The 60,948-nt window shown below is 47.5% G+C and overlaps 3 protein-coding genes and 1 long non-coding RNA gene across 4 annotated transcripts; all 4 read right to left on the bottom strand.

Annotated features, from left to right (window-relative positions):
• Positions 1–354: 354 nt before the first annotated feature.
• Positions 355–12,389, bottom strand: LOC135823253 (uncharacterized). The gene is made up of 3 exons (XR_010554638.1): positions 12,143–12,389; positions 8,759–8,812; positions 355–1,594 (listed from the first exon to the last, which is right to left on the bottom strand). It is a non-coding gene; the product is annotated as an uncharacterized LOC135823253 (long non-coding RNA).
• Positions 12,390–15,285: 2,896 nt separating this feature from the next.
• Positions 15,286–17,922, bottom strand: LOC135823252 (uncharacterized). The gene has a single exon (XM_065336101.1). The coding sequence runs from the start codon at positions 17,671–17,673 to the stop codon at positions 15,868–15,870; it is 1,806 nt and encodes a 601-aa protein (XP_065192173.1). The 5' UTR covers positions 17,674–17,922; the 3' UTR covers positions 15,286–15,867.
• A 3,544-nt stretch (positions 17,923–21,466) lies between these two features.
• Positions 21,467–24,306, bottom strand: LOC135822240 (uncharacterized). Its single transcript, XM_065334964.1, has one exon. It carries the CDS (start codon positions 24,088–24,090, stop codon positions 22,294–22,296), a length of 1,797 nt encoding a protein of 598 aa, XP_065191036.1. The 5' UTR covers positions 24,091–24,306; the 3' UTR covers positions 21,467–22,293.
• A 22,408-nt stretch (positions 24,307–46,714) lies between these two features.
• LOC135822239 (uncharacterized) lies at positions 46,715–59,699 on the bottom strand. The gene is made up of 6 exons (XM_065334963.1): positions 58,537–59,699; positions 57,297–57,463; positions 56,310–56,467; positions 51,529–51,611; positions 50,603–50,797; positions 46,715–48,067 (listed from the first exon to the last, which is right to left on the bottom strand). Exons 1-6 carry the CDS (start codon positions 59,002–59,004, stop codon positions 47,726–47,728), a joined length of 1,413 nt encoding a protein of 470 aa, XP_065191035.1. The 5' UTR covers positions 59,005–59,699; the 3' UTR covers positions 46,715–47,725.
• Positions 59,700–60,948: the final 1,249 nt, after the last annotated feature.

Genomic DNA, 60,948 nt, shown 5'->3' with positions numbered 1-60,948 from the left:
GTGTGTGTGTGTGTGTGTGTGTGTGTGTGTGTGTGTGTGTGTGTGTGTGTGTGTGTGTGTGGTGTGGTGAGCCCATAAGTGGGATCATTTTCAAGTCCACCCAGAGTTTTGGGGATTTCAGGGGGTGTCGTCCGTTGGGCGGTTCAATAGCCAATTGAGTCATCTTTCCAACATTCCTTTTGAATCTCTCTCCCCTCTCCCGGGGAGACCCACGTAACCAGTTTTGGCAGTGAGCAACAAGTACAACAAGTACAAGTGTGTGTGTGTGTGTGTGTGTGTGTGTGTGTGTGTGTGTGTGTATTTGTGTGTGTGGCATGCAACGGTGTACATACTCCGACTCACAAACAGACTGTGTTGTATTTGTTATATCAGTATGTATATGCAAGAATATCATATAATATGTTTTTTGGTAAAGAAAAATAAGGTGCACGATACACGTACTACCGCATAGCGATAATGATGTACACTATCAGTTCCAAACATGATGGCACAAAATACCGGTATATTGTAGTTGTATGATTGTTCGGAGAGAGATATGGGGAGATAGAGAGAGCTTCAAATGCGTGCAAAAAAAACTATGCATGCTTCCCTGCAGTGACAAAACTGTAACTATCATGCGGTGATACATGTTTGTTACTCACAAAAAGGCTTCATGGCAGAGAAAGGGACATGGGATATTTTTTTTATGTATTTTACAGACAAGTGTGTAAAACTGGAGGTAAGTAGAACGAGCAGCAAAAAAGGTATAGAATAGCAATGGAGACAGATTATGTTTGGGGGGGGGGGAGAGAGAGAGTACTTGCACACACACAAATATACACATGTGTGTGTGTGTGTGTGTGTGTGTGTGTGTGTGTATGTGTGTGTGTGTGTGTGTGAGAGAGGGTGTGTGTGTGTGTGTGTGTGCGTGTGCGTGTGTGTGTGTGTGTGTGTGCAGGGGGTCAAAACTATACTATTGAAAGAGTTGAAAAGTGGCCAAGACCCTTACCTGGGACGTGCCATTGGCAGGTCGGGTACACGGCCTTTCTAAAACATTAACTTAATTTCTGCATAATCTGAGTTGGCTGATTCACATACATAAAACGTCGGAGCCGTGGCAGAGCGACGATGGGCAATGGCAGGACCTGGGCGACTGAATTGTGCACTGGACTTTCGTGTTGCTCCCTCTGGCCTTCGCATGCTGGCGCGGCGTGGTGGAATTGCAGGAGCCGTGGGAGCCGTGGGAGCCGAGTGGCTAGGGAAAGACCGGAGAGAAGGAATGTTCTCTGGCGCTTCGCCAGCAATAGAGTGGCGAGCGGGACGCTTGACGGGAATTGGTTCTGTGGTTTTCAAGTCGGCACAAGAAAGCCGCCTTGGCTTCACCGGTACTGCCCTGGAGGAGGTTTTGGTGTCCTTTGTACTCGGGCCTCCGCCTAGGTTTGCCTTTCCCGTCAGGGACGGCTTTTTAGAGAAAAAGGACGCAACTGTTTGGCGCAAGGAACGGCCACTTGATGAGCTGGTCGGCGCTGATGATGACTTAGCGCTACTGCTAGTGTTACTGGCATTGCTGCTAGATGCATCCGCCATCACCAGTCAATATTGTTACCAGCACTCCCTGCATTTCACCAACAGCAACAACAACGACAGTAGCAGAAAACGTCAGCATCAACAGCATCAACATCATCATCATCATCATAGGAAAAAGCCACTTGTACGGGCAAGTCAACATGCATATCATCAAACTAAAAGTGATTGGGGTAATCAAATCAAAACCGTTTTGAAAATAATTGAACACAAAAGCAATAAAACATTGATGTTATTGTTTTGACCAGGTGGTGATCAGGGAAATCAACTCAAACTCAACTCATAATCAATTTGTGAATGATTGAATGTTGAAATGTACAACAAAATACATGTACTATGTACTATGTACATGGTAGAACTACTGGTATACGACCTAGGCCCACAGGCTTGTACGACGAAGCTTCGCTATGTTCGAACTTGGCCTGGGCTTACCGGTATGCGCGAGCATGGGCTTATACGCGGGTAGGCTTATCCGTGGGATTCTACGGTATTTTGAGTTCATCACATCTTTTAACCAATAAATACATCATGAATATGCCCCCCCCCCCCCCCCCTCCCAACCACATCCTTTCACTTCATACTCCCGCAACACCCAGTATTATCTACTTAGTATGCCGTTTTCGTACCTGGCATCTGGCAAGCATGAATACCGACTGCGGCTCAAGTCCGATTCATAATTCACTTTGGGTTTAGGAAAGGTTTTGCAGAGCACACACAAGTTGAAGCCAAGTCAATGTTTCACCTCAACCAGCATTGCACAGCATTCCCATATGCAGCATGAAGAATGAATCGGGCTTTAGGGCGTTCCCCTCTGGTTAAGAACAACAACAACAACAACAACAACAACAACAACAACAACAACAACAACAACAACAACAACAACAACACGCGTGCTCAAAGCAGGGAGTCGTAAGAGGCTTTTACGACTCCCTGGTTCAAAGGTCAACTCGAGTGACATAAACGGGCCCAAACAGGCTGTAAATGAGCACGTGACCGCTTATTCAACCGTGTTCGATTGGAAATAAGGGCCGAATGCTGCATCGCAGCCTTTTCGAACCAAAACCAGTCGACTCAGCGGCCAAAAGACTACAGCATATGGACCAATCGCGGTCATCCGCGCTTTTATAAGAACAAAACGGCGTTTTTAGTGACTTTTCCATACAAATCCCTATCTAGTAGGGCGCAGTCACCCAGTTTCGGTGGAAGTGCGCGAGTTCGATTGGGAATAAAGGAGGAAGGGAGCGTCTCAGCTTCCTCGGACCAAGACCATTCGACTCAGCACCCCGAAGACTACAACTGGTGAAAATTTGATTTTAGGGTATACTTCCCCTTTCTAAAGCCCGCTCAATCGTAATTTTACCACTCTTTGATGACGCGTCGAGGGCCTTGGATTAGTTTAAAGCCTGCTGAATATACAGGTAGACTCCCTCTAATTCGAATACGGTATAATTCGAACATTCCGTGTAATTCGAACTTTTTCGTCGTACCGATCTTCTGCAAGTCACTTCAAGTCAAATTCGAATGCATAATTCGAAGTACCAAAAGTGCGCCCGCTGGATAATTTGAACTCTGTCTTCATACAGAACTGTCTTTATACAGAACTGTCTTCGTACAGAACTGAGCAGTTTACAGTACAGTGACTACATGTATGTCCTTCGAGGGCGTATTTCGAAATGAGATGGAGTTGCTCTACTCCTAATTCGAAGTTCATTTTTTCTCCTTCTCTAGCCAAGAGTAACTCAAAAGTCGATCCCTGGTCCGCTCCAGGATCGACAATAGCGTTGAAGAAACCCACCTTCTCTCAACATTTGATTGAAGCCTGTGCAAGGCAAAGTTGCAAGATTTTATTGAAGACGACTTCTTCCAGGTGGCTGGCTCCCTTCGCGGATCTCAGTGGCTTGTCATGCCGCGCCAGCTCATGCGCAAAGAAGTTTGGGACTGAGCAACAACTGGAAATCGTACAAATTATTGTCTATGCCTATGCTCCACTTCCGTTATTCAGAACGACGTGCTGCTCTTCGACGGGCTTTCATGACGCAGTGAAGGCAGCGCTGTTCTTTTCCATCGAAAATGTTTCAGGATAGCTGCAGCGATTGAAAATTGCTTCACTAGAACTTCATAGAAGATGAAAATAATGTCCAATGACTTTGTGTCCATCCAGTGTTTTAATTTAACTTTGGTAGCGTACACATGGTATACTAATTAACGCATACATCTGTATTGATTCCTTTATAACTTCGAGATCCATCAAAGAATTCTAATGAAATTTTCTGTACTCTTTCTTTAGACAGCACAAATACAATGCCACGACAAAACTAGACCAGAAGTGTGACCCTGCCTGTGGCTAGACTTGACCAGTGTGGCCTTCCGATCTTTACAAAATCTGGCACGGCGTGCACCATACAGAACACATTGCATTGGAAATGATACCAATTCTCATGTATTGATGTTCTATAGTCCACTTCGGAGGGCACTAACCTAAGAACACCATGAGAAATTCCATGAATCTCACCAGAGGCCAAAAATTCATACGGGAGTAAAATGCGCAACACCAGCAATTCAAGAAGCAGGCAGAAAACAATCCAAGTATCAGCTAGTCAACAGGAGAGAGGTTAGTGCCCCGGACAATCCAGCAAGGAATCAAAAATACATACCGTATTTCCACAAATAGTAGGCCGGTCTACTATTTTTTCAACCTCGTCCTAACCTGGCCTTATAATCGAGGACGGTCTTGTATTCGAGGATGGTCTTTTATTCTTTCAACCTAGTTTGACCCCGGTCTTCTTTTTCTCGCCACACAGTTTTATCCCCGTTCTTCCATTTTCTTCTACACAGTTTGAGCACGGTCTTCTATTTTTTCCCACAGTTTGAGCACGGTCTTCTATTTTTAACACAAGAACAAAGACTCATTTAGTAGGCCCGGTCTTCTAATCGGAGACGGTCTTTTATTTTTTCAATCGCCCCCTGCCCCGGCCTTGTATACGAGGAAGGCGTTGTAAACGAGGACGGCCTTTTATTTGCGGAAATACGGTACTATGTACATACAGAATAACAATATCCATAGAGATACGCTGCACGGAAGAGTCCAAAAGCAGCTAAAAATGGAGAAAATTAGCTATCAAAATTGGCCAGTTTTCCTGCATATTGGTAGCTGCCAGTCACACTAAAACATACCAGACCCAAAAGTTGGCTCCTCAGTCTCCACAGTTTCATCTTCCAAGCCCTTCTTGATCCTCCTGAGCCTCTTTCTCCTTGACTTTGCTGCTGCACTGCACTTTGCAAGGCTCTTCTCCATGCGTGAAACATCGAGATCGGAGAAGGCTGGACGGGTGCAGTCTCCAACAGGGCAATTCATTTCGCAAAGGATGTGCTCGAAAGTACCAATGCCATGGTTGAAATGAATCACAGCCAGGTAAACAGCAATGTTGACAACACATGCACCAGCAAACTCCGTTTTAGGCAAATATGACCATACCAGCTTGTTAAAACACTCATTGCGATTCTGTGTCGCACCCTTCTCGCACTTCAGCAGCAGCTGGTTGTCGGCAAGGTCACAATACACTGGCACCATCAGTTTGTAGATAGGCTTTGGAATAGGGTTGTGGTGTTCGTAAGGCTTGTCAGCAGCAGCTTTGTGGTAGCCACAGCAGCTATCATTTGGGCAGAACTCATGACGGGGATTCTCATCAGTGGATGCACGATGACAAAGCGAGGCACACATAGCTTTCCACATAGCACAGTAGTCACCACTATTCTCTCTTATCACCTTCCCATACCGGTTCTGCAAGGAGTCAATGATGAGCTTGTTTGTCAGGCGTCCACTACCGCTGATACAGGTCGTCCCCCGTTAATACGAGTCCGGTTAGTACATAAACCCCGTTAATACATAAGAAATCTCAAGTCCCGGACGAAATGTGGTCACTTCCATACAAATTTTGTCGGTTAGTACATAATTCGTTAGTACATAAACCCCGTTAGTACATAACATTTCTCCGTACCCGCATGTCATCTACCTCAATAGTACATAATTTGTCGGTCTTTTGGCCTTCCAGTGGAGGCACATCGTGTTCTAGTTTCTACTTGTGGACGCAATGAACTCAGAAACCAGAGCGCACATCACAAACGGACAAAGCTCTGTTTTTTTCCGAGTGACTGTACAGGCACGGCTGGGCATGTATCATGTAAACTGTAGAATCTTCGCTAACTGTGACCGTTATAACATAATTTTATGTTATATCGAGGGAATCAAGAATATCTCGCTGCCTAGTCGAGGTAGCAAGAAACACTCAGAAAAGTTGAAAAAAGTGAAAAATTCCGGTACACAAGCAAGTTATGTACACTTTCGTTTAGTACATAAACCCCGATAATACATAACATTTGTCAAGTCCCAGAGATTATGTATTAACGAGGGACGACCTGTACTCGGATTTGCCGTCACCTAGCGACTTGGCCAGTCTCCCATGCAGTAACGGACATAGCACGATAGAGTGAGGAAAAGCCGCGGCGCATCCAGGTACCATCCGCTGAAACAGCCATATCACCGCCGACAGCATCTTGCACAGCACTGCTAGCACCATCCATGCTTTTCTCAGCAAACACCTCTACTTCAGAATATAGAGCATTCTGGTGGCCAGAGAAACTGCTTCGACTCATTGGCGTTGGCATATTGAGCACTGCACATAATTTTACCCGTGCTTGACGAACACGGCCAATCATGCGCATTGCGAACACTGCGATTTATCTCATAAAGAGATCCTGGGAGCTTGGGCGACATGGACAAAGAAACTTCAGCAGGGCACTCTGAACATGAGAAGGTGATTGTCGCAGCCAGGCCACTGCGTTTTCCCTCCTTCACAATCACATTGCCACTCTTGCATGACTTACACACACAAACAAGTGCAATGGCTGCGAGCAGGAGGCCCAAGCTCACAAAGCGATACCCAACGCCAGAGAAGCCATCACTTGGACCTGCTGGGCCAGTTTATCTGTGATCAGAGTCACCGGCATCGCTCTCTGACTCGGAGCTGCTGTCTATGTCCACATTCCAGGTCGAAAAACTCAAATCTTGCAATTAAAAAATATTTCTCAGAATTGCTGCTTCTAGTGGCGATCGCCTCTTCTTCATCATCCGCGACGGCCTGCTCTTCCGGCGCACTTGCACTACCTTCACGACCAAATTGATTGCCGTGAAATACTCTCTTGGGTGTTCTAGAACGTCGCTTTGCATTGCCTATCGTCTCCAGCAGCTCCTGACAGCAATTATGACAAGGTAATTGTCACAAATTTCACAAAAAAAACACATATTTTTTGCCCAAGCTCCGCTGGCCTGCTGGTCGCGTACGCGCACGCGTAGGCGGCTACACCTCGTGACCAAACCATCACCAGTGAGTGCTGGAAGCTTGGTGTTATCAGAATTTGCCAACAAACCGGGCTGAGAATCACAGGAAACAGCGAAATTGGTGGATTTCCGATTGCGAAAAATCACCGATGCGTACTCCAAATTTTCAAAAATCCAAATTTAATTGCAATCTTCTAGAGCGCGTATCTCCTGTTTCGTTGGTCGTAATCAAAAAAATTTTTACACGCGTAATCTACGGATCAACACCTTTCGTTTGAGCTATTTCTCGACCAGATCAAACAACTTTCAATTTTTTCGAGTTTTTCATGTGTACGCTACAGTCGTCCCTCTCTAATCCGGCACTTTATAATCCAGCACCCTCGATAAACCAGCACAATTTTCAGTAGCCAAAATATCCTCTTCATGCACATTGCAGCAGTAAATCAGATTTGTTAATCCAGCACCCTCCCTAATCCAGCAGATTTTCGTGGCACAAATGGTGCCGGATTATAGAGGGACCACTGTACCTTTTTTAATGAAATGAACTGATTTCGTTGTTGCAAATAAATGTGCAAAAATAACAGGCATGCAATTTCGAGCATTTTGACATACATATCCGTACATGGTACTGCATTTTGGATAATTAGAAGCTAGGGGTCGTTCGTAAATATCGATATTTTTTTCAAGACGATATTTGTTCATTTATTCCCAGATCCCCTCCCCCCCCCCCCCCCCCTCAAAACGAACATACACATGTTTAAGCAAAGGATCGATATTTTTTAATGAAGTGCATTTTCCTCATGAAACGTGACCAGCTGCAACTCTAATTTCACCATACACCTAGGTTGACATTGCCACGGTCGCACAACCTTGCCATGCTATGTTCACGAGGTTGACTTTCACTTTGTGTAGGTCATAAACTGTACATGTTCGAACAGTGCACGTCCATAGATAGAGTTCGATATTTTTTCTCAAAGACGAGACGAACAGGGCCCAAACCCCCTCCCCCCCCCCCCCCCCCCCCGCAAACGAACGAATATCTTCTCTAAAAAAATATCGATATTTGTGGACGGCCCCTTACGGATAATTCGAAGTTGGGGCCTGGCAATTTGAGATTCGAATTAAAGGGAGTAAGGGAGTCTACCTGTACTACAGTAGCGTACATACACATGGAGCTATCAGTGCATGCACTACACTGTACAATGGACCTGTGCTTTTGCCCATGGGCGTTTACACGGAGGTGGTCTAGAAAACGGGACACGAGTGTTGACACTGGGCACCTGGCCATGTAAACGGGCGGTGGGAGTTATACTGAGTGGGCATTTTAATACGAGCTTTTACAGTATTTCACGATGGTTAATATTCACGTTGTGGCCTTCTCGCGAAAATGGCGAACATTAATACAGTGCGGACATTAGGCAGTTAACAGTGTTCATGTTTTGCACGCAACAGGAAGGCATGAGAGATGATACCTGTACTGTATGTGATAGAATATCTATATGGTGCCACACTCCTCGGTGCGTGTGTATGCACTGCACTCTATGAATATTGATGTGTAGATAACACCATGTTAAAGTATATCAGGCACTTCCAGCTCCCAACCATAGAGAGGTTAAGCTGCACATTATTTTTGACGCGACACGAGTTCCGCTCACGTTATTTGGCCCGCGCGTTGGAAAACAACGCAAGAGAGCTGTATCTCACCACAAAATTTGGCATTTTGTATGCTAATTAATGACCTGAAATTGCATGTCACGTCCAAAATAACGTGCAGATTAACCTCTCTCCTGGATTGCCTCTTTTCTCTGACTGGGGTGGCCCTAGCTTAGCTTGAAATGATGTGCAGGTTTTGCTTACATTTGACATCCATTTGCTGGAAGGCAGTCAAGTGGGCTTTCGTCCAACACAACCCTACAAATGAAATGGAGCCGGAAATGAAGCAGAAGAGAGCAGAGAAAATTAATCATTGGGGCTACACAAGGTTGCTACTTAAAAGAAGTAGTACACTTATCTGGAGCAGTTTGCATGGGAGGCTTCTATCTTGTTGATCTTGTTTTAGGACTGCTACAATATTATTTAGCCAATGATCCATTTGTTGCGGCAGCTACCACCCAACTACAAGTGCACATTCTTTACCTCACTGGCTTTTGTTAACCGTTACGAATGCAAACATCATGGCTCGTGCATGAATAGTTGGATGCACTCATTCATTGTGTGTGTGTGTGTGTGTGTGTGTGTGTGTGTGTGTGTGTGTGTGTGTGTGTGTGTGTGTGTGTGTGTGTGTCCCATATGGTGCAGTGGTATGTGCAGTGATTTCCAATCGATAGGTTGCGGGTTCGATTCCCGACGATTATGGTCACACACGTCTTTCTTCTCTTTCTCAGACACTTCCTGACTTTTCTTTCATTCTCCTGGGTGGTTACCAACAGCTAGTGTATGCCGGAGTATGTGGTGTGGTGTGTGTGTATAAAAAGAAAAAAAAGAAAAAAATGGAAAAATGAAAAATAGGGATTCATTGGCCAGAAAAAGTCACTTCAAACAGCTGTGTGGTGGATACCAGGCTAAAAATAGTGGCGGTCAATTCATCAGCCTTGCAAGCTGTTGAATGGTGTAATCCCAGCACAAGTTGCTATGTCTAACATAGCTGTTCTCTATCATCGCTCCCGCGATGGGCATGTCTGAGGTCTGAGGTGTGTGTGTGTGTGTGTGTGTGTGTGTGTGTGTGTGTGTGTGTGTGTGTGTATGTCGGGTGGTGGCAGAGGAGGGGGGGGGGGGGGGGGGGGTGTGAATGGTGTGGCTGTGCATTTTACAGCACCCCAATGACCGTATATGCATGCATGTGTGTGCTTGTGCATGGATGTGTGTGTTTGGGCATGGATGTGTATGTTTGTGCATGTATGTGTGTGTTTGTGCATGTATGTGTTTGCATGCACGCCTGTGTGGGTCTGTTTACACGCACATGAACACGTGTCAATTCAAGTACGCAGTAAGATCACTGTTTCCCAACACGGTGGTCTCCACCTTGTAACATGCTGTCAACCAACACACCATGTTTCAACAAAACAAGGTTTATCTAATACCATGGGTGGATGGTAAGCGCTTCCATTATTGCTCCATGCATTTATGCACGAGCTCATGTTGTAGGTTGTGGTACGGCAGCTGTGCAGTATGTAGTAGCACCTTGTTCTTGCCTTCCGCTGCCAATGCCAATGACGCCAGTTTCTTTCAAATCGATCCGGTGTTGCCTCAGGCGTCGTATGCGTGGTGTTATCTTCTCTGTAGGAATTCTTTGATTTCTTCCCACCTACATTGTAGTACAGTCGCCCCTCTCTAATCTGGCACCTTTTGCTACGGCGTTTTCTGCTGGATTAACGAGGGTGCTGGATTAAGAAATCCTGCCCTCTGACCCGACCCTACCCAATTGCATGCATGTATCATACGTCAAAACGCAGGGTTTTTCGGTGTCGACCCAAGTATTTGGTGCACGGCTTTATATTCTCAACTTTTCTCCAGGAATATACACAGTGATAAAGTGATAAAGAAAACCGAGAACATGTTCACATGTACTCTTGCACACACACACGCACACACCTGAAAATTGGCAGGACACTACTCCTTGCTAAAATAAGAAAGTATGGTTGACTGCTTAGCCGTTGTCTCCTGGACAACATTGACCAGACTGGCCTAGCCTGGCCTGGCAAGGAGTGCACCTGTACGGTACGCGATTTACGACTGCCGGATTATGAAATCAAACTACGTGCAGTTTGAGCGATTCGTTTCAAAAAGTCACTGCCGGAGGCGGAATTCAAGTGCCGGATTAAGATGTAGGAATTGAACGAAAAAAATCGGTTTCGTCAGAAAGTGCGCCGGTTGGCAAGGGTTCCGGATAAACAAGTGCCGGATTAGAGAGGGACGACTGTACATGTATCAAGAGTACATAAACCCCAAGAGTGTGCAACTCGGTTCTCAGAGCTATGAGTGCCCTGCGCGGCGCGCTGCCTGTATCACATAATCAAATGACAATCCAGCTGCCTGGATTTGACTTTTCCTACGGTTTAGCCTCAACGATTTCACGTGCAATGCGGCAAGCTCAAAGACTATGCCCGTGCGTGCCGCATCACGTACAAAACATTCCAAAGTCTCCTAGGGAAGCGGATTTGGAAGCAGGAAACCGTAGCAGATCAATAATGACGCAATGGTCCACAGTTTGTGGCTACCTAATGCAGCCAGCGCGCCAGACCCCATATGCAAATTTGCATACTCTTGCGGCTATGTACTCTTGGTAGTATTTGGCTGGGGTGCGGTGCTCGGTCGGGCACCGAAGAACGGAGCGCCAAAGAACGATCAAGCTAGAATTTTACCAAGTACAGCATACCAATGTATACAGTACACGGTGACTCAACTGTGCATAGACTGTATGTACATGAGAATAAGAACTGTCACTAGGCTAGGAGGCTGACCTCTGAAAATTTGGTGCAATGTAAATCTTAATTTGAATTTGAATCGCAGTGAAGAGACCGTTTTTGGAGTTGAGAAGTGAAGTTTTCTAATTGTGCAAGTGGCTGCGTTGCAGAAGAAAAGGTAGCGAAACCGTTGATCATTTCAACGGCACGAAACTATACCATGTTCAACCAAAATATCAGCGAGACAAGGAAAACGTAAGCGACGGGCGAGAATTCGACTCCTCGTATCTCTTCTCACCAGGGACGAAACACACGGCAAACTGAACGACTATCAACTTGGATTTCGACAACGAAGGAGAATAACTCAAGGGAGATGTAAACCAGAGGACGACAAAGGTGTCGCCATTCGGTACTAGTGTTTATCTCTGAAAATCTGCCAAGTGGCCTAGTGGGCCAATCTGGAAAATACAAGTGCAAGTGGGCCAATCTGGAAAATACAAGTGCAACTTTTTGCAGAGCTCTACAATAGTACAAACTAAAGTCGAACTGTCCAAAATGCGCATGCGTGATATACGACGGAAAAACAAGTTTCTACATTCTACGACAGGGCCCCAAGCTCAAAGGTTATTCGTTTTTACAGAACACAGAAGCACGTTTACAAAAGTAGGCCCCTTGCGAAGAGGGCCGGCTGTTCTCATGGCGCAAGAGCAACCATCACATGAACTTTGAAAGGAATTGAATGACCAGACATTTTTTGGGCCACGCATTGAGGGCCAGAGAGTAGGAGACCAAACTACGGACAAGAAAAGACAAGAGAGGGAGGCAAGAGTGTACGTACCGGTATCCACACGGACTGCATGATATCCACGTCGATAGCAGCTCACCAAAACCAAGCTAAGGAGGTCAATCTATTTCGGAGACGAGCCGTCAATATCCTATCTGTCTTCTTCAACTGATTTCTCTACAGGGTTGAAAAGGCAAGCAACATACTCTATTCTATACAAGAACCTCAACTGCTCACAGCCACACGTGATGATCCAGGACGAAAGGCGCAGCCGCAGTGCGAAATCTACGTCCTTATGAGGGACCAAATCGGTCTTCACTATGGGGGTTGGGTACGACTCCCAGCTCTACACTTGCCTTAAACGATGCTTCTCATGGACCGGGGCGTGCGAAAATCAGCGCGCGCAAGTGCCAAGCGCCATTTTTCGGACCAAGGACCAGTGTCGGCTCGGTACGCAGGTGTCGCACGGCACCGCCTAGAGATCCAGCTACATTTTGTAAATACACATGTACTGTCTGTAGTCAGACATGACAGACGAAACAAGCGCCAGCGCAACTTTCATGTGAAACCTCTATCATCCTCAGCTGCCTGTATGTAGGTCTACCCAGCACCAAACATGGCTGACCTTCAGTTCTAGAAAACTCGCCACCTCTCTTTAAAGTGATGAACTGCGATTTAGTATCTTCGAGAACGCTGGTTCACACGGAACGAGAATCTTCCGCGATGATACATGTACCTCTGCAGTTGGATACTGTGTGTCGGTTCATTTCGAAGAGAGATGATCCAAGTGGAGAAATGTTAGTTTCTTGCCGAAGCAATCATCAGACAACTGTTCTGTTGATCTGGGATACCCATTATGTCACAATGCGGCTCGTGTGTGAGTCTTGTTGCATCATGAAGAATAACCTGTTTTATTGCTCATCGTATAATAGAACGTAGTTTACTCTGCAGGAAGTACCAAAGAGGATGTGAGATGTACATGATTGTATAATGTGCTTCGTGCTGACAGTGACACCTGCACTACCAGTCTCGTGACTATGCAGGAGCTGGTCGTGCTTGTTGGATATATCGGATCATGTAATACTGTGTATTATTGACATGTATTGTAGCGTCAACATGCACAATCAATGCAAAGGACAATTATTTGCGGATAAAGCGGTTCAGTATATGAGCGGTTATGCATTCCGAAATTCGGTTCGGCTTTGGACGTTCATTTATTGAACATCAAAAGTCGACCTTAAGGAGCGGATTTGTACCACCTCTCCGTTGCCTCAGAAGAACCAAATCCATGGCAAAGTCAAACGGTTACGGCGGTATGCATATCGCCTTGTCTTTTCCGCCCACAGATTATGGTGAGGACACTCCAGGCGAAAGGGAGTAGACAGGCAATGGAGAGGAGCAATCAGAGGTAGCTGACTAGATCATTACATAAGGTGTGCAGCCCGCTCTTAACAGACTGTTTTGTGACTAGAGTCAATGCCACACACACAGCGTCAATCACCCGCTCGCAGGTTACTCTGTCTCTTGCTCTTCCCCGGCTAATAACCGCTATGGCTTGCACGCATTAAGCTTCTTAGGTGCAGATCGCTGGAATTCGCTCCCTGCTTCTGTTCGTATTTGCTCCACGCTATCAGACTTCCGCTCATCCATACAAAAACATATAGGGTACCCCGTAAGAAGGCCTTAGGCCTGTGGGAATGCCCTATTAAATATTTAATAATTAATAATAATAATAATAATAATAATGCTGATGTCGCGACGTCAACGCCTGCAAAGCCATGACGAGATAGGAAACATTTGCGCCCACGCCAGCCCTACAAGTGTAGTGCATTTTCGACCTCGCTCCCGCGAATCTGTAGCCGAAGTTTCGGAATGCAAAACCTCTCTACAATTGTTTGTAGCTCTATATCTAATAATTTTATTATTATGAATGTGTGATGGTCGCGGATAGGGAAAATTTTAAATTATTTTCTAGAGACAGTTTTACAAGATAATAAGCAGTCAAAAAATCCGATAACAGGGCACAAAACTGAGACATTCAACGACCTGAGACCTAGCACCAACACACCTGTGATGTGTTGCTTTGCTGCCTCGAATTGCCGCATTGTCATGTTATTAATTTAACTGGTCTCGTCATCGTCCTATCACAGTTTACAGATTTTACATTTAAGTTAATACTTGAAATTGTTGAAAAGCACCAGGTAAGACAAAGAAAGCAAAGAGAGCAAGAAAGAGAGAGAGAGAGAGAGAGAGAGAGAGAGAGAGAGAGAGAGAGAGAGAGAGAGAGAGAGAGAGAGAGAGAGAGAGAGAAGAGAGAGGGGGGGGGGGAGAGAGGGGGAGAGGGAGAGAGAGAGAGAGAGAGACAGACAGACAGAGACAGAGAGGGAGAGAGAGCCAGACAGAGAGAGACACACACACACACAGACACAGAGAGAGAAACAGAGACAGAAAGAGGGAGACAGAAAGAGAGAGAGAGATAGAGAAATAGAGAGAGAGCTTGAGTAGGCCGCGGGCCGGACGATTGTGGTTCGGAGGCAACAACGTTGTGAATGGCCAACGGTCCTCAGCGTTTGGTCAGCACCTCCGTGAGCGACACTGACTAACGCTGCTATCTGGTGTTCACGAGTTGTTTGTCGTGCTGGAAACGGAGCGTCTCTGTAAGTTTGTATCCCTGGTGATGATTATGCCTGGAGACTCAGTGGAGAGCACTATATAAGTGGTGCTCTTCAGGCACAATCTTCCTCAGGCTACTCAAGCTTAACTGATGAGGGGTGAATTCCCCGAAACACTGTGTATTGAGCAGGGAGTGGTGCTTTCTTGCAGGTTTGCCGAGTGGAAGGTTCGATGGACTTCTCGTGTGCTCTGGATGGCAGTCGTGAGTCAGTCAAGTGAGAATTCAAGTCGGCCGGAATAGCGCAAGCTCCCATGTAGGGAGCAACACACAATTCCCCACGTATCGTCGAAGTCGCACCAACCTTTTCTTCACAGTGACTCTTTAGTTTTAAGTTTTAACAAATGCAAAAGTTATGCGATCGAGTTCACCAACTATTGTGCCCACATTTTTCCATGTTACAAAGTTTTTCCTTGGCTCACCATCTGAGCTCTAAATGCAAAAGGTGATAAAAAAATTCGTTCCGGGTGTGGTGAAATGTTAGTCGGTGCATACATGATACATGTACACAAGTAACGCAACGGGGTAAAACGTTAGAGGATAAGTCATAAACAGCAAAACAAGTCGAGAAAAACAGCGAGCTGATCAACCAATAGCTTTTGAGAGCGAGTCTATTCCTTCTCTATTTCCACGAGTAGGACATGTGGTGCCACACGTCGGCGTTCTACTGTTTGTGAACTCTCAGGTTGTGAGCTAATTACTATGGACATTCCAGCCATCCTGCTAGCTGCACCATGTTAGGTTCTTATGCAGCAAAGATATGCGTTGTTCATTAGAAGACAAGAAGTATAAAACTGCAAAGATTTAAATCTGAAAACATAGACAATTAGTCAAGTCAGGATGCACGCGTGCATACAAGTAGTTCAAGTCATACACACTACGACATAAGATACCACAGTAGACGGGACATGCCAAAATGTGGAGCTTCCTGGATCAAGTACTAACAATGACTACAGCTGCCTGGGGGCGTCCATGTCCTCCCCCAGTGTGGGAGGACTGGCAGCAAGGAGAGAAATTTCCTAGACGCCATGCTTCGAAGTGAATTGGCTATTCTAAAGCAGCCCCCCCCCCACCCATCAGGGACTTACTCATTCCTGGAAAAATACGCTCACACCATTATCGGCGAGCGGCTATCCAAGATGCGCTGTACCTGCAAGCTATCTCTCATACTGTGCGAGACCTGCTCCGTCAGCTGTACATCACGCATGGCTGGAATGAGACCCTTCTGGAAGGTTATGTCTAGCAGGTCATCAGCACTGCACACCTCTGGATACTGGCAGAGGGCCCACTTCAGGTAGATGGAAAACTCATCCCAATCCACGAAGCCATTGCTGTCCATATCAAGTGCTCGCAATGCTTTCTTTGTAGTAGTACAGCGGTAGCAGCCAAAGTACGGTGCCATGAACCCATGGTAGAATGAATCAAACTGCAAGCGATCATCACCCTGGATCTCGTCATTCTGATCCCACGTGTCCCACAGCTCCTTCACTTCAGCAATAAGCCGTTTGTGAGTTCCGTTGTCAATACCCACTGAAGCCAAGATGTCTCTCATCTGCTCCGTTAGCTGTCCACCCGAGCGGTCGAACAAGACAGCCAAGCCAAACTTGCTCATGTACTCCTCTTTGCGACCGGATCGAACATCATCCAGGATTGTCTCCTTCATGGCCTTGGCGATGTCGACTGTGAACTGAGGATCATCACCGAACTTTTCGACCAGCTTTTCCAGAATCATCTCTGGAGATGCCAGGGTAGTGATTCTCTTCTCTGGTTGAACACCAAAGAACTTGCCCATGTCGAACTGGCGCATGACGGTGACTGCGAAGCCAAACACCATATCCAAGGCTCGTTCACCATATAGAACTTGTCTAGGTGAAGGGTAGGAGCCAGTGGTAATCCTAGTCACCTCTCTAGCTGCACTTCTCATCTCCACACATTGATAGTTCTCCAGTACTTTGGTGTTGCCCAGTCTCACCAAGTTCATGACGGTCACTGTCGATGAGGCATGGCCAACTGCTGCTCCCTCCTCACACACGCTGGCCCATACTCCATTCGCTCCATACTGGAGACAACGCATAGTGGATGCAGTCTGGAAGTCCCACTGTTCATGAACATTAACTAACAAGTGTCCATCTTCCCAGCCGCAGGCGTCCATCACCTTTCTGACGCTCTTTGTCCACAAGCCCAGTTCCTCAGGAAGTGATTCCCCAAGGTCTTCATAGACGATACCAAATATACGCTCTTCAGTAGGCAGACAAGCCAGAAATCGAACAACCTCAAGCACGCGACCTGGTGCCTGTGCCATGGCTGCGGCAAAGTCTCGCAAGTTAATCATGAGCTTGGCAGATGGGTGCACCTCACGTCTGGTCCATCGGAAATACTTCATCATCAGCTGACACTGGTCCTCTATAGTCCACTTCGTGTCCCACTCACAGTCTACATTCGCCAAGTCGATCTCAAAGATCGTGTTCCTCACACCATACTTCTTATTCTTCAGACAGGCTACGGGGATTCGCTCTGTGTCATAACGTCCACCCGACAAGCCCTCTGTGACTTCGGAGAACGAGTAGTGGTTGCTCATGTCCTCACCCTTGTCTAACAGGTACTGACAGAAGTCGTCATCCACACGAGTCATATGGGCAAAGCACGCCACAATGATGTGCGTCATACCACACTTCTTCACCTGGTCGTAGATGGCGATCTTGTCCTTCAACGTATGACTACGCAGTTGGCCCACTGTGCTCATACATAGTGAATTGTCCAAGACGAACAGGTCCAAGTCACGAAGACGCTCTAAGCGATTTCGCCGAAAGTCAGTTACCTGCTGCGTCAGCTGGCAGACTTCATCGTCAACCACGTTCAGCTCAAGCCCAGATCCATGTTCTGCGTTAGTCTTACTTCCACCATTCTTGCGCATGTCCAATCACGTGACGCGGCTGTTAGTTACAAGGGACAGGATCTAGGAGATCAGCAACACCTACATTCAGCGAGACTCCGTATGTTGGCGACCTGTGTTGGGCCTTTCTTCAGTTTTGTCACGAACAACAACTGTTTCCGGTCTATTTCTGCGGGAAAGAGAATTCGACCCAGATGTACACTGTAGCTTGGTTTATCCAGAAGATAACAATGAGCTGCTAGCTAGGCAAGAGTGGTACATAAGGTATTATTCGACTAACTCACAATAATGTGTCATACACGCAGATCGACGCATCCATTTTATTCTCTTGTCGCACGATTTCTGAGGCTCTTCTCCCAGGCTTTGTGTCCCGGCACTTGCCAGGCCGCCGGGTTAACCACAATCGCACCTGTACCAGTCCTTAACCCATTGAGGGCTACAGGGCCTTTCATCTGAGACTCTGAAGAAAATGCTAAAAATATGGCCAATGTACAGCTCCACAACTTCATAGTCTAAGAAACTAGGTTGTTGAACTCTTGTGAAATGTTGACCAAGGCTATAATCATCACGCTGACCAACTCGATATAGTTCCTAGAAAGGGGAACAAGATGCTATACGACACGTAAGTTCATCCAAATTGCGTAAAATACGAAAAAGTCGGCAATTTGAGTTGAATCACCGGACGAAAAAGAAGAAAAAAAAGTATCCAAGCGGGATTCGTACCCGCAACCTCTCGTACTGAATGCCGGAAATGTACCGCTCGACTCTGGGGTCTCTTGCAACCCTACGCTGGAACACGGAGCTTAGTACGGTAGGATAGCCTGTCAGCCCGAGTATATTCGGGCTCAGCGCCCTGGCGTCATCCTGAATCCCGAATATATTCGGGCTCAGCAGTCAATGGGTTAAGAGGCTAAGTAAGTGTATGACTCCGAGACCGGGTGGCATGCACACGCACGTAATCTCGGCTAGTGACAATGCCAATGGGTAACGTTTGGTGGGACATGATGCAGTGTGCAAGCTGTGAAAGCTGTGCTACATAATCGCAGGGAGAAGGCTCCCGTGTGACTGTGTGACCGTGGTGTCCTAATGGAGTAATGTGCAATGTAGTCACTAAGTGGGTCCTGAAGTCCTGATCAAGTTCCTGACATACTCCAGGGAGATTCCATGCTGCCTGTTGTTGGGATACAGTACCATACACGTGCACCACCACCACCACCACCAGCAGCGCACAAGCAACAGGTTGCATCTGCGCTGCTCTCCGATTTGACCAATCATGTCAGTGCAATGCATGATGGTGGCCATTCTTGGTCCAATGTGCCCGTTCGTCTACTACTACTACTGTACATCATGAAGCTCACACCTATTACTAGAAGTAGTGTAGGATCCCTGCCTGGCTAGTACGGAAGTAATACGGAACTTTACCTTAGGTATATGTCAGTGTATCTCCGTATGTAAGCGTACGGAGTCTACTGCATAAAAGCTGCTGCGCATTTCTGTTTAGATTAGATTTTATAGCAACGACAAAGCCAACTCGAAGAAGAAGTAGTCAACCTCTAGGTGTGCACCGAGTGGTAGGCGCGGTGCAATCAACAAGAGTTAGTTTTATTCTTCTTCTCTCAGGTACACACCTGGGATATAATTATTAGTAAAAGGAGAAGCGTCAAATAAATAGGATTCAAGTTCTCTCCGGTGCACACCTGGAGGTTGAATACTTCTTCTTCTTGGTTTTGTCGTTGCTATAAAATCTCATCAAAACAGAAATGCGCAGCAGCCTTCATGCTACAAACGCCGTACGCTTACATACGGAGATACACTAAATATACATCAGGTAAAGTTCCGTATTAGTTCCGTATTACTTGATCTACTTCCGTATTAGCCGGGCAGGGATACTACAGTAGTAGCAATGGTACATTGCATTATTCTTTTTATTCCACGATGGCGTGACGCCAATAAGGACGATTGATAAGTGTGGTAGAACTTATATTAGCCAGAAACAGCTAGATGGAAATTAACCGGGGAGGCAAGAAGGAATGGATCATGTAAAACAAGCGGGGGCAATAACGTTAGCAGGGGTGATCGAGATAGTTTTAAAGTACATGTTCGACATTTCAGAAACCAGGGGATGCGCGGAGCAGGAACAGGTACTGCTGAAAAGAAGACTAGATGCATTGTTTCGGAAAGAATTTCTACGAGGTTGGGTTGTGATGTCGATAGGGAGTGACTTGTAGAGGGTGAGGGCACTGTTGATGGAGGGAATCTCGGTGCCTGTTTGTGTGTGCGTGTCCGATGGAGTAGGTCCTTCTCTGTCGAAGAGTGTATGGTTGGTGTTGACATTGTGGTACAATAAGTTGTTGTAGGTGTGGTGGGGAGGTTTGGTGGTGGATGTCCCATGCTAGTAGGACTTGTTTAACAAGGAGTCGTGAGCTAAGGGTGGGAAGTTTTGCGTGATGGAGGAGGGAATTGTGGTGAACTGGTGCAAAGAGGGAAATCCGAAGGCAGATGCGTATAGCACAGCGTTGAATTCTCTCCAGTGTGTCCCGCTGTTGCTGTGTGGTGTTGGAGAGGGGAAGGCTGCCATATTCGAGAACGGGTCGGATGTAGGTCGTGTATATTAATAGTAGGCTGGAAGCGGTCATTGTCAATTTGTGCCACGTGTCTTGTGGAGTTGGTGTAGTACAAGTAGGTTTTGCTTTGTTGGTGGTTTCTATGATGTGTTGGGTCACACTAGTACATGCTTCGTACAGCATCTATCTTTTTCCGAACTCATTTTGCACACTTTCTCTTTTCCCAACTCCAATGTTCATTGTATATACACAGATAGGAGATCCCCCCGATAGGCTTCAGCCTTTGGGTAATCCTGAAAAAAAGATTTTATTATTATTATGCAGGCGAATGCCCTTCGCAGTCGAAGTCAGGCTGCGGGCTGGTCAGCAGTATCTCTCTACCTCTAATAACATTACGTCATTGTACGTTTGCATGATTGGCAGAAGTAGTCACTGTCATAACAACAAGCCCTGACTACATTTGAATGCGTTGAGTTCTTTGTCCATTGACATTGAGGAACGGTACATGTACATAATAAATAATGTACTCGACACAAAGGTTCTATTTCAATCTGCAAAATGTGAGAACAACAGTCGCCGTGCACGCGTGTCTGTTGTTCTCACATTTTGCTGATTGTAATAAAGCCTTTGTGTCGAGTACATGTACCGTTCTTCAATGCAGGGTATTTACTACTCCCTGCTTCAATGTAACTGTACTACAGTACTATTGTACCGGTACTGTAGTACAGTCCTAATCATTGAACGTGATGAAAATCTACGTGAAGTACTGTACATGTAATGTCATTATCCCACATAGTGACACTGTACAGATCAGGTCGCCAGTTCAAGCCGTCGCACATCCGTATCCAGTCCAGCCATACTGGCTGAAAGTGAAAAAGAAAACCATGTCTCTCCACCCGAGTCCATTCATGTCACCTGTGTTCAGTGTTTTCTGTGGCACAATACTTGTATCTCAATGATTTCTGTGACACAAATACTTGTAACTGTTGTCTCAATGATTGAGCTCAATTCAAGTGGATAGGCATGCGTCTTGCCACCTGCCATCCAGTGCAAGGGCAAGAATCGGAACTCTGCTCATCTCGCTGCTGGTGTTTTCGATCTTGCTGCGCTTAGTTACTTCATACAATGGAACATTGACATACCCGTGATGGCAACGAATATTCCCCCAAGAAACATGCAGCAGGGGCTCGCAAGTCACAAGGTCAAAAACGAACACCACTGTTGTATCCACATCATCATCATCATCATCATCATCATGACTGCACCTTTGTGAACAGAATAATAATACCAATTTACTTGTTGGGATTACTTGCTTCACGCTAAAGTGATCCAGCAGCAGCCACCAAAACCAACTTCAGCCTGATAAGCTGATAACTGAAATCATAAACACTGAAGGCGAAGATAACTATCCAGCTAGCTGCACGAGGTGAGCACTTGGCTACTAGTATCCAAAAGTACATTCTGAGGCTATCACCCTAGCTGAGGCTATTGCATTTGCAGAGGTGGTGATTTTTTTAAAAACTAATATGGCATGGGCACATGCATGCATAACAGCCATTAGCACGAAGAGTGCCACGCATTATACTGTACATGTAGTGCATACCAACAAGATATACACAGAGAATTATCCAGCGAGCACCAGGCTGGGCCATTGCTCCACAAAAACGGAAAAAATGCTCCAAATCTTGATTGCTCTATTATTGAAATTGCTTTCTCCACGCAGGGATTTTTCAAATGCTGCAAACATGAGCAATACTATACAGACTTGGCAACATGGTATGCGTGGGTGGTTGCAAATCTCTAGTCGTGAACTAAACCAACTACCATGGATATTCCAACAGACACGCCATATATGGCAATCTGAAGATTCCTCGATCAAGTCACTGACATTGTCTACACTTGCCTGCAGGCGTCCAAGTCCTGCCGCAGTGTATGCAGGAGAGCTAGGCCAGGACACGCAATGAGCAGAGTGATTTCTATTGTCCAGAGCAGCGAGACAGGAAATATGCAAACCTAAGGCCGTGGAGACAATGGAACAATGCCTATCAGAGACATACTCGTAACTAGAATACCATGCTCACACCATTGTCGGCGATCGGCCATCCAGGAAGCGCAGAGCCGCAAGGCTGTCTCTCCTATCCTGTGTGGCCTCCTCCATCAGCTGTACATCGCGCATGGCTGGAATCAGACCCTTCTGGAAGGTTATGTCTAGCAAGTCGTCAGCACTGCACACCTCTGGATACTGGCAGAGCGCCCACTTCAGGTAGATCGCAAACTCATCCCAGTCCACAAAGCCATCACTGTCCATATCCAGTGCTCGCAATGCTTTCTTTGTAGTAGTACAGCGGTAGCAGCCAAAGTACGGTGCCATGAACCCATGGTAGAATGAATCAAACTGCAAGCGATCATCACCCTGGATCTCGTCATTCAGATCCCACTTGTCCCACAGCTCCTTCACTTCAGCAATGAGCCGTTTGTGAGTTTCATTGTCAGCACCCACAGCTGCCAAGATATCTCTCATTTTCGCCGATAGCTGACCACCCGAGCGGTCGAACAAGACAGCCAAGCCAAACTTGCTCATGTACTCCTCTTTGCGACCGGAGCGAACATCATCCAGGATCGTCTCCTTCATGGCCTTGGCAATGTCGATTGTGAACTGAGGATCTTCACCGAACTTTTCGACCAGCTTTTCCAGAATCATCTCTGGAGATGCCAGGGTAGTGATTCTCTTCTCTGGTTGAACACCAAAGAACTTGCCCATGTCGAACTGGCGCATGACGGTGACTGGGAAGCCGAACACCATATCCAAGGCTCGTTCACCATACAGAACTTGTCTAGGTGAAGGGTAGGAGCCAGTGGTGATCTTAGTCACCTCTCTAGCTGCACTTCTCATTTCCACACATTGATAGTTCTCCAGAACTTTGGTGTTGCCCAGTCTCACCAAGTTCATGACGGTCACTGTCGATGAAGCGTGGCCAACTGCTGCTCCCTCCTCACACACGCTTGCCCATACTCCATTCGCTCCATACTGGAGACAACGCATGGTGGACGCAGTCTGGAAGTCCCACTGTTCATGAACATGAATCAACAAGTGTCCATCTGCCCAGCCGCAGGCGTCCATCACCTTTCTGACGCTCTTTGTCCACAATCCCAGTTCCTCAGGAAGTGATTCCCCAAGGTCTTCATAGACGATACCAAATATACGCTCTTCAGTAGGTAGGCAAGCCAGAAATCGGACAACCTCAAGCACGCGACCTGGTGCCTGTGCCATGGCTGCGGCAAAGTCTCGCAAGTTAATCATGAGCTTGGCAGATGGGTGCACCTCACGTCTGGTCCATCGGAAATACTTCATCATCAGCTGACACTGGTCCTCTATAGTCCACTTTGTGTCCCACTCACAGTCTACATTCGCCAAGTCGATCTCAAAGATCGTGTTCCTCACACCATACTTCTTATTCTTCAGACAGGCTACGGGGATTCGCTCTGTGTCATAACGTCCACCCGACAAGCCCTCTGTGACTTCGGAGAACGAGTAGTGGTTGCTCATGTCCTCACCCTTGTCTAACAGGTACTGACAGAAGTCGTCGTCCACACGAGTCATGTGGGCAAAGCACGCCACAATGATGTGCGTCATACCACACTTCTTCACCTGGTCGTAGATGGCGATCTTGTTCTCCATCGTATGGCTACGCAGTTGGCCCACTGTGCTCTCGCGTAAAGAATTGTCCAAGACGAACAGGTCCAAGTCACGAAGACGCTCTAAGCGATTTCGCCGAAAGTCAGTTACCTGCTGCGTCAGCTGGCAGACTTCATCGTCAACCACGTTCAGCTCAGGCCCAGATCCGTTTGTCTTACTTCCACCATGCTTGTCCATGGTCTATGTTGCTAAAAGGGCCACGAGAATAGTTATACACAAACACTTTCAACCAGTCGCTTGTTGTTCTATTCACAAGATCTTGTCCAGCTTGTGCTAACAAAAGTGAGTTGCTAGCTAGACAAGTAGAGTAGTAGAAAAGGCAACATTCAAGTAACTAGTTAGTTACATAACACTCAAGCAAGTGTAAGTATGCGTCCAATGATGTACATTGGCGCATCGTTTTCTATGCTCTGGTCGTCGGACTTGGAACGTCTTTTTGTACTGGCAGCGGTGACTGACCCCACTCCACAATCGACATGTGTACCGGTTCTACTACGAACTCGATTCCCGGTACTAGTGCAGTGCTCCTGACTTTCTGGATTCCGCTCAGTGCAAGTGGCAGGACATGATCGATACAGTGCAGGCTGGACCAGGTGCATGGAGAACTATGCAGACAGAACGGTCAAACCATAACGCAGTCCATCATTGTCATCAACTAAGTACAGTACTGTAGGATACTGTAGGATACTGTAGGATACTGATTGATTGATTTTATTTTACTTCGCAAGTTCAAACGGGTTCCTGGCCCAGTGAAAGCGAAGGATAGAATTTGCCAAAATCCTAATGAGCAACAGCATAGGCAATACTGGCGTTCGGTTTGTTACAATTCGTCCTCGCGAAGCTTCCCCTTCATATTTTCATCTCTCAGTCCGATAATATTGGGCCTCCCAAGTAATAGGTGGGTGGTTGTTGCTTTGCGTTGTCGAATTGTGGTTTGACCGTTCTGTCTGGTCTTGCCGTCCCGTCATCATACCAGGCCAGCTTCCATGAAGAAGTAGTTGGAAGGCCGTTGGGTAGCGCTAACGAGCAGTGCTCAAGCTGACTGTCATGGCGTGGAATGTCTCAGTACATACTCCTTGCTAGTTTTATGCTAGATTGTGCACGTCTGACTTTAGTTGGTGGACTCGATCGCATAACTTGTGCCCGCAATTTCCATGTTACAATTTTTTTTACTTTACTTCAGGCACTGCTACATGTACTGTGTACCTGTTCTTGTTGTATTTAAGTTTTTTTTTAATAGGGAAAACTCCACAGACTATAATTATGTCTTTTCACAGGGCACCCTGCGTAAACTGCGTGAAAATGTAAGAAAACGTTGAATGAAGAAAACGGAGGCTGAACACTATAATGCCATTAAATACTAGTAGGGGCATTATGTGTTGCAAACGTTGTGGCGACTTCTTGCATTGTTGGTCATGAAACGAGTGCCATTTCTTATTCACTACTCTGGCATAGGTAGGGAGTGGAGCGGCTCTGTACAGTCATGTACATGTATGTCTTATGATTAAGCTTATACATGTACATGTAGTCTAGCCCCTTGTCCAAGGCATAAGCATGAGTGCATCTCGATTTCAGAGTATATATTATACCGGTATTACCGGTATTACTGTTAGCCCAGTATCATCAGCTAGCAGCAAAGGGACTAATCAGTAATTCAATTGCGCTCCTCGACTTGCCTCTTGTGTGGGTGCTTGGGACAATGACATTCTTGGTACAACGATGAAAAACAAAGCAAAGACAGCTACGTCATGTACAATGTAACTTGAAAAACAAGCACCATACAACACACAACATGTCTAGTACGCGCTTCCGCCACTGCAAGTGTGGCGGACTGTTCCTTCGAACCCAAACGGGGATGGCCATACCGATTGCGAGATCGAGAGCCACGCAAACACAATATGCACGATGAGCGACACCAACAACATCTCTCAATACTTGTACATACGATAGGATATCGCTTGCCCAGGTTCCGCGGCACCTTGTCTTGTACAACTGGTGTGTTCCCACTAGACCCACACGCAACGGGATGTCACTGCCTTGTGTTCATTTAAAATTCCTCCCTGTACTTGAAAGTTGAAATCCCCTTTGTTCACTGTGCATTCTCCCTATGGTCCGCCCTGCCCCTGACATGCACCAGTGCAGTATCAAGGAATAGTCAAACTAACTGTTACTTACGCTACTACTAACTAACTGTTACTTACGCTTTCCCTCCACATGTACATGTAAGTTGTAAGTGGTAACTAACAGATCTTGTCACCTCTCGTTCTCTTGTTCTCTCCTTTCCCTCTCATTATAAAAAATGTAGTTTTTAGTTAGGCGTGGTTACTTTAATACCACCCTTCATCTCATTCTCACTATTGGCAGTCTTACAGCGAGCCAGGATAGGTTGGGATAAATGATCGTAACAATGCAAATGAAGCAACCACTGAGTATGGCTCGCCACATACACACACACACACACACACACACACACACACACACACACACACACCTTTGGACCTTTGGAAAGCCCATCGCCGAAGGCGATGATAGCTATTAGGCGAGGCAGTAGTTCTTGTGTCGGGATAAATCATTCGGACGGCGAAAGTCGCGGCCGCAGACACAGACGAACACTCTTGGTTGGGGCTGGCTTGGTGGCTTCCGACGGCTACACACACACACACACACACACACACACACACACACACACACACACACACACACACACACACACACACATACACACACACACACAGAAGATACCGAAAGTCTGTGCGGTAACCAACCATACGGAAGGCAAGGTCCATCACGATATTCCGTCTTCGTCAAGTAGTTGAATGGATACCGGTTCAAGGGTCTGCAGGTCAGCCATGGAGATGCTCCTTTTTCCCTTGCCAACCCATTGCACCACAATTCATGTACATGTACAGCAAAGGAATGACCACTTGTCGGACAAAGCCTGTGTAAAGGCCGCATATGCGGATTGTGGCTGGCTCAGTCAGCTTGCAAACCTCATCAGTCCACTTTGCTACTTTATTTTTGATATACCGGTAATCACATTGTATTTTCACAACCCCCCCCCCCCCCCCCCCCGAGATGCCACTCTTTTTAGGACTGTACACTTCAACTTCAAGCATCATCATTCATCAGTGCCATTCATGACTCATGTGGTCCATGATTGTACCTACACAATCTCCGAACTAAATTCACACCACTCCGTGTCACCATGGTCACTGCCAATCACTCACTGCCTTCAGTTCAAATGGGGTGGGAGTAGTAATCAAGTTCAAGTGACTACAATCATGTATTCCCTGGTTCCAAGAATGGGCGGGGACACCAGGCATTATAATTATTGCGAAACATGTCACCGTTCTTCCCCAAGACAAGTCAGCTCAAAGACACTCATGATCCTGTTGACGGCCTAGTACGGGGCTGGCAGTACCTCAGTATGGGCCAGAATCAAAAACGAGAAGAATATGTGACCATTTTATATAGCATAATCATGATAATCCTAAGGCTAAGGCAAGAAGTGCATTGTACTGGTACATGTACTAACATTACAATATGCATGTACATTTATTGTACAATGTATGTGCAGATCTACTTGTACATGACATTGCACTGTCTTGACTCTTGTGTTGGTGGACCATGGAGCTCATACAGACTCAGTCATGTACAGGGTCCAGCGGATAATGCTCCGAAAATGTTCGTATACTGCTTATCATAAAGCTCCAAGAACTACCTCATACTACTGATTATAATGCTTCAACAAGGCCTATAATCCTCTTGGTTTTGAACAAAATCTAAAGGAAGGCTGCACATTGTCAAACTAACCAGGAAAGTATGCATTTAGCCGATCTGCCTCTGAAGCTGCTACAAATTCACAATATCTCTCATGAGCTCCAAGACTTCTTAGCACTATAAGACATGATCGTGTCTCCATTGGCTGCTCTCCATTGCAACTATTACTTTGATGCAGGGCTGTGGCTGAATAATGGGTGTATCAAATCTTTTCCCTTGCTTATCCATGTAGTGAGAGGTGAAACCATTATTGCTGGTGATCATTTGGGTGCTGGAAGCTTATCATGGGAAGTGATATTCCTGCCTGCAGTCTGTGCAGACAAGCTGTCACTGCTTCCACTCTGTGAAAAATGTCTTCATCTGAAACAGCTCACGTGAGGCAAGTTCCTGAGATCCCTCCCATTTGCAGAAATCCTGAACACAAGTGGTCAGAAGTTATTTTTCCGCTCTACATCCTCTGCTTGCGCTGTCTTCTTCTCCTGAGGTTGCGTGGAGACAAATGGTTGGCGACAATACTCTCCTTTTCTGATAGCACTTCTGTGACTTGACTGTAGGCCTTGCATTACAATCGTCCACGACGAACTGTACGTGCTTCACCAGGAAAGTAAGACATGCGCTGCTGAGCACTCATTTTTGAATCGACTTGGTACTGCGTCCATGAGGAATTCTAGTTTTTTCGAGCCTGGTGAGCTGGACTCAACAAAGACAGTTATTTGGAACAAGCTCTTTCTGTCTAGTCTAGGCTCCGGCGGATTATGCTCGCGAAATCAAGGAATTATGCTTTCATGGATTCTCGCATTATGCTCGTAAAATCCTCATATTATGCTTTGGCACCCGGGGATATATATTCACTTTGTTGTACTTATGGAGCCTCAAAGTTCGGGAAATTGTGCCTTTTTTCGTACTTGCAAGTGGCCATAAGTACAACAAAATGCATGTACAGTGCCGGCAACTGAAATCCGACCCCCTTGGCGGCGCCGCCAAGGGGGTCGGATTTCAGTTGCCGGCACTGTACATGAGTATTCCCATACCAAGGTGTCCATGCATGTAAGAGCCTAAGAGGTCAACATGGAAAAGAGAAAACAATACTTCTTCTATTCATTACTTGATTTCTTTTGTACTTTAGTAAAAACATTATTTCATTGCCAAATTAGTTTGAGTTACCTTTGAAAATTATCATGTTCACAGTGAACTGTCTTCGTAACCATCATACTCGTCCAACCGATGTCACCCTGGGCCTCACCCTGCGAATCAGCTCATCTCTCCCATAGCTCCACTTCTCCTTCCATCATGACCGAACATCAACCATACATCAATTTAGAGCAATATCCGTAGCCTGCAGTCATATCACGGCTGCTAGTATCCAGACTGGTCATGACTTCGTAACATGCATAATGTACAAATGTAATGTACATGTACACGGAGTTTTGCGGACTACCCGTCACTATCTCGTCCGCCCCGGGATACCTGATGGAGGCTGATTCACTCGCATCTTCTGCTATATGCACTGTGTCAGTGTGAGAAAGAACTTTGAAGAAGACGAGTTCGAGCATATACAATAATGTCTTGCCATGATTTCTGCCCTGCTTTTCATTGAAAACACTACCGGTATCTGCATGACCTCCGAACCCTTTGCCATGCATACCACCAGCACTGATCAGGTGCATTGTACACAGTTGTATAGCCTACATACTAGAACTGTGGTATAATCGTGTAGTTATACTCCTACCTCCGAGAGGATGCCAAATTATGCTCCAAATTTTCAACCACCAAATAATTATGCCAATAATTATGCCGGCATAATCCGCCGGTGCCTAGTCTAGTCTCCTCCATGGCTCTCCATGATTTCTAAAACAAACTCCTCGTAAATCATCGTTACGGATTTTGTGTAACAGCCTCAGTTGCAACGTTGGGCATGCTACATCACATGTACATTTACCTGACTACATTGCTACATGAAGACTTTATGTAGCAATGGCATTATGTGGTCAGGTAAATGTAGCATTAGTGCTAACGGTGCTACCGTGTCTAAACCATCACAAAGTCATGTGCCGGTACAATACATGGCGTTGTACCTCATGGCTTTAGCCGATTGTTGCTAAAAACCTGGGATTTCGGACATTATCCACTATGAAACTCGCTATGCCGCTCAAACCTCACATAATGTTCGCCTTGTTCCTTTCTAATGATCCATAATGCTCTGATAGACTGATAATGCCGAATATAATGCCGGCAGTGTTCCGAGATTTGTCGAATCCTGTTAAAAGATTCTTGGCATTGGTCGGATTTCGTCCATGTTCTATTTGTCGATACCCGCGAAGGCTCAGTGGATTCCAATCGGAGCAACCCACGTCCTCCAATCCGGGATTGCTCCGATTCTTTTCGCTATCAATAATTTCTCTGTTGGTGACAGAAGCGGATAAGTTTGCGCAGAGCAGAATGTTTTGAGTCTCCACGCTTTGAACGATTGTCGCTGTCAAGGACCATGAAACCAGTTTCCATTGTTCCCCGGTAGTTGCCTCCATCATCGAAAGCAAGACATTGTTATTGCCACTCGCCACGTTTGTTCAGTGAGATCTGTTTCATGTGGTGTGGGGGAAAAATTCACTTCCTGGACAATGTCGCTTCTCAGTCCAGTAGAATTTTTTTTAAGTGAGACGGATTTCACAAACAGACCTCTCAAGCTTGAGCCCGCCAATCACCATGATCACAGTCTCTGTCGGAACTGAGCGACCTTCCTTTACTTACATGTACACGTGCTGGTGCTACACTTCAGCAGGCTACACTACCTACAGCACCAGTGATGTGGACGCTGAATCTACATGCAACGCATCATGATCATGTACATGTACGTGCGACTGGTTACTTGATCACAGTAATACGGTGGATTAGCAAGACGAAATTCGCGTTCGCGTTCGCAAACATTTTTCAGTTCGCGAACTGCATTGCGAACTTTCGCATTTTTCGTTCGGAAAAGTAGTCGGAACACGAATCGCGGATTCGTGTCAGGGCAGTCATAAATTTACCACGCTGTACTGTCTGTAGACAATGTACGTCGTGTCAACATCATGCATGTGCGAATTCTGTTTGCTAATCCTTCTCATAACGCGAATTCCGTCACTGAGTTCGACTTTCCTTGGAGAGCGAACGCGAACGCGAATTTCGTCTTGCTAATCCTCCGTAATGTTGGATTCGACAAATCAAAAATGGCCGTAGAGCTGTGGCAAAATGCACTCCTCCACCCGTACCCCCCGACCTTCTGCAGGTGTGTGCATGTGTGAGTGCGGCTATTTTTTAAAAATGTTCATAGCCCCCCCCCCCCCCCAAAAAATGGGCATAGACCTTGGGCTCCTGATCTGAGGCCGTGAGGGAGTCGTAAAATGCGGTGTTTTTTTACTCCTTGGATTTGGGCATTGCATGTCCCCATGTGTACAATGTATGTGTTCGGTCCTATTCATGAACCACATCAATGCACATGCATGTAAGCATTAGGCACATGCATGTACATGCCCACTGAAACCCACTGCCTATTCATGCCGTGGTTATTCATGAACCAATCAACTTGTACATGCATAATAAGTGATGTATGCATGACTTTCGAGACTTTGAGGAAAGTCATGCATTCAAGTTCCTAATAATTCATGAACCCAAATGAATCCCGTAGCTCGTGGATTCTCTCAGGGCATGGGATCTTTCGAGGCCACACAGGAAACCTCAGCAGGCCAACAGCAAATCTGAATGCTGCCATGCCTGAGGGGGGCACCCGTGATTGTATCTCGAAAGATCACAGTCATTCCTGAACACACCATCCAGCAGCCAACACAACTTCACAAGATGACACCACCATTATACAACAAAATCTCAAAAAGCAATAAAGCAGTACTAGTAGCCTGAACTGAAGTAAAACTGCTATCCTTCCCCGCCCAGGGTGACAGGTGTTCTGTTCATACCCACTACCCAGCCGAAATCCAAGAGCCGCCTGCAAAAGGAGGAGAGGGGGGGGGGGGGGGGGGGGTGTTGCTGGTGATAACATGCTTGGTTGACCCTTGACTTGGCAGTGATGATGCACACCACCACGCCGAGCAGTGTGGCAAATGTCATCATCATCTTGATACGCAGAACTTCAACAGTTGTGGCCTGAAATCAACAGAACTACAACAGAAAGCGAAGGAGCGACAGCCCAACACGCCAAGAACAAGCAACAAGACTGTACACTACTGTAGTTCTTCATTGGCTCAAAATAGATCTAATCCCCCCCCCCCCAGGAGCGACCAAGCACTGCAGCAATCATTCTAAAGTCTGCAAAGTGGTTCCGACTTCATCTATCTCTCTTCGGATTAGAAAAGTCCTGAGCCGAAGCTGACAGAATGCAGAGTTCCCATGACTCCACAAGTTCCAGTCCCCCCCCCCCTCCGTCAATTTTGGCTACACCAGATGCACACTTGCAAGGTATGGTAGGAAACAATCACATTGGCACGTAAACTTTCTGAGGAATGTACAATAATTTAAAGGAGAGGGCTGTTCCTCTTGTTGCACAGATTCCACCTAAAACAAGTATGCACGAAAGGCATTATTTTACCTTGCATGTGCCTGGATGTCGTCATTGGGTCCACCTGTCCTGGCGCTTGACCTGAGCTGGAAAGAAGAAACACACAGCAAAAAAAGAAGAGATGAACCTGTAATACAACAAGCCATATCCTACCAACTCACCCACCCAATGCACATGCGAAGGGCAACATCAAACACATGCCCAGAAGATGCTCACTGGCAGACGCATGCAGGGTCAACATGCAGGGACACGTGCAACTCCCCGACTACACCCTGGGGTGGGCCAAGTCCAGCATGCACTCAATATCCCAATGTCATGCACTCCCCGTCTGCATGGGTCCTGGTGTTGGGTCGAGGGTCGGGTTATCCCCGCATGCACATGAATATACACTAACACTCACATCAAACCAGTGCAATGAGTACTGAATGAAGATGCTCATGTAGACATCACAGAGAGCATGAGCTCAGGACAACACTGTTTACTGCATGCCACAATGAAATACATTGCACTGGTCTGTGTGAATGCGTACGTCATACACAGCTAAGGGATACTTAGGCACTCCGTGGAGGGATGATGGCGATGCCGTAGAGCCCGATGTCCCTCGCGTCCACCTTGATGGCCTGGACTAAATGAAATCACACAGCAAAACATGTGGTTTTAAGAAACAGAAACAAGCAGTACAATGATGTGGGCGAATGGATAGTGTACAGGAATACACATTGGCAACTTCACCTCCCCATTCCCCCCACAAAACAACGTTATCACCATTCAAGAAAGGTTTGGACATAAAGGCACTCATTTTGAAGGAGGAATTGCTGCAAATAGACACTCATTGTGAAGGAGAAATTGCTGCAAATAAATGCAATCATTTTGAAGAAGGAGTTGCGGCATTGAATAAGCAGCCCAGTTTCATACCCAAAAGTGGAACCGGAAAGGCTGACTTTGGGCATAAGCTTAGATTGATTAACGTAGCTCACTGGGTAACGTCGCATGTTAGTGGAGTGGGGAGAGAGGAGAGAAAGTTGCCCCAATAACACAGTACATGCACAGTGCAGGGATACTTAGGTTCAGGGTCGCCTCCATCCTCCTGCGCTGTCGTTCCGGGCTGCTGCATCGGTACAGAGGCAAAGACAACATACCGGAATACAGTCAGACCTCGCTTACCCGCACACATCCGTTTTCCACAAAAGATATCCGGATAGGCAAGGGAACCGGATAATCGAACACACATACTGTATGTTATTGTATGCATGCCATATGCTGCTAATGGGTAACCAACGAATTTCTTCCGGATGGCGAGGGATCCGGATAAAAGAGGACCGGATAAGCGAGGTCAGACTGTAGTTACATTGATCACACACACCCAACCAGATTTGTAAAACATTAACTCTGAAATTTCAAATGAAAACGCTACTAATTAGCACTTGTATAAACCACTAAACGCTATCAGGCACAAATAACTCAACTTCCGTCTCCCTACCTGGTCCCGATGCCGACACACCAGCTCCACAGCAAGCATCCAGTCCTGGACAATGCCAGCCTGGACCTACAGGGGACAATGTACAAGGAAAAGAAGGAGGAGACGGCAATTTGATTGCAGTCCACGGGGCCATAATGCAAGTCGACACTTCCCTGCAAACCAGTGCGACCAGAATGCATACCACCAAGAGTGAATACAAACAGTATAGTAACCATGCATAGAGAATATGGCTCTGCATCACTCACAGTAGGACAGATCACCAGAACTAGTAGTTTTCCCAAACGCACCCTACCAGATCCTCGGAGCGCTTGGCGATTGATGATGCAACCTGACATAGAATGCATATTGCTTACTCAGCAATGTATCAGCTAGAACTCTGCTGAAATCGAAGCATTTGACACTGATACAATGTTCATAATAGATATCACACCAATTTTATGGTGGATATGCTCTGCCAAGTCAAGGACTCAACCAAGCATGTCACCACCAGCAACACCGACACCCCTTTTCCACCCCACCCTAACCATCCCCGATTCCCGTGGGCTGAACAGAACACCTGTCGTTTTAGTGGCAACCCGTTTTGGCAAGCTTTCCCAAACAGAGGAGAGGAGAAGCATGGAGTGGACGACTCATCGCCAAATGTCCACCGCCAGTACTTTGAGAGGAGGTAAAAATGGGGAGAAATCATAATGAAGGCAACGGATCATCCTGCAGTCAGCAACACAGAGAAGCAAAGAAAGAAACGAAACCACAAAACACGAACACGCATACACGTGCTTGCACACAGCCAAAGGTACGAGGACGACCACATGCCCAGACATGCACATGAAAGCCAAAGATCAGTAGCAACCTAGATGATTGCTTTTTAAAATGTGCATCCGTGACAAGTGGTCCACACTCGTGTCTACAATATCTGGGAGCACAGCATAAAGGGCTTGCAATTTGCTATAAGAAAAACATGACTTAGACCACCGCAGGCAGCATCTTCTCCAGGAACTCGGGGTCCCTTGAATACATAAGTATGCTACGGCGCAGGTTGTTACTTAAGTTCTCAATAGGGAGTGGTGATATGGCATGCATACTCTCAAACCTGGTAACTTCAATCCCTTTGTCCCTGATACCTCAATTCCTGCGAGAATAATCTGCTCAGCCAGGTCATGAAAACGGAATAAGAAGCACTAGGACGGTACTCAGCACACACAGTCAAACACCGGACACCACAGCCCTGCATAGTGGCTGCGAAGCACTCCTGGAACCATACTACAGACTTCTTATCGCCTGAACTGTTCTATTTGTTGACCCCGCCACAGCACTCGCTTAGCTCCTAACCAAGATCACCAGGAGACTAACAAACCATCTGGACACTATGCTGAAAATGCACATGGCTTTGCATTACAGGCAACTTGACGAAAGGTTTACCATACTCAGCCTTCACATCTGAACATATTGTGGTTCGGACCCAAATTGCTTCCACTGCAGCCTGAAGTGCGACACAGTCTTGGCATGTAACAGGCAGCAACATTAGTAGACCAGTTGATGTGAACCACACAATGACGTGTGTGAGGTGCTAGTAAGATGCCAATACTGTACTGTAACAGATAGTACAACACTAGCATGCCCATGCACTCACAAGGCCATCCAGGTATGCACAGACATGAAGCCACATCCACAGAGACACATCCACAGCCACACACACACACACACACACAGCCACACCACACACATATAAAGACACAGACGCAGACACACAGACACCCACACCTATGTCAAGGCTAGAAATCCTCTTCGCCAGCAGAGCAAATTGACTGGGCCCGATAGCCAGTGACTACACGTACAGCCATCACCAGACAGGCAACCAAGTCCATACACGTTGGCATTGTTTTATTCAGTGGAATGTTGACAACAAATGATCCCAAACAGCTTACTGGGAGTGGGGGCATGGATGCACATTGAAATTGATTACAGATGTTTAAATTGGCTAGGGTAGAGTTGATGAGGAGCACAGTAGTATTCAAGTCTTCACGCACGCAAAATGAAAAGAACAAAATGATAAGACCCAAATCATGAAAACGTAACAAACTCATAAACTGAAAAGGTTATAAAAAAGCACACCTGTAAAGACAAATCTACCACAGCTACTCCTCATCGGACTCTCAGTTTCTGAAGTGGACATAAGCTTGGAAAGAAGGCAGTTGAGCGACACCCCGAGCCGTAAGGGACCGCAACCTTGTCAACATTCCACTTAACGGGACCATTTGCCGCAACATCTACCAAGGATCATGTGATTGCAACCTTGATCATCCCTCGTCGGAAACAGATGTGTGCTCAATAACGCTTGTGCTATCGAGCCAAACACTGTCAGCAACACACAATACGGATTTGACCTGCATAGCTATAACTTACCTTGAAACATGGATGATTGGCTGTGCGAACAGCAAAGTGAAAGAATGTTGCCTGACAATGAGGGCAGTAGGCACCGAGCTTTTGTGGGACAAACGCGAACATGGGCGATGCCTTGCCTGCCTTGTTGATTGACATGCGATAAGTCACCTCCCAACATGCATAGTTGCCTGAACAGTCACATAATCATACAAGCAACCATTCAATTGCATGCAAACACATGCTTTTAGTGACATTTTGCATACAAATCCCCATCTAGTAGGGCGCAGTCACCCAGTTTCGGTGGAAGTGCGCGAGTTCGATTGGGATTCAAGTAGGAAGGGAGCGTCTCAGCTTTCTCGGACCAAGACGATTCGACTCAGCACCCCGAAGACTACAACTGGTGAAATTTTGATTTTTGCCTTAACTTCCCCTTTAATTGTGGATGGTCTTAGGGGGCGTTGGAATTGTCTTCATCAACTGTTCGAACAAATTTTAAAAGAGATTAGCTGAAGTGTCCCATTAGAACGGTTTCTATCATTTTAGAGTTTTTCAGTGGAATTGTCATGGCGATGATGCCGTCCGATCAGATCGACCATCTCCGTGTCTACGTGACGTAGCTATTCCAAACTCTTCGGAACTAATCCACCTGTCCCATCGGGTGAGGTTGTGGAGTTTCGAGGAGTTTCGTTTTTCTGAAGAGGCCTATAAGGCCACCTCTTCAGAAAAACGAAACTCCTCATAAAGTCGAAGAGTGCCAATTCGAACTCGCCCTTAGTCTACAAAGCACTGGGTAAATGACACGTTGGGACTGAAGCTCACACACAGTCGAAAGGCGTGAATAACATTCGCAGTCCACGCTTCTTTTGCCGGAGAGGCAATGTACACGTCTCAGGGGACTTTCCTTCTTGTGCAATCACAATTGTTTGGATTTCAAAATGACGACGCTGCCCGATGAAATCAGGGTTCCCATATGTATGTTTTTGGATCCAAATCGGATTAACAGCATGATGTGTCTTGGAATTTAACATGCATAGTTAAATGCATTCGTTAGAAGCACAAAATTCAGGTTCTTCAACAATTTTCTGAAATGTTTTTTCACGAGTAACCTTTCGTGCCTCAGTCTCTGCAGTTGAAACACAGGCAAGAGCAAACGGGAGCAACGGGAGTACCCTATGGCTGGAATGTTTGGTGCACGGTCCCTTCTGCAAGGGTCAGCTTGTAGTGTTGACGATGAATGTTTAGACCAACATCCAGCACCTACATAGGGGAAACTGTATTACTGGGACTGTGAGGTGAACACCGATAAAAGTCAATTGCAGGTCACGGGCAATTACCATCAAGTCATTTCGTGAGTCATTTGACTTAGTTCTCTTTTCTTTTGCATCCACCACGTTGCTTACAATTGAATGAGTGGTAACCTGAAAGAGGGAAAGGCAGTGTCGGCCCACGGCATCCATCCAGGCAGGCACGGTGCTATGACTCTAACCTTAGGGCGCGTTCGAATTGTCACTCTTTGACTTTTCGAGGAGCTTCGTTTTTCTGAAGAGGTGGCCTTATTGGCCTCTTCAGAAAAACGAAGCTCCTCGAAACTCCACAACCTCAGCCGATGGGAGAGGTGGATTAGTTTCGAAGAGTTTGGAATAGCTACGTCACGTAGTACGTGGAGATGGTCGATCTGATCGGACGTCATCATCGCCATGACAATTCCACTGAAAAATTCTAAAATGATAGAAACCCTTCTTATGGGACACTTCAACTAATCTCTTTATAAAATTTGTTTGAACAGTTGATGAAGACAATTCGAACGCGCCCTTAGTTTCCCAACCCTGCTGTAAATACATGTACCTCCACATATAAGTGCAGGACCGGATGCTCCATGCAAGGATCCAAGAGCAATCTCAGTATAGTTTATGTACCTGTCTGTGACGTAACAATTATCATTTTCTGAGCACCGCATAAAGAACAACGATCGGTCGGAGGGGTATTAATGAGTGGCACTCTACGAAAATCAAAGACATCCAGGCTACCGATAATCGCTGCTTGAATATTTCTCTCTCATCAGACATACATCTACTACATGTACATGATTTCACAGTGACAGCGTGAACAAGGCGAGGACGCACTGTATGGGAAAAAGGTGAAGGCCTACCCGTGGCCTCACCGGAACGTCACCAACCTCGTCTGCAGTGAGCACCTTCTCACAATAGTCAGGCGCGTGCGCCGGTGCCCTTCAAGGGGGGGACAACCTCGTCTGCAGTGAGCACCTTCTCACAATAGTCAGGCGCGTGCGCCGGTGCCCTTCAAGGGGGGGGGTTCCGGGGGCCTCCCCGGGAAAATTTTCAAAAAATGAAGCAAAATCCTGCATTTTGAGCGAAAAAAAGGGGGGTTCCGGGCACCCAGGAACCCATACGGCGCACGCGCCTGATAGTAGTCATTGGTGATGACATTTTTACTGTTGAGCAGCTGACGAGCTGAGAGAAAGACGCCATGGGCAGAAGTAGACAAAAAAATGCGCGGACCCAACGAAATTACAGACCCCCAAAAAGCACACAGACAGAAACAAAAAAATAGGGAGCAACGACAGGCAACCACAGTCAGAGGATTGTACCAGTTCGGCGGGATTTCAACTCCCAAGTACTAATTACGGGATCAGGGAATTTCCCTACGCCCCCTAGAATCATGAGGGTCTGAACCGGGGCATTGCCCCATACGGTTCAAATGGTCGCAAGACCCGAGACTCTACCAACCGGTTTATGGTTGTGGTCAGGAGCACTTTTCCCCATACAGCGCGTCCTTGCCTTGTTCACACTGTCGCCGTGAAAACATGTTACCCATCAGGCAAGGCTTTCATATACCATACATGTACATGTACATGGCAGTTCATTATGTCCCTTCTCATCCTTTTCAGTCGTTCTTACAGCAAAGCTCGAAAGGTCAAAGGACAGAGCACGAACCCTGCCCCAGGACAGATAAAAATAGATGCTACAACTACAAGGCAATAGTTGTTCAACTGGGATACTGAGCTACTGTACTGAGGACCTCTTCGGTCCTACACAACCATGAGCCTTCCAAGTAAAATAGGGTTCACAGATTGGCATGCTAGCGTCGCCAACTACATCATGCACGTGACAGGCGCGTGCATATACTGTACCACACAATCAGTGACTGCTCAAATCGCATTTTCCCATCAATATCACTCACTTTCAACTCTACGGGATTCATTACGGTTGGCTCAAACTGCCTGAATTTTCGAATACACACGCACGAAAGACGTTCCAAGACTTCCACCGTTCGTATTTTTTTCAAACGAGTTCCGGGTTTTCCAGTAACTTTGGCCAAAGTTCGGCTAAAAAAACAGAGGGAGCCGTTGCGTTTCCGTAAAATATTGAACGGTAAAAGGATAGCCAAGGTCGAGAGCAAAACAACAAGCCATTATTTGTCAAAATCGAACAAGAAATGGCTCAGCGCATCTATTTTCCATGCACGTACTTGGGCCGACAAGGACTTAGGTGTGCAGAATTTCTGAAGAAGAAGAATAACAATAGCAGCAGCGCTTGGAACAGCCGTGCAGCGTTCTACCCACTGCTTTTTTTAAACATTTTTCAGTGCATGAAGAGTCAACTACAAATCCGTTGTGAAGAAACGAGTAGAAGTAAATAATTTATTTATTCTCACCTGACCAGCCCGCTCATTCTGATGGAGGAGAAATGTTTGGCGAGGCCGAGGGGAGGCTTCGTTGGGCAGCCGGACACGAGCGCTCTGCAGCAAAACTTGCAGCTGACTGCCGAGGTGGGATGAACGTCACGGCGCTGCCTCTTCCTTCAACCTCCAAAGCTGCAACCATTTCAGCTAGGCGAGGCCTCAAACGATGTCGGTCCAACACACCACTGTAGACCTCTCTGGATGTTTGAGTTTGACCAGCAGTGTCGCCTGATGCCTTCCTTGTCGCAATGTTCTTCTTCGCGTGCTCGACGATCTCCGGTGTGATGGAGTGGCAGTAGGCTTTCATGCTGCCAATCGATGCCTGACGGTATGCCCTGGTCACTGCACCACCAGGTGAGCTCGAGCTGGCATGCAGAATGTTCTGTACGAACAGATGCGAGCTCTGCTTGCTGGCCTCGCTCTCGTTCGGTGACAAGTAAATAGCCGCCAGATTAAATTGCCTCTCCGCCAAGACATTGTGCACGGGCAGGGCAAAAATATGCATTGTGCACCAATTCCAAAGAGGCTCAGTTTGACGAGATGGCGGACCAGCAGCTACAGCACAGCGGCAGCCGCGATGTCGGGGAAGATTCCATCCATATTCCACGCTTTGCGCCAAGTGGAAAGGCCTCATTTCTCCTTCTCAACGACAGCCAGCACAACGAACTCGTACAGCCACAATGCGGTCGGCTTTGCTAAGCCGAAGTCTGCTGCTGTAACCCAGTTCGATGTGATGGCAAGCGTGACGACAGACTCGTAACTGCCCATTGCCAGGGCGCATTCTGCAAGTGCTGCCTCGGCTTCGGTCGGCACCGCATAGCTCCGCTTCCCACACAGAACCATCAGCCAAGCACGCCAGAAGAAAGTTCTTGTAGGACTGAAGTTCTGTCTACATGGTCTCCTGCAACATCGGTACTGCTCTTTGTAGCTGGTTGTTGTGCGTGCTGTGGCTCCGCATGTTGCTGTAGGTGTCGACACGGTACTTTCATCCTGGACGTTGAAAGTGCTGGCTTGTTTATGTTGAATGGTTGCATGATGGGTTGTGTTCATTAGCCCTGTGTGAGCAAGAGACAAAAAACGAAAGTGCTGCTCATTTTATGGCAATGTTTTTTTCTCCATCTTCTCATTTCCCTAATCGCTGAAAAGCTTGGCGGTGTCTAGTTCAATTGTGGTATAACACCATATATGTGCATCTTTGCATGATCATCTGTTGATATGGTTGGCAAGAAAAACTCAAGCTCCCATGTAGGGAGTAACACATAATTCCTCTGTTGTTGCTTGTTTAGTTGCCTATATTTTTACATGACATTTTTGACTTGATGGATATCCCTGGAAATGTATCCTTGCTGAATGCTGATATATCGACTGTGTTCATACGCTTAGAATATTAATTTTGACATCTATTTCTGATCAAAGTGCAAGCTATACTCATCTACTCGAATGCACATGTTTTCAACCCACCATCTACTGCTTGCTCCTGGTCTTTAGGGCATAGTGGCTCTGGCAGGCCACGGGTGTTGTCTCCGATGGAGAGTGGTGTTGCTCTACTTGTAGTGCATGTTGGTGTTGGTGGCGTTTGCATTTGTGAATGCTGGCTCTGTTGCTGGCGCCAGGATGGTATCTCCTTCATCCTCTTGGTGTACAGAAATGATTTGAAAATTGGAGCAATTCGTGAACCCAAAAGTCAAAAAAATATTGAAGGGAAGAAATAATAATACTCACCTCCAGGTCTGCAACGACCTCGTGTTCATCCACAGAAACAGGCTCGCTGGATACTTCCAATCCCGACACGATGGAGCGTGTTGGCTGTCGTGAGCTGCTGAAACGACCATGACATTTCTTTTTCTTTGTATACCCTACATATCTTGACGTGCCCTTGCTCAGTTTCGGCCTCTTTACAGGAAGAATATGTTCTTCCTTGGCATCCGCAATTTCGGCCAAACAGCAAGAAGAGCAACAGATCGAGATTTTCAGGGCAAACAAAGGGTGCGTGCAGTTACATCATTATTCTAGTCAGGTTCGATGCAGCTGCGCTTTGCCAGAACCTCAGCAGACGAGAAAAGGCGGCAGAGCGTTTCAGATGGAACTGGATCTTTCGCCAAGACCGCCACCGCCGCCATCATCAAGTCCAGGTCAGTCAGAAAAACCGAAGCAAAAATGCAAAGCCCGAGTGAAGTGAAGGAAAAATCCAAAAAGTACGCTCTCCGGCTAGACTTCGAGTCTATAGTTTTTTACTTCGACAGGCGCTCTCGCGGCCTGTCGCGCGCCTCCATAATCCAAAATGGAGTCGCACGTGACGGGTGCTTTTAGTGGCAAGCCGTGAACCCTTAAGTTGGAAGGTCGTTGGTTTGCGCACTGGAGATGTGTTAGAGCTAGGTCTCAGGTCGTTGAATGTTTGAGTAGCTTGTCAGTTTTGTGCCCTGTTATCGCACTTTCTGACTGCTTACTATCTTGCTACAGTCGGGGATAGTTGCTTCATAACTCGTTTCCATGTGTTTTCTTCTATTTTGCAATAGGGCTTGAAAGAAAAAGTAATGACGTCAAAAACGGCCAGGGAGTAGTAAGTTGACATCAGATTTCTATTTTGGATCCACGAAGGTGTGACTATGCTATTGCCTCAGTATGTGGGTGCATAGCAACCCATGCATGTCGTATGCAGGTTTGACTTTTTCTTCGCCACCAATTGTCACCCCACCCCCATTAGCCAACCCAGTCAATTTCACCGGTTACATCACCTTGCTCTGAGTAAGACCTCTTGAAATGTGCTTGGATCCATACAATTTTTGAAATTGTTGCTATGCTGTGACGTAGCACTTTCAAGTGCTATAGTTGCTCCCACTGTATTCCACGTAAAGTATACTAATTCTCAACTGCTTCCTCTGTTGATTAGTCAATGGCAGGGAAGTTGTGGTGAAATTTGAAATAGATCCTCAAAGCCAGGGCGAGGGTCGACCGTAGCCATTAGTAATAATAGCTATCCCGACGGGAAAGAGTGATTGGCAACTAATTACTTCTTTTCTTTTTTTTTCCTCTTTGGCCGGTTTTTACGTCATTATGAACCGGTAGTAAGTGTACAAAACATCGGGTAAGACGGAGAACAGAATGCATCTCAAATTAATTGAACGCCACAGCAAATTACTTACAGAACGATCAAGAATAGATGATGAAGGCGATGTTACTGCGTCGTCACTGTCCAGCAGCCATGACTGCGGTGTGTGGTGGACAACGTGACCAGCACCTTAGTTGTCACTGCAAAGCGCCCGTCGTTCCCTCGATATCACTACAAAGGGAACAGCGAGCGGACAGGATATGGAGTGTCAACAACAGTGGTAGTTGTACTGGTCGCACCTATCGTAGTTCTACATACACCCGTGCTGGGCCTTAGTTGCTGTCCGGTAGCAGATCTACGAAGTTAGTGGTTTCTTGGCCGTCTCCGGCGGATAGATGTTGAAGACGGAGGAATGGTTTGCGCATACGTGCGTGCAAAGCCTCGTCGCACCTGACTCTTGACTGCAGCGTCGAATGCCCGAGAGGTCTCTCATTTCTCTGTCGGGTAGAGGAGAAGAGAGCGGAAAAGGCATCTAGTGCAAAAATACAACTTACAGTAGTACAGGATCAATCCACGCTACAGATTCAAGGAAGCAAAACAGCAAACAAGAACACCCCGAATATTGTCCGGGGAAACAAGCCTCCAACTGAAGAAGATTCTGAAAGTTCTACCATCGATTCCCACAACACACCATGCAAAACGTTCGCCGAGACAACCAAAATGCGAGCTGCGACTAGACAAGAAATTCAATACCTTTCGGCCTACTTCCAGAAGGTGCAGCGGAAGGAGCTCGATAATCTGCCAATGAGCAAACGCCACTGACGCAACGGCGTGTTCCATCTCCCTGCGAAGCCAAGGGATGGTCACAAAGAACGGTGAGAGCCTACGGCCGATTTCACCAGCATGGTGGGTTTCTCGGCTGGACCCTCGGCGTTTACTGGTTGGAGTCGTTTCTCGCTTGCTTCAACTGCCGACTGGTGAGCGGGCGGTGCTTGGCGCGTGCGTGCGTGCAGAGCAGAGCATCGGCGCAGTTGCAGCTTGACTGCAGAGTGAAATGTCCGGGAAGGCTCACTCCGCTCTCTGGTGGTGAAGAAAGAAAACAAAGAACGGAAACATCACCAGTGCAAAGGAAACGGGATCAATCCACACACCCGTTTCAAAAAAGGAACTAAAACAGCCCACAAGAACACCGCCACGGTCCAATGTTTCGTTCGAGGCGATCCCCTAACGTACCGATGGAAGGAATTGCTCCAGGAGAAGACATGTTGGGAGATTCGCACCACCGACTCACGTAAATAACACTGTGCACGCAACCTTCTGACAAGCTAATGAAAATGACGTGCAAGGTGGAACACCGGCTATAAAAATAACTTACCTTGATTCACTTACTTCGAGAAGGCGGAACCGATCAAACTCCATCATCATCCAAAAGAGAAAAAGACACCGCACAGCCACGTGCTGTGTCTTGCCAGGCGATGGCGGGGCAGAGAACCGCGAAACGGTTGAGAGGAGAGAGAGAATACAGCCGACTTCGTGGTAAGTTGCCGGCCCTTGAACTTGGCCTCGTTATTTTCCAGTCGTTTCTAGTTTGCTTTGGACGATGGCCCGTGACCGAACGGTGCTTGGGGGCATGCATGCATGCACAAGAGGGCCGCGCGGCGGTATTGTGGCTGCAGGGTCGAATGGCCGAGAGGACACTGTCGGATTGCGAAGAAATAAAGAAAGCAAAGAAAAAGAGACCACATTTAGTATAAGAGAAGCCTCGTGGATCGGTCCACACTAAGTTGCAAGATGAGCAAACATGGCAGCAAACAAGAAGGTAGTCCGCAATAGCGTCGGTAACGGCGAGCTTCCAACTGACCGTTAGAAAGCACTGGTCAAGTAATTTGAAGGTTGACCCACAGACTAGACTCGCGTAACGAGATTATCGTGAGATCTGGACACAGCAATACAGAGTTTTCAACTAAACTGAAGAGGGATGAAATGAAGAGACACACCCTACCTTCGCCTCCTTCACGATGTTGAAAGTCTGCGCCATCATCTTCCTCATTGGCGAGAGTACAATGGGCGAATAAGCCAGGAATAAACCACAAAATAACCATGATTGTCTGTGGTAACCGTCCTGTAGTGCTTTTACTGACAGGAAACCTTTGAGTTACGTTTGATGGGAAGGACTCTGTGAGAGAGGACTCAGAAACCACTTCTTCCTCCGCCATGTAAAGACAACGACTGCGGCAGTTGGAGGCACGGAGCTTTCTGGAGCATGCGCGCTGAGGGAAGATTCGCCCCCGCACTACGCGCTGATTGGCTGTTCGTCCAACATGGCCTCTTGTTGGCAGCTGCATCTCGACCTCATCACCGGCCGGGTCATGTAAAGAATCTGAAGATATGCGCCGATTACCCGGCTGTATGCGCCTACAAATATACCCGGTTAGGTATGCGAAGTTAGTTGTACAAGTCGACCTGAAAAACCAAGGGAACTAATAGTAATCTTTCGTGTTCAGTTTTTGTAATGCTCGCAAGTCGCCAGACAAACACAGCACTAACTACATACAGTGGTACTGTATGTTGCACATTAGTTCGGAGCCCACAAATTGTAAATCCGTGCTCAGGTACTTCGTCTTCTTCGCCTGGATCATACATCCAGGTTGCAGAATATGAATACAGTCATGGTACTACACAAGAGAGAGAGATTGGAAGCTGTGTCGCAACTCTGAGTTTCACGCCTCCGATCATCTACATTGTATTATTATTCTACAATGATCATGATTCATGTGCATACCGGTAATACCAAGACTGCAAGTGAGAACATGAAAACTGGGTTCATGGAGGTGTGTAGATCTACTCTTGGTAAGACGTGTATCGCAAGCGCCTAAGTAAAGCCCATCATCGGACCTCCAGACCGGTCCAGCGCTGCCCCTATCGAGATGTCCCTACTAAACTTCTCACCCCTTGTGCAACATACATGAAGCAACAGTCAACACTGTCCTTTACATACGATATCTCAGTGTAACATAATTGCAGGCACCATCGCAACCATGCGCAGCGCTGAACACGGATACTATCGCACATGCACTACTTTCTCCACCAAGTCAAGCGACATCACATAATAATGTCATTATGTGCACACTCTCCGTCAGCCAATCACTGTCTCCGGACTGCAAACTTCGAAGTAGAGACAGCTAATGCTGATGCCCCCCCCCCCCCCGAACCTAATGCTAGGGACTTCAGACCATTTTTTCAAATCGGTTTTCTGTGGCTTATGTTTTGCTTTTTGGATAGGTTAGAGCTTCCTGAGGAGTTTAGTCTTTATTTTTTCTAAATCGGACAAAGGAAACTAAAGTTACAAGCAAAATAGTCATTGCCTATCAGTGATGCATAGTAAGTTAGTTAGTTGATGGCATTCAGTGCTCGGAGTCGCCATGGTCACTTGTCACACAAAAAGAGGTACCGGTAAGTGTCTAATGAACCGGGGCGGTGAAGGGGACAGGAAGAGAAATGTGAGAAAAATGACACTTGAGTATTGTGCTGGGGATCCACACTCACAGGGCGCACACGCTACAAGTAGTCCATCCAGCTCAAGTCTGGAAGCACATCACCAGCCCAAATCATTTGCGGCACGTAAAATCCGGCACGATACACACTCTTCTAATAGGATAAGTGAAGCAAGACGATTTTGATATCACCTTGTATGCGTGTGGGTTTGTGTGTGCACGGTGCGTTTGTGCGCTCACATTATGTGATGGGCGCTGACGGTGTGCATCGGTCCACATTTCCCCTTGCCACGACCGTATAAAGAATGCCATTGCCCTTCAATACGGGTCCGGTGATCCTAGCAGACTTTGGTCACGGCCAAACATGAAGAGATGCCAGACGGGCTCTATTTGCCATACCAGCTTACACCTTGAAGGCGAAGTATTTTATCAATGTCCTTGGGACACTATCATCCAGTGAGAAACAAACAATCACAAGCTTCAAATATTTGACAAAAGCGGACATATCCATTCACTGCACTGGAAACACTGTTACACTGGTATTCGGGATCTTATAAAAAAATAAATAGAATAATAATTATTAAACCTCAAGACTTAAAAAAACTGGGTATGTAACTATTATAAAGCAGGAATGGTCCCAATGAATCTATTTCCATTCCTCCCCTGACCGGTTGTGTTTGTTGAAGTTAAATGATCGAATGCCGCCATACTGCATGGTCACGGCACACAATGTATCGGAATTCACCGCACACCGAGTGCACACTGATAGAGAGAGGGCGTGAGGCAGGCAGAGATAATCTTCTCGTAAATCAATTGTCACCAGTACTTGTGCAGTGAAGGTGGATGTAGAAGCTGATAAGCCAGGAATGCTCCGAATAAGCACGGCAGTCGTTCAGCTCCATTGAAGCCATGGCGCAGTAGGACTGGAGGTTCCATCGCATACATGATCATATGGCGATGTTGCAACTGCGTACTCAGCACATGGCCAGTGGCGGGTCAGGTCGAGAGGCAGCACACTGGGGCATCCTTGGCTACAGAGCTAGCACTCCGGCAGGGTGTCAGACAAGTGGCACCGTGGCTGAGAAACCGATCAAGTATCACAGTGTAATGCAGATGAAACGAATCCTCTTGCTAAACTGGCGTCCTTCGGCTATAATTGAAGATAGCGCTGACTTGTGAGTGTTACAGATGACCCATGTGTCACCAATCACCAACTGCGGATAGAGTTGATAACCATCAACTTCCCTCCGCCAAGATTAACAGGACCAATGCCAGGTGACCATGCGAGATATACTTGTGCGGGCGATTGTTGCAAGGCCAGCTTGATAAGGAAAAATCAACCTCGGGTTATTCTAGGGCGTAATGCAGCTTCAAGTCTACACCACCATCAAGCTCTTTGCGATGGCGTCCCACTCTCTCCTCAGCTCCTCGCGCAGCACAGCCTCCCGGGCGTTAAGCATACCGCGCATTGACTCAAGGCTGCGCTGCGCCTGTTCTAACGTGCTGGCGCAGTTCTTTTCGTACTCCTTCAGAGTCGTTTCCTGCCAGTGCTTGTGGCCATCAAGCTGGTGCTGCAGGGTGTCGCGGAAGTCACGTGTCGCTGCAAACTCGGCATGCATCTGACTCTGGAAGCGCTCAAACACATCATGCACGGTCGTCTCCATGGTCTTCATGCGCTGCTGCAGCTTTGCCTCGTGGTCCTCAAGTTGTGCAATCACCTACACAATACACACACAACCATACACATGCATGCACAGACACGTGCACAGACATGCACGCACACATACACACACACACACACACACACCACACACACACACACACACACACACACACACACCGTGGCGTAGCAGAGCATAAAGAGTTACTGGACTAGGGCAGATGCAGAATAATGTGCTTTTGAACAAATACTTCAGTTCCGATCCGGTAATAGATGCAGGACAAGTTTTAAACAACTAATAACTAGGTTCACTACTTTTACCAGCACCATGTGTCAGACAATCAGGAGAAATGGCCATGCATGTTGCATGTCCCTAAAATGAGTCATGGCACAATAGTTGGTGGCATGTAAACTCTTGCAATATGATACGGTCAGACCTCGCTTAACGGCACACATCCGTTTTCCACAAAAATATCCGGATAGGCGAGGGAACCGGATAACTGAACACACATACTGTACATGCATGTGGCACATCAAAATGGGCAGCATCGTACATACATGACTCTGGGTCCTATACAGTACAACTAGCGTGCACAATATGTAAAAACAAGCGAGAAAAATGACAAGTGCATGCAACTGAGTGCTATCCACATACATCCAGCAGGTCAAGGACCTCATTTGTTTGTACAACTCCCTGATTCTAGCTTCTGCAAGCTACGTGCAACCGGATGCAACGAAGCTTCTTGTCCATATTTCGACCAGTTTGTACACAAAATCATGCACCGGTATGCGGATCGCGAGGTTCGGTTATGTTGTATGCGTAACGTATGATGCACATCGGTAACCAGCGATTTTCTTCCGGATGGCGAGGGATCCGGATAAGCGAGGTCTGACTGTACTGTGGTTGGGCGACCTCATCATGTTGCATATCAGCTACTCAGTCAGTGGTTCTAGTTGAAAACCAACCAGTCTAGGTCTCAACCCTACAAACACTATGTATGCTTTGCACATGCATACACTACGGGGTAACATCATCACAACACAAAATGCTGGCATGTGGAAGTCACCTTTCTAAAGTACAAGTTACATATCACAGGTTTATGAACAAATAAGTGATAGGAAAGTGGAATGACTATTACGGGAGAGCTCCGAGCTGCGCAAGCGCATCTACTGTCCAATGGGGGCATTCACACTAACTAAGTTCAAACACTGGCCTAAGTTAGCTCTAGGGCTTATGTTTCACCTAGCACCGGCACTTAACGTACGCATGCATGCACACACACACATGTACATGCACACATACATGCACACACACACACACGTACGCACGCACGCATGCCCCCCCCCCCCCCACACACACACCACTCGCACACACACTTGTACTTGTACTTGTTGCTCACTGCCAAAACTGGTCACGTGGGTCTCCCAGGGAGAAGGGAGAGAGACTCTAAAGGAATCTTGGAAAGATGACTCGATTGGCTATTGAACCGACCAACGGCCGACACCCCTGAAATCCCCAAAACTCTGGGACCGTCACGGCCTTCACCTTACACACACACACACACACACACACACACACACACACACACACACACACACACACACACACACACACACACACACACACACACACACACACACACACACACACACACACACACACACACACACACACACACACACACACTGTACTGTACTGTATTGACAGCTACCCTAACGGGTCACGCCGCCCTCCACCCAAGCATGGGTATGATGAGGGGCAGTGGCAACAAAAACAAAAAACAGCAAGCAGAGAGAGATAGCAGGAGAAAGACAGCGATAGTAGTACATCTGGTGTGCGACGTATAGAAAAGAGAGATGACAAGAGATACGCACAAAAAGGAAACAATAATTATTTGAACCTGTATTATTGCAGTTCCGAAATAATCAACCAGGTGATGGAGTGTGAGCACCCGAAGTCCCACCTGGACTCCACTGGAAGAACATTCCACGCAGGGATATCAGCGATAGGCCAAGCGTTGAAAACAGCCATGAGGACACATCGTCTAGAAGTCCACCGTGCTCGAACTGAAATTGCAGGATCAAACAATTTCCAACCCGTCGTTAGGCAGCGTAACTCTTCTCCCTGCATCACCATCCATCTCCAGCAACCGTCTCCACTCATAGGTCATGCCTCTGCCACCACTGTACTCCGAGCTTCGCAGTTTGAAACCATTCGGGGGTCAGCTACACCACCGCGAATGGAGAGACGAGGACGACAACGGTCGTGACAGAAAAGACACTGCCCTGGCGACCGCGTCGCGGAACCCTCGCCCCAGCAAATTCAGAAACACGCCAGGGGCGACTCTGGTGGACCCAGAGCCACCCCGTGGCCTAAGACTAGTAAGAGGACCGACTGAAAACTCAGATAAAACGGAGCTACAAAAAGTGCAACCGTCCCCTTCAAGCACAGTTACACACACACACACACACACGCACACGCACACGCACACGCACACACACACACACACACGTACAGATTCACACATACATCTTGCAACAATGTGCACTTCAGCAAAAAATCCAGACAAAGGAATTGCACAGTCTGTCTCACCTTCTCACGTAGCCGATCACGCTCCACAATGTTAAAATTCTGCGTCTCCATCAGTGCTGACTGCATATCTGCGGACAGAGATCTACATTTTTCATCTGTCGTTGTCAAGACACGCTCAACACATGTTTGCTGGCGACGCAAGCCTTCCTCGAGCTGTTCCTCTGCACTCTGTAAGCCTTTATCGACAGCTTTGAGCTACACAAGAACAGTACAACACCAGGAAGGGGCAAACCGAAGTTGTTATGAAGCAGGGTGCAATGTAGCACTCAACTACAGTGGTTGATTCAATGAGACCGTGACCTAGACCCACTACTGCTACTGTTCTGGTGCCCTGTAGTCCAGTGGTGTTGCTCATGTGATTAGCAAGGTCAGCCATTCAGCGCATGTAGTGGTGAGGAGTTTGGAAGTCTTACATGTGTGATTTGGTTTCAAAAAGAATAGTCTTCAGCTGTAGTCAACTCTCGTGATTAGTACAAGGCACCAAGGGTGAGCAACTCATTCCATTTACGGTTCAGTCCACACATCGAGGCCGGGCACATTACATAGTCTCCACGGGAGGAGCACCGGAGACTTCACCGTGAGCCAAGTCAATTATCTATTTTACTCCAACCATGCCACTAATCTACCACCATTTCCCCAAATAGCATCATTGGCACATAGGTTGCAGCAGTCTACACTTTGCTTCAAAACCAATGGGAGGGGAGCAAGCCTTAAAATTGAGTGCAACCTGTGACATACAAATCAAACTGCAGAGAAACAAGAATGATGAAAACCTGTCCTGAAAATGGGATGTGCAGCCGTAAGTCATACGCGACCCATATTCGTGTGAATATGGTGCCAATCCTACATTCTGGCAAGACAGACAGATGCATGGAGAGACAAGAGGCAATCTGCAACACTTAAGAACACTTATCAAAGTGACTTACCCTCTCCTGCAAGAAAGACAGTGCCGTCTCCACTATCTGCTTGTCCTTCTTTGCATTCTCCCGGTTGTTGAACACCGCCTCTCCTAAAGACAAACGAGCCGGCATAAAGCGTTGTCCCACCAGCACTATCATCATTATTATGGTCCAGATAACTCATAATAGCAAGCCATGATTCAAAAGTACTTCGAAGTACTGCAAAACCTGGTGTAAGCGACCTCTGGGTTTAGCGACCACCTGCTCTTAACGACCGTTTTTCCATGCACCGAAAGTTCTACACAGACACTGCGGGGCCTGGTTCTAAAGACCACCTGGCTTTAACGACCGCTTTTGCTTGGACCGTGGGGTGGTCGCTTAAACCAAGTTTTACTATAGCTAGTTTCTGTCATTGGTGATGTTGCACACCATGGCACAACCTTTGGACTTTTCATGAAATACCAACTCACTTGGCCCATCCCGATCGGCTATGCAGTCTGGAAAACGTGTTTCTCCCGTGACTCCGAGCGATGTTCAGAAATGATTGCACCATGTGCCAATGCTGTACGTAAACGGTACCTGTGCAGCTATTCATTTTGCAATTCAGTGCTTCAAGATAAATCTTCAAGAAATTCACGACTTGCATGAGACCCAGTCAGACGAAATTTCCGCATTCGTAGGAGCCGGCCACCACCCTCAATGATCAAGACGCAGCCTACGCAGGTCCTAAAGCAGGCACGTAGCTTGTGTATACAGGGCCGGCGGAACCGGTCAGGCTGGTCCGGCCATGGCCGGACCACTTTCCCAGCTGGATGGTCCATGTGATTCGTGCAAAACCGGTGTAAAAAAATCCAGAGGTACATGACTCGACTGTATTGCTGACGTGTGATGTGCTTCGAAGTACATGTAGCTCAGGACTCCGTGACCGGCACTGTATGGCTGATATGGATTAAAAAAAAGTTGTGTTTGTGTTATTTCACTATAATTTTCTGCATTTTCTGGAGCCTCAGGGCATGTTCGATTGGTAAGGATCGGGATCGGGATCCAGATCTCAGATCCCTCGGATCCTTCAGATTCAACTGAACACTTTATTTTGGACCTTGACTGTTGCCATATTGAAAATGGCGCTCACAAGGCACCCAAAAGGGTGAACATCGTACTCATCCCGTGCGTCGTGCAAAAAGTCAACAAGCTCTATCTCCATCCACGTGTGCGTACCACAATGTGTACAAAAATGATTTTTACCCGCCATATACGCACAAAGGTCACATTTGGATCCGTTGGATCCGGTCAACCCTGCTCCCCGAGGAGGGTTGACCGGATCCAAATCCGAAGGATGCAAATCCAGTGGATCGGGATCCCGATCCTACCAATCGAACATGCCCTCAGAGATGCCCAAATTCGCTCTATTTCACGTAAATTTTAAATATTTCTCCCGGGGGACGTCCCCCGGACCCCCCTCAAAGGTTTGCCCGACCACTCCCAAACTCCTTCCTCCGGCCCTGGTATAGTCAGCGTAGTTCGGTCATCACACTGTTTCGGGGTAAACAAGTTAGTTGTTTACGATAGGATTATATTCTCACTTGGCCATTGTAGGCAAATCATAAGAACCACGACATCTAAAGGATGCTGCATGAAAGTAGGCAGCTGCGAGATGCGTATCTCGCGCATGCTCTTGCATGGCTACGTAATGCATTACATCATAATACAACATCCCCTTCGTCATAAAGGAGTTTAACAACCTACATAACATACCGTACGTATATGACGGCGTGTTCACAATATAGAACATAACATCCAACAATAGCTCTATGTACAAGGTAACAATCATGAATGGCACACGACGGCGTGCTAACAATACAGAGACATAGTATCCAACAATAGCTCTATGTACAATATAACAATGGCACCTCAGCTACTGTGACATAAGCGAACAGGTCCATGAGGCCTCTCTGGCCCTACACATCCAGGATTGACCTGGGTGCGACTGCGCGGCCAGACCGTGTTCGATACAGCTGGGTGGCAGGTTCAGCAGGCTGGCTGACGTCACACGGTGACGGCGGCTGAGACTGGCTAACGTCGCTCCACGGCGACGGCACGTCACTCGACGGCTGAGGGCCTGCGAGACTGGCATCCGGCGGGAAGTGGACCCGCCTCTCTCTGAGGTGGGTACGGTTGCGCCGCACTTCTGTCCCATGGTCAGGCTGCACCATGTATGACCGTGGCCCGTTGACAGACTGGGTTACGATACCAGGTTCCCACAGGTGCGTGGTCGGGCTGCGGATGCCGACGTGCTGACCAGGAACTAGGGGGCGGAGAGACTGCGCTCGCTGGTCATGGTGTACTTTCTGCTGGTCCTGCCGTTCCTCGAGCTTCTGTCGGATGGCCTCGTCCCGAGTGTCGCGCTGGTGTTTGCGAGGCAGGTTGTCCTGTACCTGACGACCGAACAGCATCTCGGCCGGCGACGGTAAGCCCTGGCACACTGGGGTGGCGCGAATGCACAGCAGTGCTAAGTGCGGGTCGGTCCCGCTCTCCCTTGCCTTCTCGAGAGCTCTCTTAGCGATCTTGACTTGCGATTCGATAAACCCGTTACTCTGCGGGTGATGTGGCGACGACGTACTGTGGCGGAATCCATATTCGGCAGCAAACTCCGCGAACAGATGGCTGCTGTATTGCGGCCCGTTGTCCGACTTCAGCACGGCTGGGATGCCGTGCTCACCGAAAATCTCCTTGAGGTGCTGGATGATGGCCCTGCTGGTCGCTTGTCCGGCAGGCAGCTTCCGGGTGATAAAGTACTTGGAGTAGTAGTCGGCGGCAATGAGGTATTCTGACCCGCCGAGGTAGAACAGGTCCGTGCCTAAGGTGTGCCATGCCCTTGGCGGAATATCGGGCTGCATCAGTGGTTCCTTGGCTTGACTGCTCTGGTGGCGCTGGCACGTCGTGCAAGATGAGACAGTTGCTTCGATATCCTTGTTGATGTCCTTCCAGAAGACGGACGTTCTGGCTCGCAGCTTGGTCTTCTCTATGCCTTGGTGGCTGGCGTGCAGCTTGCTGAGGATTTCCCCCTCATTGGCGGGGGAATCAGGACGCGACTGCTCTTCAGGATGAGACCGTCCTCGGTGCTCATCTCGTCGCGGAAATTCCAGTACGGGAGCAGAATTGCCGGCACCGCGCTCCTCTCTGATGGCCAGCCACTGAAGATCATCTCCTTCAGTGCTGACATCTCGGCGTCTTTAGCCGACTCCTCGCGGATCCTCGTCATCGCTGCATCGCTGAATTGCGGGAACACGGCGTGTACACTGACGTCGAGGTCCTCAATTGGCTCTGTTTCCTCTGGCGACAGTCGGGATAGCGCGTCTGCGATCGGAATGTCCTTTCCGGGGCGGTACTTGATGGTCATGTCGTACGGCTGCAGCTTCAGCAGCATGCGCTGTAGACGCGGCGGGGCTGCGCGGAGGTGCTTGAGCTTGATTGACTCCAGCGGCTTGTGGTCGGATTCTACTGTGAATGACTGACCGAATAGGTAGGTGTGGAATCTTTCACACCCGTATACGACAGCTAAGAGCTCACGCTCAATATTGGCGTAGCGAGACTCCGTCTCGGTAAGCTTCTTGCTGGCGAATGCAACAGGCTTGTCGTCCTGCAGCAGAGTGGCGCCGAGACCTTTCATGGAAGCGTCGACTTGTAGTGTCGTTGCCTTGCCTGGGTCAAAGTAACTGAGCGTTACCTCTGTCGAAATGGCGGCCTTGACCTTGTCGAAGGTGCGCTGGTGGCTGTCTGTCCAGGCGAACGGTGTATCTGGCTTGGTCAGCTCACGCAGGTGCGCGGTCAGTGTGCTGGCATTCGGTATGAACGGGCTCATGTACGTGACTAGCCCGAGGAACGTCTGGAGCTCGTCCTCGTTCTCGGGGTGCTCCATCTGCTTCAGCGCTGAGACCTTCTTCGGGTCGGGCTGTATTCCGTCAGCGCTGCAGATGATGCCGAAGAACTTGATCTTGTGCTCTTTGATGCGGCATTTGTCTGGGTTCAACTTGAGACCAGATTGTTCGCAGCGAACCATCATCTGGTGCATGTTGAGATCATGGTCCTCGTCTGACGTCCCGTATGTGACGATGCGGCGTGGGTTCGAATCCCACTTCTGACACCATGTTTCGGGGTAAACAAGTTAGTTGTTTACGATAGGATTATATTCTCACTTGGCCATTGTAGGCAAATCATAAGAACCACGACATCTAAAGGATGCTGCATGAAAGTAGGCAGCTGCGAGATGCGTATCTCGCGCATGCTCTTGCATGGCTACGTAATGCATTACATCATAATACAACACACACCAGCAAATGGCCGTCATAGGCACTACATAGGCAAAACGGCAGCTATGAGGCTGCTGGTGGTACATAGCCAGCACACCACAGATGTGCGAGCTATGCCCCTGTGTAGCCTCCTAAGCTGCAGGAGGTGAGTAGATCAGAGCCACCACAATGTGGTCAATGGTCGAAAAATCCCATTCACTTCATCCATGTTTCCGGCCTCAGTCATGTCAAGCCATCGTCTCTCAATTAACTGTAGGTCGCAGCAAAAATCCTTCCACTTCAAGGCAGCACTTGAACCTGGTATCCGGGGTTTGTCAGTCCAAGCTTGCTACTAGAGATCGGCATGCGTGTCACAGTGCTATATCTGCTGGCAACACATTTGCCTCAGTCATTAGGTCAACAATTACATGTACATGTATACCCTTGCATTTTCCTGGGACAGTCCAGGGCTCAGAGGGGCAGTGGTGCACATTGGATGTGTATACGGTTACCTCTCACCTGCTGCGGCCTGGTCCTTTATTAGTCGTTCAACATCCATTTCGATGAGCTCAGCCCTGCGCCGTGTCTCCAGTGCCAGGATGTGGACATTCTTGTCCAGCTGTCGAATGGAGTCACCATGATCGCACATGCGCTCCTCCAGGCTTTTGAGGTGTTTCCTGGACACGCGATACGCATGTACACTCACCATTATAAGTATATACCTGATATGTGCGTGTGTGCATGTACCACTGTAAGGTCCTATCTTGTTCGCCAGAGTTAGTGCACCTCAGTAATGGTTTGGTTCATGCAGGGCACATCTGCTCAGAGTCTACACTATCAGTTGGGCATTCATACCAACCATAGGCTACACTGTAGCCCAGTACCCAGTCGGCTAAGCACTGAAAATAGTGTGATGTGCTTACTGAACAACAAAAAAAGGAGAGAATCACTTCCCCATTGCAACAGCTTGCGACGACATCTTGACTTGCCGTATATAGTACAGGGTCTATGATGATAGTGAGTCACAGTGAGTGGAGCTCACTTAGTTCGTACTCTGATCAGACTTTTATATTGTTCGTGCTTGTTCATGTACATGTGCATGCTACGTGTTGCATGTGCGAACCGTACCGGTACTTTTTCGGGCAGTATGCTTATCGTTGATAAATATGGTGGTAAATACCATAAGTACAGCTGCAGTGGTGTCTTCAACTTCATTCTCAGTATGCTTATCGGGCAATATATTTATCGGGCTTAACCGTTGACTTCAACAAAGTCAAAAGGATAAACGGGGTATTAATTTAGGGCTGTTACTTATTTCCGGACTTTTACGGTAAAGGCAGAGATGTTACACGCATTACATCATCGCTCTGTACACGTTTTGTATCGAGTGGGAAATCACTGAAATATGTATTGGTGATATACTACTCACGCCTCAAATAACGATGTCATTGCACAGCCCCTACACTGCTATTCTACAGGGTACTCTAGACGGCGGCACTGACTCACCGGAAATCATCAGACTGCTGCACCATGTAGGTCAGTAACTCCGACGTTGTGCGAACGTGCTCGTAGAGGGAATCGCGCTGCTTCTTACCGAAGCGAAACCCGTCCTTCATTTCCTCATGGCTCTTCTCCAGATCCTGCTGTATCCGATACCCTCTCTCCAGTAAACGCTACATGCAAAGAATGATAACACCATAATCATTATAAATACGTTGTACTATAGTCCATTCATCCAACATTGCTCGACGACTTGTGTGTATAAAACACATGTACATGTGGAAGCCAATTATTATTGCCTATGTCCTCATCTCTCTTCGCTTTGTTTTCGCTGCCTGGGCTCTCATTTATCTTTGCTTGCTTGCTTGCTTGTATTGCCGAGGGAACATATGCTGGTTTGTATTCGTGGGTCCCCATGGTGCATGGGCCAAGCGTACTCATCCGGCGGATATGTGTGAATAATAATAAGACAAGCATAGTCACAGCCATGAGTGTCAAAGGGATCTTGTAAGATGATCTTTCTTCTTAGGAAAGCTCTTAGGGAAGTTTTTCAGACTGGCACTGGCTAGTTTGCCTCTCTTTGGGCGACGGGGGGAGTTGGGTTGTCTTGTGTTCATCAGTCGTATTGGCGTGTGAGCGTTCGTCTTGTATAATGTAAGATGATCAACGGGAAGTGTTAACCGGCATTTGGGAGATGGTGAAGTTGGGTTGGATTGTGTATGTTCAAGTGGTGTGTGAGCGTGCCGCTTTTCTCAAGGGAGTCCTAACCTCCCCAGGGGACACTAGAACAGATAGTACCTGTCCAGATTCGTCAGTTCTACATGTATGTGATCCATGGCCTAGGCAACATAATTATGGTGTAATTGAGGCGAGACCAGTTCACCCCAAATAATTGGCCAAGACCATAAAGTATAATGCTTGGATACATCTGGCGCACTGAGCTGTAGTCTAGATAATCATAATACCAGTGTAGCCTGTATGCAGTGTAGGACGACAGGGCAGTCCAGGAGTGAAGCCATACCCTGAGTGCATGGTCTACCGACGCAGCAGCGCAACCTGTCATCTCCCAACACGCTACAACTCGCTGCTGGTGCACATAATGCACACCACGGAACACGTCAACACATTACCGAACTAATCATCCGGGCAGTGCTAATCGAGGAAAGACTCTCATTCTTCTCGTATCGACATGTCCAGCATCAGGCGAGCACACACTACTAGATTTCCGTTAATTTCGTATCCTCACCTTGAGCATAGATTCTTGATGGGCCATCCTATCTGCCATCAGCCTGGCTTGCATGCGTGTGGCCGCAGCTTTGCCGGAATCGTCCGCCATGACGACAACGTGTCCTCCTTCGCCGCCACCACTACCACTGACCAACTGTATCTGGATATCCGCCTTGCCGCTGCCGGAAGCACCGCTGATCGGCATTGAAGACTGGCCAGCTGCCGTCCGTGCATCGTGTGCACGCCGAGAGCTCAGACTGACGACCTCTCCGGCTGTCTGCTGCGCCGGGTCCGTCGAATAGCTGAGGCCATACGGCGACTGACGATGGTTGCTCACACCTTCACCACTTGGCACAACCGCGGAACTGCTCTGTGAGAAACGCTTCCCTGGTTGTCGGCTGTGGCCGTGTCCTGTCGCTGTACTGATTGCAGGCAGTCGAGTTGCAGCTGGTGCCGGAGATAGACGTCGTCCCGTGTTTGCATCCATTCGAGCAGCTACTTGTACTTGTAGTTGTAGTTGATCTGCCAGTCACTACGGACTCGACGCGGCCTTGACCCTATGATAACTTTCCAGTTCGGTCGCAACTATTTTAGGAACGGGTTACGCACCCACAAAGGAACGGGTTACGTGTATCGTTCTGTTACTGCTGCTTTGTACCAGGTGTAGACCTACCGTCCTTCCCCACTCCTACCCTACCCAGCCTAGCCTGCGCTGCTTGCGTAAATCCCTGTCGTTATGCGCTAAATCTATCATGCTGCAAGAAGCGTCTGTGACGACTGACGGTATGCGGTACAGCTACAGTACAATACGCAAGTAAAGACAAGACTTGGCGTTGCAGTTCAGCGGGATACTACCGGTATACCGCACATGGTGCAGACCACGTAAACATCTCCACTGTCCAAACAGGTCAAGCTACCCACCTGATCGGCGAAACGTTACGCACAACTCGAGCTCTGTCGCCTGTTCACATCAGCGAGCTTGCCTCTGCTTGAACTGTTCAAGACTGGCTACGGACCTTGGAATCATGGAGTATACTCCTCTCCGCAGTCTACCAGTTCAAGTTTAGCTTGTCGTTGACGTTGGCTCTATTTAGCTCTTGCATCTCCAGAATGATGTCTTTCGTACTGTTGTCTAGTTGTAAAATTACGGTCGGTAGTACAGTCCTGCATGCAATGCCTTCCTCAAACTAACACAGTAACAGCACAGTGGACAGCAGCCTAGCTCCTATGACAGTATAGTATGAGTATGAATGGACCAGTGCGGCCGCAGTGGCATTCTTGGAATTGCAATGGATTTGCTGCTCAGTGAAGCACCTCCGTGGTTCTGGCATCTCAGAGTATAACTTTTGAATTATTTGACAGGCTGAAACGTCTCGAGGGTGACGACAACGACGACGTCCGTCGCTATAGTGTGGAAGCATGGAGGTAGAAAGAAGTTCAAGAAACGATGGTATGAATTGATGGTGATATGATGACGATTGGGGCAACTTCAATTGCCAGGTTTAGAAAGTTCACAACCTTCTGATCCCTCTGCTACCCGCCTTGGATCAAGTCATGAACCAAAGTCGAAGTTCCCATTGGCTTCAGCATACTCGTTGTATTCAACTCACGGTAGCCATGGCCGGTCCACATCTCATTCTGGCTACGGCCTACTGCCCCTAGGGAGTACGAAGCGCAGTGCGCCGGGCTCAGTGGACGAAAACTGCCAAATCCGATGTCTCGTCAGTGACGGTCTACAAAGCAACTACACTGTACATGTCCCGGGGATTGTGTGCTCATCTGGCAAAAAGAACGGGACTTACCGACTTACTGACCCACACCCGAAAAAGAACAGGAAGAACACCTAGACCTTACGGTTCCACCATCCAAGAAGCCGGAGACGTGCTGCCCATCTGACGACATCAACGTTGAGGCACGAGTGGCTGGAGAAGACTACAGCCGGAACTATTGAAGTATGTTTGGAAAGGCATGCCTAAAGCGGCACAAGAACAACGAGCACAGCAATGGTTGGCCCAATCCCCCCGCAGGCACCACCGTGCACCATCAGTACTCAAGTATCACACAGTGCTGTCAATTATGCCTGAGAGAGAAGCTACAGATCATGCAGGTAGACATGATAATGTAGTTTGCCAACGGTGCACGATCATGTATGATAATGGATCAGTCACCACAGGTTTCAACCCGAGGGAGTCTCCGATAATGACCGGCAAAGAAATCCCTTGAACCAATGTTCGGAAAGCAGCGCCAAGGCGTATTAGGCCGCTGCGGCTCTGGGATCCGTTCAGGTTTTTGGACCGTGTACCAGTCCATGTACTTGAAATGAACTCGTGCCCAGTCGTGACTCGGATTGCTTTGGCCATGACTGTAGTTGAGAGTCGTGTACTGGTATTCCTGATGCTACCAAGAGTCAACTCTTGTTCACAATGATGTC

This window comes from Sycon ciliatum, chromosome 8, assembly GCF_964019385.1.
Source record: "Sycon ciliatum chromosome 8, ocSycCili1.1, whole genome shotgun sequence".
Lineage (NCBI taxonomy): Eukaryota > Metazoa > Porifera > Calcarea > Leucosolenida > Sycettidae > Sycon > Sycon ciliatum.
This window is presented reverse-complemented; position numbering and strand designations above follow the sequence as displayed.

Coding starts and splice junctions, on each gene's coding strand:
- LOC135823252 (XM_065336101.1), bottom strand. CDS start 17,673: ATGCGCAAGAATGGTGGAAGTAAGACTAACGCAGAACATGGATCTGGG.
- LOC135822239 (XM_065334963.1), bottom strand. CDS start 59,004: ATGGATGCAAACACGGGACGACGTCTATCTCCGGCACCAGCTGCAACT. Junction 51,612..56,309: donor AAAGGACCAGGCCGCAGCAG/GTGAGAGGTAAC, acceptor GTTTGTCTTTAG/GAGAGGCGGTGTTCAACAAC. Junction 48,068..50,602: donor GTGATCGGCTACGTGAGAAG/GTGAGACAGACT, acceptor TGTATTGTGTAG/GTGATTGCACAACTTGAGGA.
- LOC135822240 (XM_065334964.1), bottom strand. CDS start 24,090: ATGGACAAGCATGGTGGAAGTAAGACAAACGGATCTGGGCCTGAGCTG.